The sequence below is a fragment of the Oncorhynchus mykiss genome, chromosome 21 (assembly GCF_013265735.2).
Source record: "Oncorhynchus mykiss isolate Arlee chromosome 21, USDA_OmykA_1.1, whole genome shotgun sequence".
NCBI classification, from domain to species: Eukaryota; Metazoa; Chordata; class Actinopteri; order Salmoniformes; family Salmonidae; genus Oncorhynchus; species Oncorhynchus mykiss.
Window position 1 is genome coordinate 38,661,820 of NC_048585.1, and position 62,648 is coordinate 38,724,467.

Here is a 62,648-nt window from a genome sequence, read left to right on the forward strand (position 1 = left end):
TGTCCATCTTAAAAATATATATTTTACCTTTTTTTAACTAGGCAAGTCAGTTAAGAACAAATTGTTATTTACAATGACGGCCTACCCCATACCAATAAACACATGAATACAAACTGAATCTACATGCCGTGTTAAAAAAATATTCATAAACCGTTATAGCTGGAAATATATTTACAAAGTACAAACCAGTAATAGCCTACATATCCCAAAAGTCTTTGCAGGGTCCAATTTGACAATCGTCCAATCCGCGTCATGACAGCTCCGCACGTGACTCTGGGTGAAGTTCTTCCTGAGAGAGCGGTGCAAAACAGACTGACAAATCCAGGAACGGAGAATTGCAGTTTGTGTGTAAGTAATACAAATTACGATAAAAAATACCGCGGCGAATAAATTGGGTGGGCTTTTCGGCAGCTGTTGGTTGATGTTACGTTGTTCTGAGACGAGAGAAACGTTCGCGGTTGTGTTCTAAAGTAGCTGTCGGTTTGTGTTGGGCCTTCGCTATTTCCTGGTCGATGCTCGCGAGCTCATTCTATGGATGTGATGCACTGGCTCGAGTTTTGGCTTTGCGCTCTTGCTGGAATGGGGGGCAAAGTTGTAAAAGTTGTCTTAGTGTCTCTTTGAAGCCTTTATTTTGGAAACATTGCTTTCAGTTGGTGGTTATTTTTTGTGTTTACAATGTTATTTGAGCCGTAATGTCTAGTATTGAAGCAGAATGTTTTTTTATTTTCTTTCAGCGTAACATTGAAGCTAGTTTTGCATTCCATTTCTCCTTCACCTCACTTGATTTTGGGGGATCGGGCTAGTCGGCAAGCAGGAATTACAAGTAAAGTCAGTTAGAATACAAAACGTTCCCGAGATGAGTAACGTTAGCGTGATATGGTTTAAAGTCAAAACACTATTCGTTTCCCATATTTCTGCATTGCAAGTCTGAGTTCACTTGTGACAGTCCCGTGCTAGTGCTACTTTGTTGCTACAGTATTTGCCACTCGCACTGACACAAATGGAAAGTGGGGAGGTTGTCATGCTGTTGCGTTATTGTTGCAGTGATACATGTAACACATTGTATCATATTAGCATCGACCATGAAAGTCAACGTGATAATAATCTCAGAGCTTGAAATGAACATTATTGATTCATTAACGTTACAGACCTCGTGTGGATATTTTTTAGCACATAAATGTATCCAAATGGTTTTTAATATTGCATTCATCCAAAAGAGGTAACCAGAATATAGGACAGAATGCTTGACCCAAATGGCACCCTATTCCCTATATGGTGCGCTAAGTTTGACCAGGGTCCATAAAACTCTGGTCAAAAGTAGGGTATATGGTGCTATTTTGGATGTAAACAAGTGTTTGACCCACTTGCAGCATCAGCCTACAGTATGATAATATCAACAACAATGCAGGTATTGATTTAGCCCTTTTGGGGGGAGGTCTGTTTCTGTGTCTGTCTCTGTTGTGTTTGTGTGATGGATTGAATAGATACGAGTAGTTTGTAGTGATGTACTTACTGTATGATGAGGCTTGCTAAGCTAGGGCAGCCCCCTTGTCTCCCACTGCCTCCCACCCAGGCAGTGGTCACTTGTCAAATATTCTGAACAAAAATATAAATGCAACCATTTCAAATATGTTGCTCAGATACAGTTCGTATAAGGAAATCACTAATTTAAAATAAATTCATTAGGCCCTAATCTATGGATTTCACATGACTGGGCAGGGGCATAGGCCCACCCACTTGGGAGCCAACCCTAGCCAACCCTAGCCAATCAGAATGAGTTTTTCCCCTCAAAAGGGCTTTATTACAGACAGAAATACTCCTCAGCACCACCCCTCCCCTCCTCTGACGATCCCGCAGGTGAAGAAGCTAGATGTGGAAATTCTGGCCTGGCATGGTTACACGTGGTCTGCGGTTGTGAGGCCGGTTGGACATACTGACATATTCTTTAAAACAACGTTGGATGCGGCTTATGGTTGAGAAATTAACATAAAATTCTCTGGAAACAACTCTGGAGGAAATGAGAGAACTGCACATTTTAGTGACCTTTTATTGTCCCCAGCACAAGGTGCACCTGTGTAATGATTATGCTGTTTAATCAGCTTCTTAATATGCCACTAGCAGGGATAATAACACATTTGGGCACAACATTTGATAGCTTTCCCTGCGTGTGAAACATTTCTGAGATCTTATTTCAGCTCATGAAACATGGGACCAGCACTTTACATGTTGCGTTTATATTTTTGTTCAGTGTATATATTTGTCTGTGTCTAGCGGGTGTGTGTCAAACGTTTTAAATAGCGATGCTCTTTATCTCGACGCAGCGTAGCACTACCTCATTGGTACAGTATGTTGATGTGACCCGATGTTGCTATATCAGATATAGAGACTGGCCCTTTCAATTAAATGATTAATGTCTTGACTTATACCTTTAGCATTTAAAGGGACAATCCAAACTTTGACTTTTAAATCAGTGATGTATAGGCCTATCCATTGAAGAATGTAACCTATAAATGCCTCATGAGCTTAGCTCACCTGACTCCCAAAATATAAGCTGTATCACAACCGGATGTGATTGGGAGTCCCATAGGGTGGAACACAATTGGCACAGCGTCGTTCAGGTTTGGCCGGTGTAGGCCGTTGTTGTAAATAAGAATTTGTTCTTAACTGACTTACCTAGATAAATAAAGGTTCAATTAAAAAAAAATGTTTTACTCCATTGCTGCTAAACAATATAATAAACAAACACGGTTTAGTTTCAAAACATGGTTAAAATGAACAGTTTGTTCCCATGGATGGTCTGTCCTTGCATCCATATGAATTTGATAGTGGTTAGACCGACATTTCCCCATCCCTCAGCTGTTTACCAAAAAGGTGTCGGGGTTGACTGCTGTGTTCATTTTTCAAATCCCGGATTGCCCTGTTAAACTGACATCAACCAACCGTTGGTTGATATTCCGGAGCTGGAATAAACCAGGCTGAACTAGGCTATATGATGCTAAATATAACTCAAGTGGTCACTACTTCAAACTGTAATAGCTGCTCCTTGAGATGAGCGGTTTGATTTGTGTGGTGTAGTGTGTGTGTGTGTGTGTGTTAGGGTAGGGGTTTGAAATAATTTCACTATATGAATAGTATCATACATTTTTGTTGGATATCAGATATCCAAGGCAACTCTGCTACAGCCAAGGCTAGCTAATTTGTTGCATCCACAATGTTATTTATCATCCAATATAACAATGACTGTCTTGACTGGAGTAGCCTAGAGAAGCTAGTTAAGGATCCGCCAGTTGTTTTTTTTTTGTTGTCTAAAATGGTATACCCAAATCTAACTGCCTGTATCTCAGGACCTGAAGCAAGGATATGCATATTCTTGATACCATTTGAAAGGAAACACTTTGAAGTTTGTGGAAATGTGAAATTAATGTATGATAATATAACACAGTACAAAAAAATTGCATGTTTTTTCTTAGAGAAATGCCATAATGTATTATTCCAGCCCAGGTGCAATTCAGATTCTGGCCACTAGGTGGCAAATGTGCCTAATTTTTTTTATTAATAACTTTTCAAGTTCATTATTGTGCACTCTCCTCAAACAATAGCATGGTATTATTTCACTAATAGCTACTGTAAATTGGACAGTGGAGTTAGATTAACACAAATGTAAGCTTTCTACCAATATAAGATATGTCTATGTCCTGGGAAATGTTGTTGTTACTTACAACCTCATGCTAATCGCATTAGCCTACGTTAGCTCAACCGTCCCGCGGGGCACCCACCGATCCTGTAGAGGCTAGCTAAGCTCACTAGCTAGGCTAATTGAGGCCACATGCTGCACTTTCTCCCCAACCCCATTCAGATAAAACAGCCTACCTGTTGGTTGCTCGTTTTAGCCTACTTCTCTTTTTTTTTTAAGTATTAAGCAATTTTATTCCATCTTGCATTGCATTAGTGAACGTTCACTTCACTTGGCCAACATAAACAACAAGCTACCTCTCACTTTCTCCATATATTGCTAACTCTCTTTGTTCAGTATGTTTTATTGTGGTTTGCACCATGCATGTCATAAAAACTACATTAAAACGTTTTTTATTCAAATGAATAATTTAACATTTTTCTTTCAGCCTTAGCAGAATATGTAGAATTGCAGGAAACTTTTTTTGTCACTGCAGTCAACAGGAGGGCCTCTAAATTTTTCGGACAGCGACCGCATCATTGACCATGCTCATGGCTACACCTACCACCTAAGCTCCACGTTGCTCCTGAAAAAAAAACTTGGGAATATTCTTGTATGTAACAATACCACATGGATATTTTAATTTAATGTAGGAAAAAGTCTTTCACTGTTAAAATCAGATTAAAAAAGGCCTATTTCTCGGGCAAAAATGTAAAACCCACACAAGTTTCTGAAAACTAACGTTTGTTCGGATATTTGAATAACTGCACATCCGTGTGTGTTTTTTAAATATACCTCAGTTTGATTCACAGCTGTGTGTGTTGATATACACTGAGTGTGCAAACATCAGAAACACCTGCACTGAACACTTTCCATGACAGACTGACCAGATGTAAGTGCATTCAGGTGGCAGGCGCAACTGTTTGAGTGTGTCGAGCTGCAACGCTGATGGGTTTTTCACGCTCAACAGATTCCCATGTCTATCAAGAATGGTCCACCACCCAAAGGTCATCCAGCCATCTTGCCATAACTGTGGGAAGCATTGGAGTCAGCAGGGGCCAGCATCCATGTGGAATGCTTTCGACATTTTGTAGAATCCATGCCCCAATGAATTGAGGCTGTTCTGAAACACCTTCCCAATTAATTGTTATCTGCAAAGTAAGCATTAAACATTGTTGTGGACACATCTCATTCCAAAATCATTGGCATTAATATGGGGTTTGTCCCCCCATTGCAGCTATAACAGCCTCCACTCTTCTGGGAAGGCATTCCACTAGATGTTGGAACATTGCTGCGGGGACTTGCTTCCATTCAGCAACAAGAACATAAGTGAGGTCGGGGACTGATGTTGGGCGATTAGACCTGTCTCACAGTCGGCGTTCCAATTCATTCCGAATGTGTTAGATGGGGTTGAGGTCAAGGCTCTGTACAGGCCAGTCAAGTTCTTCCACACCAATCTTGACAAACCATTTCTGTATGGACCTCACTTTGTGCACGGGGGAATTGTCATGCTGAAACAGGAAAGGGCCTGCCTTTTGCCACGAAGTTGGAAGCACAGAATTGTCCCTTCACAGAACAGCGCAAACTGGCCCTAACCAGAATAGAAAGAGGTGCACCCAGGCCTCCCACTCAACTGAGCAAGAGGACAAATACATTAGTTTCTAGTTTGAGAAACAGACGCCTCACAAGTCCTCAACTGGCAGCTTCATTAAATAGTACCCGCAAAACACCTGTCTCAACATCAACAGTGAAGAGGTGACTGGGATGCTGGCCTTCCAGGCAAAGTTCCTCTGTCCAGTGTCTGTGTTCTTTTGCCCATCTTAATCTTTTGTTTTTATTGGCCAGTCTGAGATATGGCTTTTTCTTTGCAACTCTGCCTAGAAGGCCAGCATCCCGGAGGCGTCTCTTCACTGTTGACATTGAGACTGGTAGTGAGACTGGTATTGGTATTGACTGGTATTGAGACTGTGAGACTCTATAGTCTATACTGTAGCCTATTGCCTCTTTGATGACTTATGATTGGCCAACAACAAGTTACATGCTCATCTCTCGTAAAAGGAAAAGCAGCAGCATAAATCATAAATGTTCTCTCTCTGCACACTTGCGTTCGGATCTGTACAGGCCCCTCCTGACAAGTCAGTTAGAATTACACGTACCTGAGACCCGTAAGAATCATATCCAACCCTGAAATGTGACATTTAGAATTCTGGATCCGGACCCGCTCGGGTCCTGGATCGGGTCTCGGGTATTTGGGTACAGGTGGATCTGTGAAGACCTCTAATGTGGTTCTACTTTTTGGGAATAACCATGAGTGGAAACGGTCCCAATGACTTCATTAATCAATATTGATATCTTATGTTTTGTTCTCTGACCTCTCTCCTCTCCTTCTATCTTCTCTCCTTCTGTAGAGTCAGTGGAAGAAGCACTCCCCTGTAGAGTCATGGCCTCTGCATCAATACCAGTCTACAACCGCTCAAATAACCCCCTGGAGAACAGCTCTAGTCAGAATGTAAGGATCTTGCTCTCTTCCTCGCTTCTCTTTCCTTTCTCTTTGTCTTTCTCTATTTGAATTCAAAGGGCTCTGTATACTCGCATGTTATTTCTCAAACTCTCTCTGTTCTATGTTTTTTTTTGGTGGTTTGCAGCATATATTATTAGCTCTACTGATACCGTACTACCGACCACATCTAATAAGCTGTTTCATCGGTTAGGCTGAGCAGGGAAGATGATGGTGCCAGTCTACACTAATACATGCAAACTCTCATCTCTCTCACTTACATACTCGTATGCATTCACGCATCCCTCTACACCAGGAATCCCCAGTAGGTGGCCCACTGGGGATTTTATTTGGCCCCACAAGTTTTCTTTGCAAACATTTCAAAAAACCTATTTTCGCTTTGTCATTATGGGGCATTGTGTGTAGATAGATGAGGGGGATTATTTTTTTAAATTTTTTTATCCATCTGCAAACTCAAGTCAGTGACCAAACTTTTTAACCATGCATTTCCTAGGTTGCTGCTGTTACTAGCTACTTACCCTCTTCTGTCATTAATAAGTTATGGTGGCTCTACCTAACATCCATAGGCAGTAGTGCTGTCTTACTCACGGCTGTGTTGAAAGCTCTTATGTAGGAACTCTGTCTGTACAGTTCCGGCAACCAGCATGAAAGCAATTTATAGCACATAGTTTTTTTAGATCATGTGTCAGTTGGGTCAAATTCTTTTTAAACGTTCCTTCGGCCTTCCAGGATAGTGTACACGGTATAGAGTTGTTGTCAATACAGACACCCTCTGTCATAGATTACTCATTCCTATTGGCTCTCGAATCAGGAAGTCCTCGAGTGGCGGGCCAATAAAAACAGTGCTCTTATAGCATTGACTTGAGGGTTTTCCATGCATAACAAATGACGGCTAGGTACAGTACTATGGACACAAGTGTGGCTTTGTCGAGACCTAGGGAGGCTAGACGCCAAAGGAAACGGTGCCCCTTGCTAGACACACAAACACTCTCTCTCTCACACACACACACACACACACACACTCTCTTGCGCATGCGGATGTACACATGCTAAACAGTAGCCTCATTCTCTTTCTCTCCCTCTCTCTCGCATACAGTACATCCCTGAAGATTTAGTGTTTTGTTAGCTGTTACTCTTCCTGCGGTCCAAACAGGAACAAAACCACACATCATAATATAACAGTAGACTACATCATAAATAATACAATTCATCATAATAAAACAGTAGGCTACATCATAATACAATACATCATAAAACAATAGCCTACATCATAATAATACAATACATCATAATAAAACAATAGGCTACATCATAATAATACAATACATCATCATAAAACAATAGCCTACATCATAATAAAACAATACATCATAATAAAACAATAGGCTACATCATAATAATACATCATCATAAAACAATAGGCTACATCATAATAATACAATACATCATAATAAAACAATAGGCTACATCATAATAATACAATACATCATCATAAAACAATAGGCTACATCATAATAATACAATACATCATCATAAAACAATAGGCTACATCATAATAATACATCATCATAAAACAATAGGCTACATCATAATAATACATCATAATAAAACAATAGGCTACATCATAATAATACATCATCATAAAACAATAGGCTACATCATAATAATACAATACATCATAATAAAACAATAGGCTACATCATAATAATACAATACATCATCATAAAACAATAGGCTACATCATAATAAAACAATACATCATAATAAAACAATAGGCTACATCATAATAATACAATACATCATAATAAAACAATAGGCTACATCATAATAATACAATACATCATCATAAAACAATAGGCTACATCATAATAATACAATACATCATAATAAAACAATAGGCTACATCATAATAATACAATACATCATCATAAAACAATAGGCTACATCATAATAATACAATACATCATCATAAAACAATAGGCTACATCATAATAATACAATACATCATAAAACAATAGGCTACATCATAATAATACAATACATCATCATAAAACAATAGCCGACATCATAATAAAACAATACATCATCATAAAACAATAGGCTACATCATAAATAATACAATACATCATACAAGACATTGTGCAAATTTGCACAGCTCTTTTATTAAAAATGTACAATATTAAACAATACAATATTACAAAATAGTGTAGTGTGTGTGTCTTCACAGTCCGTGTTCTACTGTACTGTGAAATTATTTTTTTATCTGATTGTACTGCTAGCTTGAGTTAATTGATGTGTAAGAGTTCCATGTAGTCATGGCTCTGTAGTGCTGTGCGTTTCCCAGCCTCTCTTCTGGACTTGGGGACTGAGAAGAGACCCCTGGTGGCATGTCTTGTGGGGGTATGTACTATATGGGTGTCTGAGCTGTGTGTTAGCTGTTTGAACAGACAGTTCGGTGCTTTCAACACGTCAATACCTCTCACAAAGACAAGTAGTGATGCAGTCAATCTCTCCTCCACTTTGAGCCAGGAGAGATTGACATGCATGTTCTTAATATTAGCCCTCTGTGTACATCGAAGGTCCACCTGTGCTGCTTTGTTCTGCGACAAGTGTAATTTGCCTATGTCCATCTTTTCAGCACTTGACCATATAACTGGGCTGTAGTCCAGGTGTAATAAAACCAGGGGCAGTGGGACTTGCTTTGTGGAATGTGATGTCAAAAAAGCAGAGCATCTCTTTATTACGGACATACTTCTCCCCATCTTTACATCCATTGAATCTATATGTTTTGACCATGACAGTTTACAATCTAAGGTAACACTAAGTCATTTAGACTCCTCAACTTGTTCAACAGCCACACCATTTATTACCAGATTCAGCTGGGGACTAGCACTTAGTGAATGATTTGTACCAAATACAATGCCCTTAGTTTCAGAGATGTTCAGGACTAAGGCTGTTGCGGTGACCATATTACCGCCACACCCGGCAGTCATGAGTCATGACCACAGTAAAATTCCACGTCACCGTTAGGTCAAGGTAATCTCCTTTTTATGCACTTTGGACATACTTTGGTAGTACCCAATTTGCTAACAACCATCAGGTCACTAATGGCCTGGTACTCGGGGCTCTATTGTCCCTCTAACCACTCGGGCATCAATGCAAGTACAATCACAAAACACATCAAAACAGTATGTTGCTTTTAAAGCTCACCTCACTGTGATGATCAACTTGAAGAAAGAAGTTCAACGGCAGGTTGAAGCTGAGTGTGAAACATGGTCAATGTGGATTTTGCTTCAAAGCCTAACATAACGATATGGACAGCGCTTCCTAAGGTGATGATTAATTCAAAAACACCCATAGACATATTAGAGCCTATGCATACACATAAGCATACTGAAAGTCTGTTGTTAATTTGTTCACAGAGAAATATCTAAGCACATTTTTACTCCTGAGCTTGTTTAGACTTGCCTTAACAAAGGGGTTGAATACTTATTGATTCAAGGCCTTTCACAACTTTTCATTTTTAATTGATTTGTAATCATTTCTAAAAACAATTCACTTTGACATTGTGTCATTGGCCAACATACAATACTCCATCTCAATTGAATCCATTTTAAATTCAGGCTGTAATAAAACAATGTGGAAAAAGTGAAGGGGAATGAATACTTTCTGAAGGCACTGTATTTGAGTGGTAGAAATCGAAGTGAACTATACCTGACACGTATAAGTGTTAATTTTCCATCCTTTGTCGGGGCTGCTTGTCAAGCAGCAGAAGTTAACTGATCATGTTTACTTAGCAAGCTACCGCTTGAAACTGGCTTTTTTTGTGTGCTAATGTATAAAAAATAAACGGATCACATTTACATAAGTATTCAGACCCTTTACTCAGTACTTTGTTGAAGCACATTTGGCAGAGATTACAACCTAGAGTCTTCTTGAGTATGACGCTACAAGTATGGCACACCTGTATTTGGGGAGTTTCTCCCATTCTTCTCTGCAGATCCTCTCAAGCTCTATCAGGTTGGATGGGGAGTGTTGCTGCACACCTATTTTCAGGTCTCTCCGGAGATGTTCGATCGGGTTCAAGTCCGGGCTCTAGCTGGGCCCTCAAGGACAGAGACTTGTCCCGAAGCCACTCCTGCGTTGTCTTGGCTGTGTGCTTAGAGTCGTTGTTCTGTTGAAGGTGAACCTTCGCCCCAGTCTGAGGTCCTGAGTGCTCTGGTGCGAGTTTTCATCAAGGATCTCTCTGTACTTTGTTCAGTTCATTATTTCTTCGATCCTGACTAGTCCTTTAGTCCCTGCTGCTGAAAAACATGCCCACAGCATGATGCTGCCACCACAATGCTTCACCATAGGGATGGTGCCAGGTTTCCTCCAGACATGACATAGGCCAAATAGTTCAATCTTGGTTTCATCAGACCAGATAATCTTGTTTAGGTGCCTTTTGGCAAACTCCAAGTGGGCTGTCGTGCCTTTTACTGAGGAGTGGATTCCGTCTGGCCACTCTACCATAAAGACCTGATTGGTGGAGTGCTGCAGAGATGGTTGTCCTTCTGGAAGGTTCTCCCATCTCCACAGAGAAACTCTGGAGCTCTGTCAGTGACCATCGGGTTCTTGGTCACCTCCTTGACCCTTCTCCTCCTATTACTCAGTTTGGCCTGGCGGCCAGCTCCAGGAAGAGAATTGGTGGTTCCAAACTTCCTCCATTTTAAGAATGATGGAGGCCACTGTGTTCTTGGGAACCTTCAATGCTGCAGAAATGTTTTGGTACCCTTCCCCAGTTCTGTGCCTCGACACAATCCTGCCTTGGACACAATTCCTTTGACCTCATGGCTTGGTTTTTGCTCTGACATGCACTGTGAACTGTGGGAACTTTTATAGACGGGTGTGCCTTTCCAAATCATGTCCAATCAATTGAATTTACCACAGGTGGACTCCAAGTTGTAGAAACATCTCAAGGATGATCAATGGAAAAAGGGATGCAACTGAGCTGAATTTCGAGTCTCATAGCAAATGCTCATGTAAATAAGGTATTTCTGTTTGTATTTTTTATACATTTGCAAAAACGAATGCGTTTTTTCGCTATGTCATTCTGGAGTATTGTGTGTAGATTGCTGAGTTTAAAAATAAATAAAAAATTTAAAACTTTTTACATTAAGGCTGTATCTTAACAAAATGTGGAAAAAGTCAAGGGGTCTGAATACTTTCCGAAGGCACTGTATCTGGATGATTTATAAAGTCAGGCACATTTAACATGTAGGCTATTGATTATAGACCTAATTAAGTTGAGGTTTCCTCTCTCCTCACTTTTCTCAGACAATTTATGGCAAGGGCTGTTTTCTCGTCTCCTAACGCTGCTGCCAATATTCTGGTTAACTTTGCTGTTTTGCAAATAGCGACATGGTCTAGGAAAAGCCAATTCAGCAGCGCGCGGATGTGTTTCAGGACAGCGGCTGCTATCCAATGCGGTTGAAGTCTCTTTTTGTTATAAAATAATATAATTTGTATTCGTGTTGCGCCATTGTTCTTACGAGATATAACCACATACAATTTCAGTAGCAAGTGTCTTAAAGTGATGGACTGTGTCGCCCCCATGGCCTCCACAATTGATTAGTCCCCTCAGACAGACGCGAATCGGACAAGTGTCTTGTTTTTTGCTTCTGCTCTGCTAAATAATTTTCTGTCAACCAACAGCCTATCGACCAAACAATCTGAAAGGGGTCAGCCTTAATTGAAGGTCCATGTCAAATTGGCTAGCTAGCTAATAACAGATCACGTCAATATGGCTAGTTAACGTGCTAACTCTCCGGGGATAAACTAAATGGCTATATCCAAATATTGTTTGATTTGCTTGCCATCTATAGTGGTGACGACAGTAGTCCGACTGACAACTTTACCAGAACGAGAACTTGCAGATGTCAAGCTGTATAACTCTGATAGAGCTCTGCATCGTATTGTGACGGTTTATTGATAATGACTTGGTGGCACAATGAGTTGATATTGGAATCCTCTTGTCTTAACCTGTGTATTTTGAACCTAGGAGCAAAGAAGGAAGTAAATGCTGTGTGTATCTTTCTCTTTAAGGAGGTGTGTGTGTGTGTGTGTGTGTGTGTGTGTGTGAGCCCTATTAATGTTCCACTGTCTGTTTTGATGGCAGGCATCCAGAGAGAGTCTGAAGATGGAACCACTGGCAGTCACCCTACTGCCCGGAGAGGAGAGAGTCATAGGTGAGTTTTCTAAACTGTTTCTGGGTGAATCTCAATTGTATTTCCTTGATTGCGTGCATCCTCGCTCCTCAAAACGTATTGGAGGTGAAGATCTGAGTGGAGGAGCCTCAGATCTTCTGCTCCAATGTGCTTTGAGAGGGAAGAAATAAAGAATTGAGGAAATATTATTGAGATTTGCTCTCTGTCTCAAAGGAACCTCTCATAACAGCAACTCTCACTAGTGGTTAGCTTCAGATTCCATAGATGGTCACATCATATAGGATTTCTTGAATGTGATCTGTATTTAGCCTTGTAACCTTTCTCTAGCTGTCTTAGAGGAACTTCTCATAACAGGAAGAACTCGTGTTTTTTTTCTCTAGCCTTGAAATTTGGTGACATCGTTCAGCTGCAGTAGTTGGTGTCTTAGAATACTTACAGTGCATTCGGAAAGTATTCAGACCCTTTGACTTTTCCCACATTTTGTTACGTTACAGCCTTATTCTAAAATTGATACTTTTTTTCTTGCCATTGTATAATGTATGTGAACCCTTAAATTGGTCATCAAATTTGATCTGATCTTTATCTAAGTCACAACAGACAAACAGTGTGCTTAAACTAATAACACATACATTATTGTATTTCCTTGTCTATATTGAATACATCATTTAAACAAACATTCCCAGTGTAGGTTGGAAAGGGTATGTGAACCCCTAGGCTAATGACTTCTCCAAAAGCTAATTGGAGTCAGGAGTCCGCTAACGTGGAGTCCAATCAATGAAATGAGATTGGAGAGGTTGGTTAGAGCTGCTCTGCCCTATAAAAAACACTCAAGAAAATTGAGTTTGCTATTCACTAGAAGCATTGCCTGATGTGAACCATGCCTCAAACAAAAGAGATCACAGAAGACCTAAGATTAAGAATGGTTGACTTGCATAAAGCTGGAAACGGTTACAAAAATATCTCTAAAAGTCTTGATCATCAGTCCACAGTAAGACATTGTCTATAAATGGAGAAAGTTCAGCACTATTGCTACTCTCCCTAGGAGTAGCAGTCCTGCAAAGATGACTGCAAGAGCACAGTGCAGAATGCTCAGTGAGGTTAAGAAGAATCCTAGAATGTCATCTAAAGACTTACAGAAATATCTGTAACATGAAAACATCCCTGTTGATGAGTCTACAATACGTGAAACATTAAACAAGAATGGTGTTCATGGGAGGACACCACGGAAGAAGCCTCTGCTGTCCAAAAAAACCATTGCTGCAGTCTGAAGTTTGCAAAAGTGCACCTGGATGTTCCACAGCGCAACTGGCAAAATATTCTGTGAACAGATGAAACTACAGTTGAGTTGTTTTGGAAGGAACACACAATGAATCCCCAAGTTTAGCCTAACATTCTCCTGCAAAATGTCTTGATATCTGTCCGCCAATTGAAGCTCAAATGAAGTTGGGTGACGCAACAGGACAACGACCCAAAACGGAGAAGTAAATCAACAGAATGGCTTCAACAGAAGAAAATACCCCTTCCGGAGTGGCCCAGTCAGAGTCCTGACCTCAACCCGATTTGAAAAGTTGTGGCATGACCTCGAGAGCAGTTCACACCAGACATCCCAAGAATATTGCTGAACTGAAACAGTTTTGTTAAGATGTATGGTCCAAAGTTCCTCCTGACAGTTGGACAGGTCTGATCCGCAACTACAGAAAATGTTTGGTTGATGTTACTGCTGCCAAAGGAGGGTAAACCAGTTATTAAATCCAAGAGTTCACAAACTTTTTCCACCCTGCACTGTGAATGTTTACACGGTGTGTAAAGACATGAAAATGTATAATTGTTTGTGTTATTAGTTTAAGAAGACCGTTTGTCTGTTGTGACCTAGATGAAGATCAGATCAAATTTTATGACGAATTTATGCAGAAATCCAGGTATTTTGTGGTGGTTAAGTTTGTCTCTCCTCATTTGATAGTAAAGAAATTATCACACAAGTCAGAGTTATACTTCAACTAAATCTTTAATCACTTATTAGGGAGCAGGTCAATACAACCAGTGGCGGTTCTAGACCATTTCAACTGGGGGGGCCAAGCTGGGGCCAGTTGTACTGTTAGAGGGGCCAGTTACATTAGACGTTATTGTTGTCATATCGTTTTCTTCACTGCATTGCAGGCGGAAGACCATGTTCATAATCATCATCGTTGTCACTGTCTAATAACGGATGTAAAAAAAGAACGATAACACATTTTTGCTATGTAAAAATGATTTCATACTCCACATTTAGGGGGACCACAAGGGAGACCAAAATTGTCACAGGGCCACTGGCCCCCCCTGGCCCGCCCCCAGAACAGCTAACATATAACATATAAAAAGTGAATTGATTGAGTGCTCTACGATAATGATGGCTGATCGACGATTCACGCTCAGATGATCCGTTGAGAGCTCCGAGACAAAATAGCCAAGATACACCGCTTTCAACCTACATGACGAACAACGGATATATAGAATGGGTGACGAGGTTAAGATTTGTATGAAAGATACTGTCTGCTATGTATTATAGGTATCTGCTGTGTCAACCATTTTCATTGTGTAGAGACCAGTGTCTGGCCCTCCGACTCCAAACTGGAACCATCTCTCCCTGATACGGTATAGAACAGAAACATTAACTCATGCTCTTTAGGTTTTATCACCCAAAAGACATTGTAAATCTCCTCCCAGAGGCCCATCCTCAGTAGAACACACACATAGTAGTTAACAGAAAACACTATTCTGTTGCATAAAACAACCATTTTATGCAATAAAAGTATTTGAACAATCTTGCAATTTTCCACCATAATTTCCAAAGGGTTCATGTACTTTTTCTTGGCACTGTACATTATTTTATAAGAAAGAAATTCTTATCACACAATAACCCATAATGACAAAGCAAAAACTGGTTTTTAGAAATGTTTGCAAATGTATAAAAAATGTAAAACTTACCTTATTTACATAAGTGTTCAGACCCTTTGCTATGGGACTCAAAAGGTTCATCCTGTTTCCATTGATCATCCTTGAGATGTTTCTACAACTTGATTGAAGTCCAGGACAAGATTGTGTCGAGGCATAGAACTGGGGAAGGGTACCAAAAAATGTCTGCAGCATTGATGGTCCCCAAGAACACAGTGGCCTCCATTAGTCTTAAATGGAAGTTGTTTGGAACCACCAAGACTCTTCCTAGAGCTGACTGCCCGGCCAAACTGAGCAATCGGGGGAGAAGGGCCTTGGTCAGGAAGGTGACCAAGAACCCGATTATCACTGACAGAATTCCTCTGCGGAGATGGGATAACCTTCCAGAAGGACAACCATCTCTGCAGCACTCCACCAATCAGGCCTTTATGAAAAAGGCACATGACAGCCCGTACAAGTTTGCGAAATGGCACCTATACAAGATTCTCTGGTCTGTTGAAACCAAGATTGAACTCTTTGGCATGAATGTCAAGCGTCACATCTGGAGAAAACCCTGCACCATCCCTACAGTGAAGCATGGTGGTGGCAGTATCATGCTGTAGGGATGTTTTTCAGTGGCAGGGAGACTAGTCAGGATCGAGGGAAAGATGAACGGAGCAAAGTACAGAGATCCTTGATGAAAACCTACTCCAGAGCACTCAGAACCTCAGACTGGGGCGAAGGTTCACCTTCCAACAAGACAACAACCCTAAGCACACAGCCAAGACAACGCAGGAGTGGCTTCGGGACAAGTCTCTGAATGTCCTTGAGTGGCCCAGCCAGAGCCCGGACTTGAAACCGATCGAACAACTCTGGAGAGACCTGAAAATAGCTGTGATGTGACGATTCCCATCCAACCTGACAGAGCTTGAGAGCATCTGCAGAGAAGAATGGGAGAAACAACCCAAATACAGGTGTGCCAAGCTTGTAACGTCATACCCAGGAAGTCTCAAGGCTGTAATCGCTGCCAAATGTGCTTCAACAAAGTACTGCGTAAAGGGTCTGAATACTTTATGTAAATGTGATATTTCGGGAAATATTTTTTAATACATTTTCTAACATTTCTAAACTGTTTTTGTTTTTTCATTATGGGGTGTTGGGTGTGTGTGTGTGTGTGTGTGTGTGTGTAGATTGAGGGGGAAAATAACGACTTCATCAATTTTAGAATAAGGCTGTAACATAACAATGTGGAAAAAGTCTAGGGTTCTGAACCCTTTCCGAATGCACTGTATATACAGTATACCGCCCACACCAAAACGTGGTGTGTAAGTTTTTACTGTAAATATAACCCGAGAGGTGGTAGGGAGGAGATTCCTGTTGGGGTTGTCACAGGAGAGGCTCAATATGGAACCAACTCTCCCAGCCGTGTCAACTTGCATTGTTCCAGAGTAGGTATAATGTCGCTATTGCTCTCTCAATTTGTCTCTCCTCTTCAAGGCTTTATTGGCACGAGAAACATGTTTACATTGCCAAAGCAAGTGAAATAGACAAGAAACTAAAGGGAAATCAAAAAATGAACAATAAACATTACTCTATCTCCGCTCTCACTCGCTCTCTGGGATCACTTCTGCCGATGTTATTTATTGCTTGGATGATTTTAAGACTGGTTGAATACAGTTTTTGAAAAGGTTTTCTTTTCTTGCTGTAGTCTTTATGGTTCTGAGTTTGTGTGGGTACGTGTGCATTGTATATTCTTTGTCATTCTTATATTGCTCGTTTTCTCTCTCTCCCCCAAGACAAAGACATAATGTACATATGTCCATTCAGCAGACCTGTCAAAGGCAAAGTCTTCATTACTAACTACAGACTGTACTTCAAGAGTGCAGACGCAGTGAGTAGTACACACACGCGTACACACTCCCAGGGACTACCGCTGGGACAAAACACACACACATCTGTCTGGTGGTTGCGTCTTGTGTGGCAGACAGATGGAAGGCATCAGAACACCCAGTCAGTCTAACTCTCTAAATAACATGACTGCTATATACTTAACTACTCCTTGTCATTGAACTGTTTGACCAAGAAATTCATGAGCATATGAGAAATCCACAATCACCGGTTCCTGTGGCATGCATTGAAACGCGTGGCCTTATCGTGGCTTTCTTTCGCAGAATTACAAGAAATGAACAGACTTGTTTAGTAAAAGTGTTCACTAGTAAACACCATGTTAAGGTGTGGAACGGAACGTTCATTGTATTACAAGAAAAAGAAATAGCAGGTCTATTTCGCTTCAGCAGGTGGCATAATCTGTCTGCCCACAATTCACCTGTGGGAACATGGCGGCTCAACACCAGACAACAGAAAGAGCTGGCCACTACTATCTGAGAGATTGTTTGTGAGGAGATTACCTCTGCCCTCGACTTCACTCGCCGTGCTCACTTCTAAAGTAGATACCTTTCCAGCTAAAGTGGAAAGTCTGAAGAACGCGGCCAATGCGACAGAGGTGAGACTCCATGACCTGGAAACGCGAGCTAAGATTAGCGCGAGCTAAACTAGAATAGGCAATCAATTTCCTAAAAGAGAAAACGGAATCACTTAAATCATTCCCGTACATTCGATGTGCGGATCATAGGACTAGAAACTGGTGTGGAAGAGGGCAACCCAACTTCCTTCGTGAGAAATATTTTCTATGACCTGTTCTAGTAGGAGAAGCTGGGTCCCGTGCCGGTGATTAACATTGCGCACCAAACGGGTCTTCTCTAAAACGACTCTCGCTGTATGATTGAACGAATCCAAGTCAAACGGCGAATTGTTCGCCTTGCAGCGGAATTGGGGGCTCTGACCTGTTAGGAGACGAGGATTAACATCTACCCAGACCTGAGTGTCGAACTTCTAAAACGGAGGGCAACCTACAATTAGGTGAGATCCCAGCTACACCCGGAAAACTCACCTTGACATTCCAGAACACGACATACATGTTCTCCACTGCCAAGGAAGCTCAGGACTTATTTTAGAATCACATTAAGACCAACGCACAAGGGGACGAGTCGACAGATGGAACCCCATCATGACTGGCTCAATATTCTGGTATGTTATCCATTTATTTTATTGTACCTTTTATTTAACTAGGCAAGTCAGTGAAGAATAAATTCTTATTTTCAATGACGGCCTAGGAACAGTGGGTTAACTGCCTTGTTCAGGGGCAGAATGACCCATTTTTACCTTGTCAGCTTGGGGATTTGATCTTGCAACCTTTCGGTTACAAGTCCAACGCTCTCACCACTAGGCTACCTGCCGCCCCAGGTAGCCTATCCATGCACCATCACACAGCCTAGCCTATGATTCTGCCCTCCGCATAAGAAGATGATGAGAATAGCCCCTCAAGTGGATAATACTAGGAACATTATTACTGTTGTTGCTGATCATTGGAATTTGTTATTATTGTATTGCCTATGGTCCAGGACATTAACACAGTGTCAACACCACTCCAATTAACGAACAACGGACAATATATTGAGGTGAATCTCTACATGGGCTAAATATGTCAATTATAAGTTGGTAGCTATTCCCCTACTATCTTTCTTCCTTTTGATTGCTTTCCTCCCATTTAGGCTATTGAATTTATCTCCCAGGGAGGACATGGCCTACAGGCAGGGCTCTAAATTAACTTTTGTAATTGATAGCACTGGTGCTCCTAACTTCAAAAGATAAGGAGCACCAGACAATTTAGGAGCACCAGAAAAAAATGACTTCATTCTTAATTGTCATCAGTTGTTACCTTGATGATGTATTCAAAAGTGCAACAGCAAAGATATTTACAATAGGTAGTTATTCGTTTTGGACAAACAAATGTAATATACAAAAACAAAACATTTGATAGTATTCCAAAATGCAACAGCAAACCTATCCATGTTCTGTTTTTGTATATTACATTTGTTTGGCCAAAACTAATTACCTATGTTAAATAGGTTTGCTTGTGGCGCTTTTGAATACTATTTACATAGGTTATTTGTTTTGTACAAACAAATGTAACCTACAAACCCAAACATTATTGTATTTAAAAGTGCAACTGTAAACTTTTCCTCATTACTGCATTCAGCTAACAGAAAATAATAATAATACAAAACTATGTAATAATATACCTGTTGTAACAAGGCAACATGCTAACTATGAACTGATACTTGGATAATTAAATACATGTTTAGTCTCCTCACAATAACTAATGATTTTTGTTTTATCTAGAATCAACTTGCTGTTAGGGTAGGAACGTCCCAAGGAACACTGATTGCACTAACCCTCTTCCCGGATAGTCTTTGCTGTGGTGCCAAATTATAATAATGTTTGTGCAGGACAACTCATTTCCATATGTTGGGTTGATAATTTTTATTATTACTTTTATTACTTTTCTGGGAGAGTACATGCATCTGAATTTGGTAAAAAACATCTCTTTGGCAATGCAGTAAGTGGTGTTAAATTTAATAAATTCTAGCTCAGTTAGCTTGGCCTGTTGACCGGCTTGGGCTGCCACGTGTTGTTGCCTGTCGAATATGGACTTAGTGATGTTGCTCCAACCCCTGCCCCGATGTACTTGATGTGCTTTTGGCTTAAATTGTGTTTTAGCAACGACTCGTGTTTTTTAGGTTGCTGGACCCAGTAGCAAAATGTGTCTTCCTTGCTGCTATTTCGCCCACTTTCAATAGTACTAACAGACCTTTGTTGCTAGTTTTGTCCCTCCTTAGCCACTTGAATTCGCGAACCAACCCTCTCGAAACATGTCGGTATTTTTCTGAAGAGGTGGATCACGTGGCAACGTCTCTGTCATTGTCCTCATCTTCTGGTTGTGCTTGATCATTTAATTTGTTTTTTTTTTGTTCAAGAAAGCTGAAAATACACCATGATTCATTGTTGTTCTTGCTAGCTAGCTAGCTTATGCCAAATAGCTGAAAGAAAGGGGCGGCACAGATCTAAGGGAAAGTTTGCAGGAAAAGGTATTGGTTGTGCCTGGCGTGTGATTGGTTTAATTAGCTACATTTGTAGCATTATGATTGGTTATGATCAACGTATCAGCCTTTCTTGTATGAGCAGTGAAGAGAAGTGTTGCGGCAAAATATTCGTATCATTTTTTTTGTCGCGTGGTGCTCTCAAAATAAAAGTACTGGTCATGCAGCAATTGTTTTTGTTGCATCTGTGACCAAATTGGTCGCACTTTAGAGCCCTGCCTAGAGGTCATGGGGACTGATTGTGAAGTTCTTGATTATAGACTGCATTTCTTGCATTTCCTCTTCTTTTTTTGCACATAGTATGGAGCACTTGAAGCCATAATACAAATGGAGGGCAAATGTATGTTTGAGGTCATATAAACCATATTGCTAATAATATATTATGACAATGGATTAAGCTAAAAGCTCTTGTTCCTACAGCTATCCTATTTGACTGTTTAGGCTTGCATATCTTTTTGTTATTTTTTTTACTTTTTATTTATTACCTACCTAACTCCTCAAGTCTGCAAACTAAACTGTTTTATGTTCTGCTTCATTTAGTTTTCAATACCTTAAAGGGGTGGTGCATTTTGCATCACCATGTTGATGTGGTCGGTAACACTTTGCTTCTTGAAAGTCCAATATCCTAACTTGACTGCTGACATGCAAAACATTTTAGGACTGTATCAATAGTGATCTAATGATTTACAGGGGGGATTTTCTGGGTGTGGAACGACCAATCGGTGGGTTTCCCTGTGGGTCCTGCTTTTTGTTACACGTCCATCGGCTTATCAACACTAAAGATAGAATTGTTATCATTTAATATAACATTCCTTTTTGAAAAACAATGGCAACACTAGCTATTCCCTCTTCAAATTATAATGTCGTCCTATCAAACATTCCAGCTGTCTTGATATCCTATCAAGAAACCATATTGATAAAGCAATGCTCCAAGAAACACACCTGCTTCCAAAAGGACACATGCAGGTAACTGCCAAAATAAACAAAACACTTGATTAAATGAGGGATACAAGGTATATTGAAGGCAGGTGCTTCCACACAGGTGTGGTTCCTGAGTTAATTAAGCAATTTAAACATTCTATCGTCTATAAAAATGCCCAGTTGACCATTATTTTGCCTATCATGGCTAGAAGAAATCTGTGACTTTGAAAGAGGAGTTTCAAAGGAGCATAGGGGGTTTAAAGTGTGTGTGTGTGTGTGTGTTACCAGATCTCAACTCAACTGAACACTTTCTGGAGCGGCGCATCTCTCGTGTAAGAATTGTTGCATCCCTCCAGTAGAGTTTCAGACAGTAGAATCTATGCCAAGGCGTATTGAAGCTGTTCTGGCTGTTCTGGCGGTCTCGTGGTGGCCCAACGCCCTATTAAGACACTTTATGCATTATGTTTACTTCATTTTGGCAGTTCCCTGTAGAATACACAACTATTTGTACAAACTGTCTGCCTTTTCATCAGCCCCAAACAAAACTAACGGTGTAATCATAATGGTACATAAGAACCTCAATCACTATCTTGCGTGAAGGCGGAGGCCAAGAAGGTAGAATCACTTTCTTTAAATATATGCATAATGGAAAGAAAATTGGCTTTTATTAATGTGTATTCTCCAAAGTTTGGATTCTCTGAACTGCATATTTATTTTTTATTAACTGAATTCCAACTGGTTATTGGGACAGACATGAATGCCATTTTGGTCATGCAGGACAAAAAAACACCACCTACAATCCACATGCAACTAAGGCTCTCCGACATATACTCTCTGATTACAAACTTATTGATGCCTCGTGAGCACACAATCCTAAAGCAAAAGAGTACACTTTCTACTCAAACAGGCATAAAACATTCTTCCGACTCGATTTTATAGTATCTACGCCTATATTTTCTAAAATTAAAACAATAGCAATTTGACATGATCTTGTCTGATCACCACACTAACTACAGCCAACACATTTCAGAATCTCCTAAAAGACCCACAAGAGGGTGTTTCAATGTTTAATTACTACAAAATCCTACATTCTGTGATCAATTTAAAATTGAACTAAATTAATTCATAATGATCAACAAAAATTGTCAATGACCCCCGGATTCTATGGGTTTCCGCCAAAGATTGTATTAAAAATAATGAAACTGCATTTGCAGCTGGGTTGATTTAAATCACGATTAAAGCAGATATCAGAATTGGAAATGTTAATTGTGTTGTTAGTGTAAAAAAATAAAAAATAAAAAAAAATTATCGGGTAGCTATTACTCTTTCCCAAGTCAAGACAGAACTGAATTTATTGATAAGACAGAGAGCAGAATTTGCCATCCATCGAGTTAGGCTCAACCGTTACTTGCATGGTAGCCTCGTCGAGAACCAGGCTAAACGAGAAGCATGGGTAAGTCCATAGCACAAAATCAGTTAAAAGGGGGTGGGAACCAGGTGACGCCTCCCTACACGTCAAACCAATCAAATGCCTTACTTGGGCAGAGCATCAAAGGTGCTCATTAGATTAGTGTTGTAGGTGCATGAGGTTGGCAGATATTAAAACCCTACCAAAATACACTAGCTTTCAAATGTTCGGGGTCACCTAGAAATTTCCATTCAAATAAGATCAAATAGATCAGAAATACAGTGTAGACGTTGTTAATGTTGTAAATGACTATTGTAGCTGGAAACGGAAGATTTTTTAAAATGGCATATCTACATAGGCGTACAAAGGCCCATTTATCAGCAACCGTCACTCCTGTGTTCCAATGGCACGTTGTGTTAGCTAATCCAAGTTTAGCATTTTATGTTAATTGTTCATTAGAAAACCCTTTTGCAATTATGTTAGCACAGGTGAAAACTGATGTTCTGATTTAAAGAAGCAATACAACTGGCCTTATTTAGACTAGTTGAGTTTCTGTCCAGAAACAAATAACTTTCTTCTGAAACTCATCAGTCTATTCTTGTTCTGAGAAATGAAGTCTATTTCATGCGAGAAATTGCCAAGAAACTGAAGATCTCGTACAACGATGTGTACTACTCCCTTCACAGAACAGCGCAAACTGGTTCTAACCAGAATAGAAAGAGGAGTGGGAGGCCCCGGTGCACAACTGAACAAGAGGACAAGTACATTAGTGTCTAGTTTGAGAAACAGACGCCTCACAAGTCCTCAACTGGCAGTTTCATTAAATAGTACACCGCAGAACACCAATCTCAACGTAGAGTTGCAAAGAAAAAGCTATATCTTAGACTGGCCAATAAATAAAAGATTAAGATGGACAAAATAACACAGACACTGGACAGAGGAACTGCCTAGAAGGCCAGCATTCCGGAGTTGCCTCCTCACTGTTGACGTTGAGACTGGTGTGTTGCGGGTACTATTTAATGAAGCTGCCAGTTGAGGACTTGTGAGGCGTCTGTTTCTCAAATTAGACACAAATGTACTTGTCCTCTTGCTCAGTTGTGCACCGGGGCCTCCCATTCTTTCTATATATGGGGTATTGTGTGTAGATTGATGAGGAAAACATGTATTTAATCCATTTTAGAATAAGGCTGTAATGTAACAATAAGGGATGAGGTCTGAATACCTTTCGAATGCACTGTATAGACTGTAGCTATTGAAATGTGTTGATGGTTTATGTTAGTTCTAAATACAACCACTATAACAGACTACATACAGTATGATATACGGCTGTGTATGTTTGCTGTGTGTTTTATTTTTAAGATAAATTTTATAGGGATTTTTTACAATTACCAAGGCAGTAGGAAACGAGTGACAGCAAGACAGGGTGACGAACCCAGTTCCTTGGGTAGCACTAATCGCATATGCCTTGATGTCTGGCGCGTTACCGCCAAGTCACGACGTCAGCATTGCTGTGTTAATCTAATATAGAAACCTGTTAAGACCCTTGTCACTATCTATAATCCAATGCCTGAGAGTGAACAGGTCCAGCTGCCAGGGATTGAAGCTCTTCCTGATAGCCCACCCCCTGGATCCAAGGAAAGACCTTCTCGTCTCAGCAGTGCTGGAATAGTATGCACACAGTGTGGTGTTTATACATGGCAACTCACAGTAGCTGCGCTTAATAGCATGCATTACGTGGCTACAGTGTGTATGTTTGCTGCATTAATTGAATCACTGATAACTGTTTTGAACCTCCTTTGCAACTGTTTGCAATCATCAGGGCCAGCTTGACAGTGGCCAGGTTTTAATGTCAGGGATCGAAGCTCTTCCTGACATCCCATCGCCTGGATCCGAGGAGAGACCCTCTCAACTGAACGATGATTAAATGTTTTGAATGAAATAACATATAAAATCATGAACTATCTTTTTGGTTGTGATATACAGCTACATTCGGCTGATATTGGACATTCTAGGGAATAAGCATTATTTTTTATTAACTTGTTTCTGTGCTCCTTTTCTAGGCCTATGCACAGACAAATCCATATCCACTTACAATAGACACATTTGACAGCAGCGTAACACCTTGCATCATTTGACTAGAATATTTTTTAAAAGAAGTCTACAACTGGATCAAAATGTTCGCGTCTCAGAAACGTGTTGGTGTAGATCACCTCCCACAACAGGTCTCCATATAAGTCCTTCAATTTCCTAAATCCAAATTTGTTCCAAACACTGACGACAAACAATATCCCAAGAACGAATTCTAAGAGCTTGTGGGACGTGTCGTTGTGAGACAGTTACCATAATTTGAGCACTACAAATCTGTTAAATGGCACATACTTCACAATTACTCAGATGTAATGGCAAGGGAATCAGATTTAATTCCTTTAGGGCTACTGGATGAAAATGAAATTCATTCAAAAGACATGATGAGGACAATCAATCTACTTAATGAAAATTATGTCCCGTATTCTTCCATAGAAGTAGATGGCAAGAACACTCAAACCCGCATGGGAAGTTGACATTAACAGGTGATCGATCAGTGGACAAAACAAAATGCAAATGCAGCAATTGGACGTTTGAAAAATGCCCTTGAACCCATGGACAAAGTCGAAGGCTTACTGCCTGCCTTTCAACAGACTTCCACTGCGCAATTAACTTTACCGACCTCTACAAGACAACGTCCAATGGAGAAATTGGAACTTTGTACCAATTAAGGAACATGGTAAACAGAAGAAATGTGACTCGAAGTGCAGTTGGAGACAATTACAGGCCATGTTTTGAATTTTTTTAAAGATGGATCAGATGCCTCCATCACAGCTACGCTCCATTACTTTAGCATGGCTTCAGCGCAGGACACAATACACAGACATAGTCCACCAGAAGATTTCAAACATCTGCCACTGAAAAACAGAAGTGTTTTGATGCTCAGATGTTTACCATAGTAGACACCTATGTCATGAACGATGACACAGGTTTCCACCGCCAGCTTAGTGGAGAAAAGCCAAACGCAGGACAGACAACCACAGATGCTGACCTGTCACTATCGTGGATTTAGCCATCCGGCCTTCCGAAGTCCGAAGGAACTGAGTCACCATCAGCAAAAAGAACACAAGATATAAGTTGCCTATAATCTAGCTAAAATTGAAGCCAGATCTAAAATAAACACAGACAACACAGTTGATGCACTTTTCAGTTATCACAGTGGCCTGTGTGGATACATTCTATACATGAGGGTGATGGAGAGAACCTGCAGGCTGTAGAAATTCAAAACGCTGCATTTTAGGCAAGCCGAGAGAAGAAAACACAGCCTGGAGGGTCTGAAACGGCAGTTTGATCTAGCCTCATAAAGCCCCAGCGTGTCTCAAAGACTCCGGTGGAACGGCACAGTGAATACAGGTGGTAGATCAGAAAACAACATAGCATTAGACTTGAACTGCGAACACCATGTGTGCCACACAAAAGACCTCATGCAACATCATGGGGCCCGTGTCAAGTTTGACATTGCACAGAAAGTCAGCAGGACCATTGGAGAGCAGACCGACCTCATGCATCGATATGATAAAGACCTTGAGCTGTAGGCAGAGTGTGGAAAGCACTCAATCTCAAGTAGATCTGAGGACATCGACCATATAGTAAGTGTGCTTCTTTATTGGAAGTTGTTTCCTTTGACACCTGGCAGGTTTTATTTACCCAAGTTTCCGGAACTTCTAAATGAAGCTGTTGCACAAATTGGACTATGAGGAACTATAGTTGTGGATCAACAACCACAAACTGAGCTTACACTGTGAGAAGAACCAACTGTCTGCTCATTTGGCACGCAGGCAGAGGCACAAACATTTGACAGTTGATTTCAGCTGCAGTGTTTAGACCCTAGAATGGAAATAATCTTAAATGCCGCAATTAGAGAAGTAATGTAGGAAAGAGGAAAGAAGATGTAGTACTGAAACCAATGACAATGTAGACTCAACCTGTATTTTTATACCGTTACATTCTTCGGTGCATTTATTTGTATAATTATTTAAACAGAAAATATTATACAGAGCCTTCAAGGTATTCATACTCCTTGATTTATTCCTCATTTTGTTGTGTTACAACCTGAATTTAAAATGGATTCAAAATATATATTTTTTCTCACCCATCTACACACAATATCCCATTACCATGTATTTATAAACGTTTTCTAATTTATTTGATTTGAAAATGAAATACAGATATCAGATAATACTTTGTACAAGCACCTTTTGGCAGCGATTACAGCTGTGAGTCTTTCTGGGTAAGTCTCTAAGAGCTTTGCATACCTGGATTGTACAATATTTGACCATTACTTTTTAAAAAATCTTCAAGCTCTGCCAAACTGTTTGTTGTTCATTGCTAGACTGCCATGTTCAAGTCTTGCCATAGAGTTTCAAGCAGATTTAAGTCAAAACGGTAACTAGGCTACTCAGGAGCATTCAATGTTATCTTCAACTCCAGTGTATGTTTGGCTTTGTGTTTTAGGTGATTGTCCTGCTGAAAGGTGAATTAGTCTCCCAGTGTCTGTTGGAAAGCAGCCTGGAACAGGTTTACCTCTAGGATTTTGCCTGTGCTTATAGCTGTATTCTGTTTCTTTTATCCTAAAAAACTCCCTAGTCCTTGCCAATGACACCCATAACATGATGCAGCCACCACCATGCTTGAAAATATGGGGAGTGGTATTTTTTATTACATTTTTGTTATTTAACCTTTATTTAACTAGTACTCAGTGATGGGTTGTGTTGGATTTACCCCAAACATAACTCTTTGTATTCAGGACAACAACAAAAAAACACACACAAAAATAATTATATATATATATATATTCTGTACAGGTTTCCTTCTTTTCACTCTGTCATTTAGGTTAGTATTGTTGAGTAACAACATTGCTGATCCATCCTCAGTTCTCATACCACAACCATTAAACACCAGCTTCAAAGATATTTCACATCGGTTTAGATGGTACAATGATTGAATGACTGCTGGTTTTGTCATATATACTGAAATTAGGCGAGCAATTTTGAATTTTTGAAACCAGGAAATGGAAGAGCGGTTTCTGCATAATGCACCTTTTTAATCAATTTTAAAATCAGTCACAAAAACACAACAAAATGTGAAAAAAGTAAAAGGGTGTGAATACTTTCTGAAGGTACTGTATGTACATTTTCTTTACCATTTTATTTGTATAATGACTTTTACTAACAATATTATGTACTGTTAACATTTTTCCTGCTGTTGCTGTCTTAAACCTTAAATAGGAAGAAGTTTTATGGGCTGTGATGTGTACACTAATGCAAGAACAGTATCACAACTGCTATAGCCTAGCCTTTTATCAATTCTCTATGCCAACTCTGGAGGGGGAAAGTGCACACTTTTTATACTTGGAAAGTTGTGTCAAGTTTATAGTAGTATACTTTTTACGTATTTCAGCAAATAAAGGCAACAAAAAGTTAATTTACAATAAAGTCATACAATCTACTGAGCATTAATGTTTTCAAATATGGAAGATGTATTGAAGTCGAGTGAAGGAGAAAAGGGAGATCTAAAAATTCACTTTATGAACAAGTAACTATGGGTGACGGGTCACATTTTTGCCCACTAAATACACTGCTCAAAAAAATAACATATCCTAGATCTGAATGAATTAAATATTCTTATTAAATACTTTTTTCTTTACATAGTTGAATGTGCTGACAACAAAATCACACAAAAATGATCAATGGAAATCAAATGTATCAACCCATGGAGGTCTGGATTTGGAGTCACACTCAAAATTAAAGTGGAAAACCACACTACAGGCTGATCCAACTTTGATGTAATGTCCTTAAAACAAGTCAAAATGAGGCTCAGTAGTGTGTGTGTGGTCTCCACGTGCCTGTATGACCTCCCTACAACGCCTGGGCATGCTCCTGATGAGGTGGCGGATGGTCTCCTGAGGGATCTCCTCCCAGACCTGGACTAAAGCATCCGCCAACTCCTGGACAATCTGTGGTGCAACGTGGCGTTGGTGGATGGAGCGAGACATGATGTCCCAGATGTGCTCAGTTGGATTCAGGTCTGGGGAACGGGCGGGCCAGTCCATAGCATCAATGCCTTCCTCTTGCAGGAACTGCTGACACACTCCAGCCTCATGAGGTCTAGCATTGTCTTGCATTAGGAGGAACCCAGGGCCAACCACACCAGAATATGGTCTCACAAGGGGTCTGAGGATCTCATCTCGGTACCTAATGGCAGTCAGGCTACCTCTGGCGAGCACATGGAGAGCTGTGCGGCCCCCCAAAGAAATGCCACCCCACACCATGACTGACCCACCGCCAAACCGGTCATGCTGGAGGATGTTGCAGGCAGCAGAATGTTCTCCACGGCGTCTCCAGACTGTTACGTCTGTCACATGTGCTCAATGTGAACCTGCTTTCATCTGTGAAGAGCACAGGGCGCCAGTGGCGAATTTGCCAATCTTGGTGTTCTCTGGCAAATGCCAAACGTCCTGCACGGTGTTGGGCTGTAAGCACAACCCCCACCTGTGGACATCGGGCCCTCATATCACCCTCATGGAGTCTGTTTCTGACCGTTTGAGCAGACACATGCACATTTGTGGCCTGCTGGAGGTCATTTTGCAGGGCTCTGGCAGTGCTCCTCCTGCTCCTCCTTGCACAAAGGCGGAGGTAGCGGTCCTGCTGCTGGGTTGTTGCCCTCCTACGGCCTCCTCCACGTCTCCTGATGTACTGGCCTGTCTCCTGGTAGCGCCTCCATGCTCTGGACACTACGCTGACAGACACAGCAAACCTTCTTGCCACAGCTCGCATTGATGTGCCATCCTGGATGAGCTGCACTACCTGAACCACTTGTGTGGGTTGTGGACTCCGTCTCATGCTACCACTAGAGTAAAAGCACCGGCAGCATTCAAAAGTGACCAAAACATCAGCCAGGAAGCATAGTAACTGAGAAGTGGTCTGTGGTCCCCACCTGCAGAACCACTCCTTTATTGGTGGTGTCTTGCTAAATCCCTATAATTTCCACCTGTTGTCTATTCCATTTTTACAACAGCATGTGGAATTTATTGTTGCTTCCTAAGTGGACAGTTTGATTTCACAGAAGTGTGATTGACTTGGAGTTACAATGTGTTGTTTAAGTGTTCCCTTAATTTTTTTGAGCAGTGTACTTTAGATAACTCAAAATGGGTATTAGAGCAAATATTTAAGCCAAAGTATTTATTTACAGTGTGTGTATGGCATACGTTCTACTATTCCACACAGCTCAATGGTTTCCACAACAATAATATCCTAGACTACATACCCTAAGTCTTTTGAAGTGTTAAGTATATATGAGAATGCCTACAATATTAATCAACACAGCATGAAAAAAGTCCCCACATATACACAGTCATGTTTGCACAAGACTTAAGTTGTCCCAACACTGAATCATAATCATCATCACTTAAGTGTTCATCATCTCCAAAAACCTCTGATGATAAACTCTAGGGCTATTGCATGTCTTATGTCAGTAATGGGCAGAGCAGAAACATTTCCTCAACTGAGAAACATAAGGCAATTGTGCTCCGAATGTTGTCCATGATTTTGTCAGGGTTACCATCCATTGGCTGATGTGCCATAAACTGAGACTCCCATGAACACCTGTGTGCCATCTCAAGTGCAAGGTCATGTAATTTCTCTCTCGGGTATTACCTATGCTCTTCAATCACCAGCCTATGTCTTGGTTGTAATTGTTGTCCAGCATGCCTCTCCAAAGGGCTTGAATTGCCCTGACATACGTCATTGTAGTTGCATGAGGTAGCGCCATTTTTACAGCGGTCATGTTTGGGTGATACTGGCGGCTCTGGCTGCTCCATGCAGACTGTTAAGGTTTTCTTCCATCGAAGGAGAGGAGGACCAAAATGCAGCGTGGTTATTTCGATACATGTTTAATAAAATATAAACAATACAAAACAATAAACGTGAAAACCTAAACAGCCTTATCTGGTGCAAACAAACACAGAAACAATCACCCACGAAACACTCAAAGAATATGGCTGCCTAAATATGGTTCCCAATCAGAGACAACGATAAACACCTGCCTCTGATTGAGAACCACTCCAGACAGCCATAGACTATTCTAGACAACCCCACTATACCACAATCCCAAATCCTACAAAAACCCCAAGACAAAACACACCACATAATAAACCCATGTCACACCCTAGCCTAACCAAAATAATAAAGAAAACGCAAAATACTAAGACCAGGGCGTGACAGTGACATCATAAAAGAGCTGTAACAGTTTCACCCGCTTGCAGCTTGTACTATTTGAAACTCCCAACAGGCTGTTTTCCATGTTACAGGATACAGTGCCTTCATAAAGTATTCAGACCCCTTGACTTTTTCCACATTTTGTTACGTTACAGCCTTATTGTAACATTTATTAAATTGTTTTTTTCTTCCCTCATCAATCTACAAAATACAGTTATTTTTTTATTTTCACAATTGAAATAACACATTTACATAAGTATTCAGGCCCTTTACGCATACATTTTGTTGAAGCACCTTTAGCAGTGATTACAGCCTTGAGTCTTCTTGGGTATGACGCTACAAGCCACAATCACAACTGACCGTGATTGGGAGTCCCATAGGGTGGCGCACAATTGGCCCAGCGTCGTCCGGGTTTGGCCGGTGTAGGCCATCATCGTAAATAAGAATTTGTTCTTAACTGACTTGAATATAAATTAAAAGCTTGGCACACCTGTATTTGGGGAGTTTCTCCCATTCTTCTCTATAGATCCTCTCAAGCTCTGTCAGGTTGGTTGGGGAGTGTTGCTGCACAGCTATTCAATGGTCTCTCCAGAGATGTTCGATCAGGTTCAATTCCGGGCTCTGGCTGGGCCACTCAAGGACATTGAGACCTGTCCCGAAGCCACTCCTGCGTTGTCTTGGCTATGTGCATCAAGGATCTCTGTACTTTGCTCCGTTCATCTTTGCCTCGATCTTGACTAGTCTCCCAGTCCCTGGTGCTGAAAAACATCACCACAAAATGTAGTCAACACCATGCTTCACCGTAGGGATCGTGCCAGGTTTCCTCCAGACATGACGGGTTGCATTCAGGCCAAAGAGTTCAATTTTGGTTTCATCAGACCAGAGAATCTTGTTTCTCATTTACTGAGAGGCCTTTAGTTACCTTTTTTGCAAACTCCAAGCAGGCTGTCATGTGCCTTTTACTGAGGAGTGGCTTCCGTCTGGCCACTTTACCATAAAGGCCTGATTTGGTAGAGTGGTGCAGAGATGGTTGTCCTTCTGGAAGGTTCTCCCATCTCCACAGAGGAACTCTGGAGCTCTGTCAGAGTGACCATCGGGTTCTTGGTCACCTCCCTGACCAAGGCCCTTTTTTAAATCAATTTTAGAATTTAAAAAATGTGGAAAAAGAAAAGAACAGTCTTCAATTCTCTTACACTATAGGACAGTTCTTGGGATCTCAGGTCCATTTGACTCCAACATTGTGAGCAACCATAAAAATGTCTCTACGGGGTCAGAGGGCACCTTCTTCACGGCCAGTCTGATGTCCCTGTCAGGACTTTTCACAACCTCAACACATTGCTGCATGCACAGGTGCTTCATTGTGCTCTTCCTTGTAGCATTGGATGCTGTAGCTCTGATGGCCAATACAGGAACTGGTAGGGTGTCCGCAGCTCGCCAACCATTCCACACCACTTCCAAAAAGCAGCCTCCTTCTCCTGCGCCTTACCCCTTTATAGGAAATGGGATAAAAACAAGAAAATATGCAATAGTTGTAATAAAGGACTAAATGTGAATTGTTTCTGGAAGCTAGTTTGTCTCGGGTCACTACTTCACCGGGCAGCCATTTGAATGTGTACTTTTTATTTTCTATTAAAAGGCAATTGTTCAATTATGGGCTTAGTTGGTTTAGCCACATAAAAAGGCAGCAACCTTCCCGCTAGCCATGATTGGCTGAGTTAATGGGTGGGCTGGACATGCCGAGAGATGAGTCGGATTGGTCTGCCATATCGCATGCTTCTGTCTATTTGAGCTGGTCAGTATGTGTAGGTAATCCTGTTTAACGTCGCTTGTTGAAATCACTGGGATTAGAGTATGATATTTTAGGAGATGGAGAAAACACCTGTCTCTGAATTAACTCTTCAAACTAAGGGCAGCCATAGCATCTGTGACAGGGAGAAGCAACCATTCATAATGTATACAGGTAAGATAGTCTAACTAGCTACATTTTCAGATATTACACGTTTCTAATTTTGACAGTCGTTTTCATTTCAAGTTAGTGTACTGTTAGCTAGCTAGCTAGCTAACGTTAGCTGGCTGGCTCGCTAGCTAATGTTATGTGTATAATTGTATTATTATCTCAGAGCCATTTGCTTTGCTAGTTATAGCCTAATGTTAGCTAGATTGCTGGATGGTTAGTTACCTGCAGATTCAAGCAGGGTAGTAATGTCATGAGTTGGGATTATGGTTCATTGTTTACCTAGCTAGCTAGCAACATGTCTTAACAATGTTTGCCAGTTAGCTTGGGTGTTTGACTGTTGTTGTTAGGACAGAACGCTCAGATCAACCCTTAAAGAGATGGGTGGAGCTAAAGCTAAAGAGGGTGTGAACGATGCTGAATGGGTGTAGACAAAGAGCTCTCCAGTAGGTACCAAAACATTAAATGGCTATTTTCTGTGAGGTTACAAGTTGATTAACTTTCAAAGCAGAATTACTTTCCCGTTGTTCCTCAAATGTAGCTTTGTGTGTCTGCTTTTATCCAATGTAAAAAACACAATTTCAAATTTTGCTACTTAAGACCGAATCAAGGCGGCCGGTCACAAATAATACTGGTTCAATGACAACATTGTCATGTTGAAGGTAGGAGCATGGCCTTAGTGTTCATTTAAAGTAATGTCATTTTAACAGAAGGTCCAACATTATTTTAAGTGACATACAGTACCATTCAAAAGTTTGGACACACCTACTTATTCAAGGGTTTTTCTTTATTTTAACTATTTTCTACATTGTAGAATAAAAGAGAAGACATCAAAACTATTAAATAACACATGGAATCGTGTAGTCACCAAAAAAGTGTTAAACAAATCATATTTTATATTTGAGATTCTTCAAAGTGGCTTCCCTTTGCTTTGATGACAGTGTTGCATACTCTTGGCATTCTCTCAACCAGCTTCATGAGGTAGTAACCTGGAATACATTTCAATTAACAGGTGTGCCTTGTTAAAAGTTAATTTGTGGAATTTCTTTCTTTCCTTAATGCGTTTGAGCCAATCAGTTGTGTTGTGACAAGGTATACAGAAGGTGTCCCTATGTAGTAAAATACCAACATTATAGAACAGCTCAAATAAGCAAAGAGAAACGACAGTCCATTACTTTAAGACATGAAGGTCAGTCAATGAGGAACATTTCAAGTACTTTAAAAGTTTCTTCATGTGCAGCTGCAAAAAAATAAATATATTATAGGTACTTAGTTTTATTAGTTGTATTAGTAATTGCAGCAGTTTTAGATGTAGCCCTATTTAGTAGTTTTACAACTTTTTGTCTCTTATTATTAGACAGTAGTTGCCATTATTATTCTTGTTATTTAGTATTGTTTTTTAATTATTTATTTGGACATTTAAAAATTGGATGGTGCATCTCAAAAGATTTCATCCTGCAAAATGTAAAATACTAACTTACTAGCTAAGTTGCCTAACATTTAGTTAGCTGAACAATACCTAGCTAGATTGATTTTCAGCCAGGCTTAGAACAAACCATGTTTCATTTCATCAATATCATGCAAATAAGTAGGCCTACATGCAAAAAAGCTCATTGTGACTAAAACAGTTGTTAATTCACTGGGGAGTTGCTGCTTGCTTTCCTGCTTGCTTTTGCAATGGAATAAATGGAGTTCTGAGATTACTTTTAAAGCTACGACATCAATTTCAGATTAACCGGCTTTTACTGCAATTTCAGGTAAAAACTAAATAAATAATAAGGAAAATGATTATACATTTCAGCTGTTTCAAAAACATTTCTCTGCTATTATGATTTTTACTGTAGGCAATCTGTTGTAGTGAGAAGAGGCCCTTAGTCAAGCGGTACAATACTGTGCGTGTCTGCTATTGCTGTCTGTGTGTAGTTGTGTGTGACTTGGCTCTGTCTAGGTTATTTGGAAATAGGTATAACCACACTCTCTTAAATAAAGCAATATTGTGCCTCTAAGTGTAATCCAGTCTCTCTGGTATTTTCACTTTCATTCTTCCTGTTTTAGACCAGACGTTAATCTCCAACACAACAAAAAGTGGGGAATCCCATATCCCTCTCTTGCTTTTTCATCCCTCTCTCTCTCGCTCTTTCCTCCTCCCTCTCTCTCTCGCTCTTTCCTCCTCCCTCTCTCTTTCTCCTGGCACCACCAATGTTTGGCACAGTTTCGTGGGCACTTGCTGTATTGTTTTCAGTTTCTGTAAGTTGTAATGTTGCCGGGGCCAGTTGCCAGGGTCCATGGAGAGGTATGGGGGCATTGACAAGTTGACGGAGGGATGGAGGGAGGAGAACAAGAGAGAAGAGGGATGGTTAGAGAATGATAGATGGAACAGACGTGGAGGTCCCAAGGTTGGCTCTATCGGAGATCATCAGTCAGGGAGAGTGGTGTGTGTGTGCACGTGCTCGTGCATCTGTGTGTATGTGTGTGAGTCTGTGTGCATGTGCGTCTGTGTAATTGAGTGTGTGTCAGTGATGGAGTAGGTTATTACAGTCTACAGGGACACTACTGCAGCAGTAATGCTCTTTACTCCGGTCTACGTCCCAAATGGAACCCTATTCCCTATGTAGTGCACTATTTTTAACCCATATGTCCCATATGGCTCTGGTCAAAGTAGTGCACTAGATATGGAGTAGGGAGCCATTTGGAACGCATACTCCACTGTCTGTAATACAACATCTGACAACACTTTAACAATATGCTGACTTCATACTACTTCTATACACATGCACATACTCTGAACTGATGCACGTGATACGAATAAGTGCCTGCTACATGGGCCTATGCTTTACTAAGGGTTTACTTAATAAGTATGCCCTATCTTGCATATTAAATATTGTCTACATAAAGCATATTCAAGAGTTTAGTGCATTACACAATTATATGGTTTGTGCCCTCTCAATACCAATATCAAGTATGATTTCAGTTCACCCACTGCAGCACCAATCACATGTTTTTTATTTCTTGTGACATCACAGGACCCGTCGGTGACCCTGAACGTTCCGCTGGGTGCCATTGGCCGGGTGGAGAAGATGGGCGGAGCCTCTAGTCGGGGGGAGAACTCATACGGGCTGGACATCACCTGCAAGGTAAGATACTTCTTCATGGCCCTGACACCCCTATTTTATACACAATGGTTCAGTCCTAGTCTGTCAGATATAATCGGAATGAAACACAATTTCATTTATTTTTAACATTGTGCTCAGAGACGTTAATTCCAGTGTTGGATCAGGAAGTTACAACATCAAGACGATAACTATTTATTTTATACTGACATTTTGTGTGTTGTGTGTGTCTCCCAACAGGACATGAGGAACCTGAGGTTTGCGCTGAAGCAAGAGGGCCACAGCAGAAGAGACATCTTCGATATACTCTTTAGATACGCCTTTCCACTATCCCACGGCCTGGTACGTACACACCTTTTTTCCTTCTACCTTTTTTTATTTAGTCTCACCTGATATTATTACCACTTTTAATAACTGTTTAACAACTATAATTGTACAAGACATGTGCTTTATTAGAGTTTGTCAGTTTGAGGTGGCCTGTTATTTCCCTTTGCACATCATTAGAGTCAAACAATCACTCACAAAGAGCAGTTTACTTAGCGAAACGCTCCCATGTTGTTTGCATGACAAATAAAACCTCAGTATTGACAAGTCAATCACATTCTCTCTCTCTCCCTCAGCTTCTGTTTGCTTACCTGAGTCAGGAGAAATATGAAGAGAATGGCTGGAGTGTCTACAAACCCATGGAAGAGTTCAGGCGGCAGGTAAGCCTCATCATTGTCTTATTAAATGTGTCATTACATTGCTATGATAAGTCTTATAGGGTTTATGTGTCTATTGGGCCAGGTCCAATGTCACAGCTTTTAACTCTGTCACTTACATGTAACTGCCAAAATAATAAAAACACTTGAGTAAATGAGGGATACGAAGTATATTGAAAGCATGTGCTTCCACACAAGTGTGGGTCCTGACTTAAAATAGCAATTAACATCACATCATGCTTAGGGTCATGTATAAAAAATATATATATATTTTGTCTACCAAGGCTATGCCCTCATTGGATAACAATGCCCCCATCCACAGGGCACAAGTGGGGTAATAAATGGTTTGATGAGCATGAAAACGATGTAAACCATATGCCATGGCCCTCTCAGTCACCAGATCTCAACCCAATTGAACACTTATGGGAGATTCTGGAGCGGCCGGCGCCTGAGACAGCATTTTCCACCACCGTCAACAAAATACCAAATGATGGAATTTCTTATGGAAGAAGGGTGTTGCATCCCTCCCAGAGTTCCAGACACTTGTAGAATCCTATGCCAATGTGCATTGAAGCTGTTCTGGCTCGTGGTGGCTAGGCTTGGGGGTGGTATCCAGATTTCTATACCTTCAAACCATGTGCCATCCCGGGATATACAGTAAATGTAAAAAAATTAAAAAGGCCCAAATGCTAACAAGTACTAAGGATTCTCATAGCAGATGCAAGGTAAATGCTAATGAGTGTATGCAAACATTTACTACTAGGAAAGAAAACCCAGCTCATAAAGTTATGCAAATGCAGTTTTCAGCATGCACAAAACAAATATTAGGCAGCAGGGATCTCAATCCAGGGGGGATCCTCTCTGTTGCTGTTACCAAGAAGCTTGATCTTGCAAGCTAACGTTAGTCACTTTGCTAACAAGTTAGAAAAACCCAGCTGGTGAGAATTTATTTGGGACATCTTAGATAGTTAACTTAATAGCTATAAAATATATAGCTGGCAAACATTAGTAGTGAATTTCATATAAGTGTAACTTAATCACCTCACTTAAGTTGTGCAGCAGGAGTGACTCACCTCACGAATCTCCCATTTTGCTCATCTTTGTAAACAAACATACACGACTGTCTCAAACAGCTGTTTTCGGAAACTAGTAACTGTAAGCTTCATAAAGTGATCTAACGACGAAATGGTAAACACAATCTGCTTTATCTATTATCTAGTGCACAAGTTGACTGCAGGTATTTGTTTAAAAAGTACTAATATTCAAAGCCAAAACAACATCACTTACCAGAATGCTAACGAAATGCTAACAAGTACTAAGGAGTCCTCATAGAGAATGCTAACAAACATTTTGTACAGTTTCTGAACTAAACTGTACAAGTATACAAGTAACTCAAAAATGCTACTCACAGTTTGCTGAACCCCCAAACAAATATTAGCCAGCAAGACTCTTGATCCATGAGGGGACTATCTACTGTTACCAAGCGAATGCATGAATTTTTTTGGAAGAAGCTAACCACTTAGCTGGATAGCTAACTAATGACTAAATTAGCAAACCAAATGCACAACTGCAAAGAATTTGGCATATTTTAGACAGTTAACTTAATAGTTATAAGATATCTAGCTGGCAAACATTTAGTTGTGAGTTCCATACTTTAATTAAATCACCAGGCGCATGCTGCACGACAGTGAGTGACTCTGGTCTCTTGTTGTGTGCTTATAAACAAACACCGCGTGACTTGGAACGTAAGCTACATAATAATGTGATAGGTGAAATGAAGAATGCAATGTTCTTTATCTCCTAATGTATTGCACAAGTTGACTGCAGGTATTTACTTAAAAAGTAGCTACAAATATTCAAATGTATTAAAAAATGTCAAGTATTTTGAACTGTATTGACGGTAATTGAAAAAGCACCCCGTGGCTTTTTCGAAATACCCCTGTATACGGTATACTGCCCAAGCCTAGTAGTTGGCCAACATCCTATTAAGACACTTTGTGTTGGTGTTACCTGTACTTAGTCTGTTTTTAAATACTGTCCTTATCCTGTCATCGGTGATGTAGTACTGTACTTCACCAATAATGCCTTCGAGTCACAACCTGCAATCTCTTCTCTGATTGGGTGTTTGTCTACCCCGGTCCCCAGGGCTTACCCACTGACAAGTGGCGTATCACGTTCATCAATGACAACTACGAGCTGTGTGACACCTACCCCACTATACTGGTGGTTCCCTTCAAAGCTACAGAGGAAGACCTGAGGAAAGTGTCTACCTTCCGGTCGAGAGGACGCATACCGGTAACTCCCCATTTCCTCATCCTATCCTCACATTCTTCCAGCCCTCTCTATTCACCTTATCACGCTTTCTTTTCTTCCATCTCTTTATCCCTCTATCATATCCCTGTGTTCTATCTCTCTTACTTCCTTCCTTACACCCAACCCCCCTCCCTCTCCCACACCCATCCATCTTCCACCTCCCCACTTACCTAACCCTCTCTCTCGCTCACTCTAACACTGCGTCTTTCTTTCTCGCCTCTCTCTAGGTCCTATCCTGGATCCACCGTGAGAACCAGGCCGTTATCTGCCGCTGCTCCCAGCCCCTGGTGGGGATGTCTGGGAAGAGGAACAAGGACGACGAGCGCTACCTGGACGTGATCCGGGAGGCCAACGGCACTGCCAAGCTCACCATCTACGACGCACGGCCCAGCGTCAACGCCGTTGCCAACAAGGTCAGGGGACAAAGGTCACAATGGGGTCAATGGATCATATAGGGACACTTCCACCCTTTTTATTTACATGTACAGAAAAGCTAGCGAGGAATCTTTTGGTATTGAGGTTTTTTTATGTGAGCTCCTACATCACAGCAAAGCTTTGCTACATACAGACAAAGAGTGATACGGTGCAATGTTCTGGAAGGAGGTGTGTTGGTGATGGTGTCTTTTAGACATCCACATAGAATGGGCTGTTGTATTCTCTTGTTGTCTACTGTAGGGCCTTGCTAGTAGTCTCCTACATTGTTTACTGGTGTCAGAATCGAGGAGGTAGAGTTTAGAAGCTAAGAGGACACAACAACTACACTGTGTGTGAGTGTGTTTGGACTCTACTGATATGAAATCTGAGGATAATCCCAAAATGTCTGACACCCAAGTGAGAGGCTTTTAACAGCTAGCTGCCCTCTGCACATTGTGCCTGCAGTGTGTGTGTGTCATAGACTGATCAAAAGCCCAAAGCATTTACTAATGGCCCTGTTTGAATACCCTCAAGTGAGGAATTGGTAACACTTTATAATAACACCTTGGAATAAGGCATTTATAATGGGTTAGTAAATAGTTTATTCATCATTTAATAAACCTTACGCCCACATTTGTAAATGTTAGTAAACAAATGTATTCACATTTATAAACAACTTTTAAAGTATGTTATGATTCCTAAGATCATTTCTAAGATTTTGAATATACAGCTCTGGAAAAAATTGAGACCACTGCAAAATGATACGTTTCTCTAGTTTTACAGGTATGTGTTTTGGTAAAAATTAACATTTTTGTTTTATTATATAAACTACTGACAACATTTCTCCCAAATTCCAAATAAAAATATTGTCATTATTTGAGGTCTGACAACACTGCATTGTTTTTGTTATTTTGACCCATTTTCTGCAAATAAATGCTCTGAATAACAATATTTTTATTTGTAATTTGGGAGAAATGTTGTCCGTAGTGTTTTGAATAAAACAAAAATGTAAATTTTACGCAAACACATACCTATAAATAGTAAAACCGAAGAAACTGATCATTTTGCAGTGGCCTCTTAATTTTTTCCAGAACTCTAGGTCCTTAAGCCAGCAGCATACCACCCTGCATACCACTGCTGGCTTGCTTCTGAAGCTAAATAATCCCCAGTTTAACGATTGGCTCATTCATCCCCCCCCAGTCCCCTATAACTATTCCCCAGGTCGTTGCTGCAAATGAAAACATGTTCTCAGTCAACTTACCTGGTAAAATAACGGATAAATAAAAAAATCACTTTAGACAAGGCCTATTTATAGTTTATAAATACTTTATAAATGTTTAGAGTGACCAGTGTAATTTCTAACAAAAAGATGGACAAGCCATTGGTAGACATTCCAGCAGTACCTGATGTTCCTTAAGTTCTCAAAAAGGCCCTTATATTTTTTTCTCAATATTCAAACAGGGCCAGTGATTTTTTTTGTCCATGAATGATGACATCACTCTCTAACCTTAACCTCTGACCTCTATTCCATCCCTATAGGCCACGGGTGGGGGTTACGAAGGAGACGACACTTATCAGAACGCTGAGCTGGTGTTTCTGGACATACACAACATCCACGTCATGAGAGAGTCACTGAAGAAGCTAAAGGACATCGTCTATCCCAACGTAGAGGAGTCACACTGGCTGTCTAGTCTGGAGTCTACACACTGGCTAGAACACATCAAGGTAGGGATGTGCACGCACCAGGGTTGGGCTCAATTCGAATTGAAGTCAGTCAATTCAGGAAGTGATTTGAATAAAAAATAAATGACTTCTCCCTTTCAGTTTATCTGGAAGTCTTTGTCAATCATTGAATTAGAATTTACATTTTGCTACCTGAATTGACTGCCTTCAATTAGAATTGAGCCCAACCCTGGCACACACACACACCTCAACACCCCTCTCCTCTAGCTGGTGTAATTGGGAGCCATCCAGGTAGCAGATAAGATCAGTGGGGGTAACAGTGTGGTGGTCCACTGTAGTGACTTTAACTCTCTTGTTCTTTCTCGCTCTCTCTTACGCTCTTACTCTCCTCCTCTCTCCAGCTCGTCCTCTCCGGAGCCATCCAGGTAGCAGATAAGATATCGGGGGGTAACTCTGTGGTGGTCCACTGTAGTGATGGGTGGGACCGGACAGCCCAGCTCACCTCTCTGGCCATGCTGATGCTGGACAGCCACTACCGCACACTCCGGGGCTTCCAGGTGAGTAAGAAGGATGGGAGAGAAGGGGAGAGGGAGGGAGGGTAGGAGCAAGAGAAAGGGTGATGAAGAGGGGGCAGCCACTACAGCACCCTCAGGGGCTTTCAGGTGAGTAGGAGGGATGGAGGGAGGAAGGGTGGGTGGAAGAGAAGGGGAAGAGGTAAGGGAAGAACAGGGGACAGCCACTATCACACACTCAATGGATTCCAGGTATGTATGTATGAATTGTTGTAATCAAATTGACGAGGCAACTAGATGTATAAATATACATTTATTAATTCATTCAGGTACTGCTGGAGAAGGAGTGGATCAGCTTCGGACACAAGTTTGCCTCTGTAAGTCAGACAAAGCCTTTTTTTTTTCTCCTCGTGGACATTTAATCACATTTATGATCAGGAAAACCAGACTCTGTGCTGTCCATGTTCAGAGTTTTCTTTCTTTCTGTATAACTCATTATTTCTAGAAACGTATGTGTGCCCTCACTCTTGCATGCATCAGTCCCAGGGCTGCAATTGTCACCCCAAGTGATGTACCAGTTGTTATACAACTTCCCTGTTGACGGCACCTATACTCTCTGCAATGTTATGACTGTGTGATTGCATAGATATCACCTCTGTCTTACAGTATGTAAATGACCAAAAAGTACAAGCTACAGTGACAGGAAGCTGATAACACGCCATATCGTTTCTCTGTTTGTGTATGTGTAGAGGATAGGACACGGGGATAAGAACCATGCAGACCAGGATAGGTCTCCTATCTTTGTACAGTTCATAGACTGTGTCTGGCAGATGACCAAACAGGTAGGTACACACACACACTCACCTGTGTTTGGCTACGACTCTATCTCAATTTGTCTTTCTCCACCTTCTCAACCATATTGGTGAGAAGGCCTAAGGTCCCTCTCGTGCCCTTCTTCTCCAATGGGTTTTGAGAAGGAAGTAAGGAGAGAGGATGCAAGGAATCAAGGAAATATTAACTGAGACAGCCATCAAGTTGTTTTCAAACCAGTCAGGCAATCAAATTTATTTATGAAGCCCTTTTTACATCAGCCGATGTCACAAAGTGCTATACAGAAACCCAGCCTAAAACCCCAAACAGCTTGCAATGCAAATGTAGAAGCACGGTGGCTAGGAAAAACGCCCTAGAACAGCAGGAACCTAGGAAGAAACCTAGAGAGGAACCAGGCTCTGAGGGGTGGCCAGTCCTCTTCTGGCTGTGCCAGGTGGAGATTATAACAGAACATGGCCAAGATGTTCAAACGTTCATAGATGACCAGCAGGGTCAAATAATAATAATCACAGTGGTTGTAGAGGGTGCAACAGGTCAGCACCTCAGGAGTAAATGTCATGTGACTTTTCATAGCCGATCATTCAGAGTTAGAAGACAGCAGGTGCGGTTGAGAGAGAGTCGAAAACAGCAGGTCTGGGACAAGGTAGCACGTCCGGTGAACAGGTCAGAGTTCCATAGCTGCAGGCAGAACCATTGAAACTGGAGCAGCAGCACGACCAGGTGGACTGGGGACAGCAAGGAGTCATCAGGCAGGTAGTCCTGAGGCATGGTCCTAGGGCTCAGGTCCTCCTAGAGAAGAGAGAAAATTAGAGGGAGCATACTTAAATTCACACAGACAGAAGACAGAAGAAATACTCCAGGTATAACAGACTGACCCTAGCCCCACGATACATAAACTATTGCAGCATAATTACTGGAGGCTGAGACAGGAGGGGTCGGGGGACACTCTGGCTCCGTCCGACTATACCCCCGGACAGGGCCAACCAGGCAGGATATATCCCCACCCAGTTTGCCCAATCACAGCCCACTAGCGGGATATCTTCAATCACCAACTTACTACCCTGAGACAAGGCCGAGTATAGCCCACAAAGATCTCCCCCACGGCACAAACCCTGGGGGGGGGGGCGCCAACCCGGACAGGAAGATCATGTCAGAGACTCAACCCACTCAAGTGACGCATCCCTTCTAGGGACGGCATGGAAGAGCACCAGTAAGCTAGTGACTCAGCCCCCGTAATAGGGTTAGAGGCAGAGAATCCCAGTGGAGAGATGGGAACCGGCAAGGCAGAGACAGCAAGGGTGGTTCGTCGCTCCAGTGCCTTTCCATTCAGTTTAACCCCCCTGGGCCAGACTACACTCAATCATAGGACCTACTGGAGAGATGAGTCTTCAATAAAGACTTAAAGGTCGAGACCGAGTCTGCGTCTCTCACATGGATAGGCAGACCATTCCATAAAAATGTATCTCTATAGGTGAAAGCCCTGCCTCTAGCTGTTTGCTTAGAAATTATAGGGACAGTAAGGAGGCTTGCGTCTTGTGACCGTAGAGTACGTGTAGGTATGTACGGCAGGACCAAATCGGAAAGATAGGTAGGAGAAATTCCATGTAATGCTTTGTAGGTTAGCAGTAAAACCTTGAAATCAGCCCTAGCCTTAACAGGAAACCAGTCTAGAGAGGCTAGCACTGGAGTAATATGATAAAAAATGTTGATTCTAGTCAAGATTCTAGCAGCCTTGTTTAGCACTAACTGAAGTTTATTTAGTGCTTTATCCGGGTAGCCAGAAAGTAGAGCATTGCAGTAGTCTAATCTAGAAGTGACAAAAGCATGGATACATTTTTCTGCATAATTTTTGGACAAAGAGTTTCAGATTTTTGCAATGTTACGTAGATGGAAAAAATCTTTCCTGGAAACCGTCTTGATATGTTCGTCAAAAGAGAAATCAGGGTCCAGAGTAACGCTGAGGTCCTTTACAGTTTTATTTGAGACGACTGTACAACCATCAAGATGAATTGTTAGATCCCACAGAAGATCTCTTTGTTTCTTGGTACCTAAAACTAGCATCTCTGTTTTGTCCGAGTTTAAAAAATAAAAAAATTGTCACCATCCACTTCCTTATGTCTGAAATGCAGGCTTCCAGGAAGGGCAATTTTGGGGCTTCACCATGTTTCATCGAAATGTACAGCTGTGTATCGTCTGCATAGCAGTGAAAGTTAGCATTATGTTTCCGAATGACATCACCAAGAGGTAAAATATATAGTGAAAACAATAGTGGGCCTAAAACGGAACCTTGCGGAACACCGAAATGTACAGTTGATTTGTCAGAGGACAGACCATACACAGAGACAAACTGTTATCTTTCCGACAGATAAGATCTAAACCAGGCGAGAACTTGTCCGTGTAGACCAATTTGGGTTTCCAATCTCTCAAAAATAATGTGGTGATCGATGGTATCAAAAGCAGCACTAAGGTCTAGGAGCACGAGGACAGATGCAGAGCCTTGGTCTGACGCCATTAAAAGGTCATTTACCACCTTCACGAGTGCAGTCTCAGTGCTATGATGGGGTCTAAAACCAGACTGAAGCGTTTCGTATACATTGTTATTCTTCAGGAAGGCAGTGAGTTGCTGTGCAACAGCTTTTTCCAAAAGATTTGAGAGGAATGGGAGAATCGATATGGTCCGATTTGTTTTTTTTCCTTCTATCTTCTGGGTCAAGGTTTGGCTTTTTCAAGAGAGGCTTTATTGCTGTCACTTTTAGTGAGTACACATCCGGTGGATAGGGAGCTGTTTATTATACTCAACATAGGAGGGCCAAGCACAGGAAGCAGCTCTTTCAGTAGTTTAGTTGGAATAGGGTTCAGGATGCAAGCTTAAAGGTTTAGAAGCCATGACTATTTTCATCAATGTGTCAAGAGATATAGTATTAACAAACTTGAGTATCTCACTTGATCCTAAGTTCTGGCAGTGTTGTGCAGACTCAGGACAACTGTGCTTTGGAGAAATACGTAGATTTAAAGAGGAGTCCGTAATTTGCTTTCTGATGATCATGTTCTTTTCGTCAAATAAGTTCATGAATTTATCACTGCTGAAGTGAAAGCCATCCAGGCGTTACATTTCTCTCTTTCTCCTTCTCCTCTCTTCTTTCCTTATTTCCCCATCAGTTCCCGACAGCGTTTGAGTTCAACGAGCGGCTCCTAATGACCATCCTGGATCACCTGTTCAGCTGTCGCTTTGGAACCTTCCTCTACAACTGTGAGAGTGCCAGGGACACCAACGTAAGTCAGACTGTTACTATCTGTTTTAACTCTCACTCACTCACTCACTCACTCACTCACCTGGGACACCAACGTAAGTTATGCTGTCACTTTCCTCATTCTCTCCTCCATCTATTTTTCTCCCTCTGTTTATCACTCTCTCTGTTCCTCTACAACTGCAAGTATCTGAGATCACAACATAATGAGTCAGAGCCCCACTTCTCTATCTTTTGGTAATTTCCTCCTTTCCAATACACCCTCTCTTCTCTCTACAATATTTCTCTCTCCCAACCCTCTCTCTTCATCTCCAACCCTTCCCTGTCTATAATATTTCTCTCTCCCTCTCTTTGTCCAACCACGCTCCCTCCCTCTCTCCATCCTGATCATGTGAAGTAGAGCAGAAGAGAGAGGGAGAAAGACGGGACGCATCACTGGTTCTGAGTTTCAAACAGACAATAACAATGCACTATGGGGGATGCAACACACATTAGTACACACTGCACTCACTCTGACACAAACAGACTGTCTGCGTAACAGCACATCTAGAAAACACAGATACCCTCTTATCTACACACACCTCTCCCTTTTCATCCCAGTGTAAACATTTGTAGATTGCACAAGGGTCTAATTATTGGTCCAGAGACTCATTGCTGTATCCGCTCTTTCTTTAGTTTGCTCTCCATCTATCTGTGGTGCCAATGGCTCAGGTAATTCAGGGTTTGATTCAAGCGTGGGCCATAAGCTAAATATATCTATTAACTGTAGGTTGCGTTGGATAAAAACGTCTGATCTTTCTCCCACTATCCCTCTCTCTCCAGGAGGGGTGGTCTAAGACGTGCTTCTGTGGTCCCTGGTCAAAAGTAGCCTATGCGGAGTCGCCAGAAAACGTTATCAGGGATGCGGTATTTTCAACCTAACAGAAGTGTGAACTCGGCTCAGGCGTCTTTCTACCCCTGCTACGTTAGGTTAGGTCAACAGTCCTCCTAACCTCAACCCTTTCTACACCCCTCGCTCTCAATTTGTGTTCTTCCCTTCCATCTCCCTCTCATGGAGGTTCGGTGTAATACGATGTCTCTGTGGTCGTTGGTGAACAGTGATACTTCCCACCTCTCTCTCTCTCTTTAACTAAAGTGTTATTCTTTTCACCAGGTGGTGCTGTCTAAGATGGTTTCTCTGTGGTCATTGATGAACCTGAACCTTCTCCCTCTTCCTCCATCCTTCTCTCTCACGCTCTCTCTAAACCAATCATTTTTCTTCTTCTCTATTTCTCTCTCTCCAGGAGGTACGGTCTAAGACAGTGTCCCTGTGGTCGTTGGTGAACAGTGACTCTACTTCCTACCTGAACCCCTTCTACACTCCTGAGTCCAGTAGGGTCCTCTACCCCGTAGCCAGCATGAGACACCTAGAGCTTTGGGTGACTTATTACATCCGCTGGAACCCACGCATACGACAACAGGTAGAGCGGGATGGGAGGATGGATGGAGAATAAATGAAAGTACTGTTACACTTTACCCTCTGTAATAAGGCTACATAACGCTGTCATAATGGCCGCTTATGACAACTGACATTACACAGTCATAACACACATTTAGTCCAGCTAATATACTGTATCGTTATCTAGACCCTGGTTCATAAGGCCAAAACTAATACTGTTATAACGATCACAACTGATGTTACAAATTTATAACATAAATGTAATAGGGAGGAGGTCAGAGACCTGACCATGTGGTGGAAGGGCAACAACCTCTCTCTCAACGTGATCAAGACAAAGGAGATGATTGTGGACTACAGGAAAAGGAAGACCGAGCACGCCTCCATTCTCATCGACGGGGTTGTAGTGGAGCAGGTTGAGAGCTTCATGTTCCTTAGCATCCACATCACCAACAAACTAACATGGTCCAAGCACACCAAGACATTCATGAAGAGGGCACGACAAAACCCATTCCCCCTCGGGAAACTGAAAAGATTTGGCGTGGGTCCTCAGATCCTCAAAAGGTTTTACAGCTGCACCATCGAGAGCATCCTGATGATCCTGAGCAGTTGCCTGGTATGGCCCGTAGACACTACAGAGGGTAGTGCGTATGGCCCGGCCCAGTACATCACCGGGGCTAAGCTTCCTGCCGTCCAGGACCTCTATACCAGGCAGTGTCAGAAGAAGGCCCTAAAAATTGTCAGACTCCAGCCACCCTATTCATAGACTGTTCTCTCTGCTACCGCACGGTAAATGGTACCGGAGCGCCAAATCTAGGTCCAACAGGCTTCTAAACAGCTTCTACCCCCAAACCATAAGACTCCTGTACAGCTAATCAAATGACCACCCAGCCTATTTGCATTGACCTCCTCCCTCTCTTCTATGCTGCTTCTACTCTCTGTTGTTATCTATGCATAGTCACTTTAATAACTCTACCTACATGTACATATTACCTCAATTGCCTTGACACAGGTGCCCCCGCACATTGACTCTGTACCGGCACCTCCTATATATTACTGCTGCTCTTTAATTATTTGTTATTCTTACCTCTTACTTTTTTTTTGTTGGTATTTTCTTGTTGTTGGTTAAGAGGTTGTAAGTAAGCATTTCACTGTAAGGTGAATAAAGGTGAATAAAAATGTATTTTATTGATTTTGATAATCCAGGTAGCTAGTGGGCTAGCTGACGTTTTGTTAGGATTTAGCCAAAACTCAGAATATACCATACTGTCAGTCAAATACACTGGACAATTAGTTGGGGGTATCTTGTGGTCAGTCTGATTGTGAAGTATCAACTCTGGGGATTGGTTGGTTTGGCAGCAGTGATGCCGTGGCGTCCTATAGGGCTTGCGGTGTGGTGTGTGTGTGTGTGTGTAAATTAAATAATAATTGTGTATGTGTGTAGAGCACCCTCTGCCTGCCCCCTCCAGTTCTTACACACACACACACACCCCTGAACACCCTTCTTACCATCTAGCTCTTTTAACCCCCCCTACCATCCTCACACACATACCCACTCTAGCCGAAACATCCCTGGCCACCCTCGGCAAGGCCTGAGTCACTGGAGTTGAAAATCCTCTTTACACAATACACACACACACACACACACACACACACACAGTCAACCATGATTCACCAAATTATATTTTGATAGAGGAAGCAAAATACTTTAAGCATATGTTCTCTTTTCGGTCTCCTCCATTTCCACTAACTGAAGTTAACTGTAAGGATTTTTTTCCTAATACTGTAAAATGAACAGCTGTACCGAAAGACTGTGTGATGGAGGAGACTGTGTGATGTGATGGACAAATTGTAGAGGAGGAACTTCTTGATGCAATTAAAGCCTTTAAGCCAGGGAAAACTCCAGGGCTGGATGGCCTACCAGTTGAGGTATATCAATTTTTATTTGATGTACTCAAATTTTAACCACTCCTACAAAAATTGTAAACTATCAGGTAGTCAGCAAGAAGGTCTGATTTCACTATTACTGAAACAGGACCCAGTTGGTAAGTATAAAGATCCAATCCATCTAAAAAACTGGAGGCCCTTTAGACTTCAGTGTTGTGATGTTAAGGATCTCTACCGATTGGTGTCCCACCCGCGGGACGGTTGAGCTAATGTGCACTAATGCGATTAGCATGAGGTTGTAAGTAAGAACATTTCCCAGGACATAGACATATCTGATATTGGCAGAAAGCTTAAATTCTTGTTACTCTAACTGCACTGTCCAATTTACTATTACAGTGCTATAACATTGAAAGAATACCATGCTATTGTTTGAGGAGAGTGCAGAGTTATGAACATAAAGTTATTAATTAACCAATTAGGCACATTTGGGCAGTCTTTAAAATATATATATATATATATATATTTTTTTTTTTTTTTTTTTTTGTAGTATCCAATTGTTAGTAGTTACTGTCTTGTCTCATCGCTACAACTCTTATACGGTCTCGGGAGAGACGAAGGTTGAGAGTCATGCGTCCTCCGAAACACAACCCAACTGCTTCTTAACACAGCGTGCATCCAACCTGGAAGCCAGCCGCACCAATGTGTCTGAGGAAACACCGTGCACCTAGCGACCCGGCCCGCCACAGGAGTCGCTAGTGCGCGATGAGACAAGGATATCCCTACCGGCCAAACCCTCCCTAACCCGGACGACACTAGGCCAATTGTGTGTCGCCCCATGGACCTCCCGGTCGCGGCCGACTGCAACAGAGCCTGTGCTCAAACCCAGAGTCTCTGGTTGCACAGCTAGACCACTGCGCCATCCGGGAGGCCTTAATTTGGGCAGTCTTGATGCTACATTTTGAACAGAAATGCAATGATTCATTGGTTCAGTCTAAAACTTTGGAAAAAAACGCTGCAAAATCTAACTTGCGCCTGGGCTGGAATAATACATGAATGCCTTTTTCTTGCATTTCAAAGATGATGGTACAAAAAATACCCCCCAAAGTTTTTTTTTTATTTTTCTTTTCTTTTACCAGATCTAATGTGTTATATTATCCTACATTAATTTCACATTTCCACCAACTTCAAAGTGTTTCCTTTCAAATGGTAACAAGAATATCCTTGCTTCAGGACCTGAAGGACCAGGCATGTAATTTCAGGAGAAAATTTAATCCAGCTCTCCAGTCAGCACTCTGTTCTATGGTAGCAAGATGTTATTTCCTATTTTTCTCAACTTTCAATTGAAATTTGTTGTAGTGAATTAATTTTCTTTCTTTAGGGATATGAATACTGAGTATGTCCACTTCACCGTCAGATAATTTTTTGGGTAAACTACACGGTAATGTAGAAGTTGTATTTTTTTAGCAATCTAATACGTAATATTGTACACTTATCGTGCAATAGTTCAGTTGTAATCCAGAGAGGTTAGAAAAATTATCTAGATCCTCTGAGACTGCAGGGATCCAGATTGCAGATTTAAGAGGAAACTTGAGTTGTCAGCATGCAATGACACCTTTGTTTTTAGTCCTTGGTTTTCTAGCCCCTCTATATAATTGTTTGATCTGATGTTAATAGCTAACATTTTGATGGCCATATTAAATAGATACGCCGACAGTGGACAACCTTGTTTTACGCCGACAGTTTATTTATTTCTGAGAAGTAGACATTATTTGTTGTTTTACTAACTAACAAACAAATAACTTGAACCCATTATATAAGAGATTCTCCAAAATTAAAATAGTCTTGGCCGTTATATATAAATTCTAGTTGTACTTTATCAAAAGCCTTTTCAGAATCTGCCATGAATACCAGTCCTGGTTTCCCAGATGTTTTATAGTATTCTATTGTTTCCAGTACTTGTCTTATATTTTCTCCAATGTATTGTCCATGTAAAAAACCTGTCTGATCAGAATGAATACTATCCGACAATACCTTTTTTAAAGAGGAACCTCACATTAATATCAATGCAGAATTGACACGAAAAAGTCTTATTGAATCTCAAGTCAGGATTGAGTCCTTTGTGTAGTAGGGTCTATTTGTGGAAAAATCTCCCTGATTTTAATTCTTTAGTCATATCCCAGTTTACCTATTTACTTATGGCCCTGCCTATTCTGAAATTTTTTTTTTTTCATTATATAAGCAACAAATATTGAACATTATTTGGAACGATAAACCAGACAAAATTAAACATGCTTATTTGTGTAATGAATATGAGTTCAGGAAGCTAAAATGATTAAATATTAAATCATTAAACCTCAATCCAGATTAGAACCTCTCACTTTCAGTTCATTGAAAATGGAACCATTTTCTAATTATTTCCCTTTCTAAAACAAGCCATACAAAGCCCGTTGCAATTCCAGTTTCATCCCCTAGAAAAGACAGAACAAATATTATGGTTAAACTCCAATATACTAATTGATCTAAAATAAAATCTTTATGGAATAAAAATAAATACAGAACTATCTTTGCTAATGATTTTGTGAACAGTAAAGTTGGAGTAATGTAATGTGCGGTTAGAGAAAACATTTCAGTGTATTTTTGTTATCTAAAATTAGAACCAACTGATAGCAACATTACCCGCAAAACTGGAGGCAAGTGGAGAAGGTAGAGAAACGTTTTTGTCTGTCCTTTGTTAAAGACTAAAATTGGCACCAAAACATGTTAATAAATAGAAAAATATAACCATTTCATTTGAGGACCAACATGTTGACAGCGGTGCCATACAGGTTGAAAAAGTAGTTGGGAAGAGATTGTTAATGTGCCGATTCCATGGCACATGATTTATCAAGTGATACTTGATACTATTAAAATTATTATACAAAATTATTGCCAACAACAGAATGTTATGGGCGTACAACCATCTCAAATCATTAGATCACTTATTCTGATATTGCACCTACATTATGTAACTAGTTTCTGGTAAGATTCATTAATGGCTTGAAAACACAACATTTACCCCAAATGAACCCTACAAATAGCACTGTTTGGAGATTTGGAAAGCCATAGTCAATCAATCTTCAATATAATAATATTTATAGGAAAAATGTTCATCCTTATCTTACAATCTGTACATACTATGCGATTTAGAAAGGTTTTGAATGTACTGTATGTGAAACAGAACAGTTAGAAAATATAGGGTACTTATTTACATAAGTATTCAGACCCTTTGCTACGAGACTCAAAATTGAGATCAGGTGCATCCTGTTTCCATTGATCATCCTTTAGATGTTTCTACAACTTGATTGGAGTCCATCTGTGGTAAATTCAATTGATTTGGAAAGGCACACACCTGTCTATATAAGGTCCCACGGTTGACAGTGCATGTCAGATCAAAAACCAAGCCATGAGGTTGAAGGAATTATCTGTAGAGCTCCGAGACAGGATTATGTCGAGGCACAGATCTGGGGAAGGGTACCAAAACATTTCTGCAGCATTGAAGGTCCCCAAGAACACAGTGGGCAACATCATTCTTAAATTGAAGAAGTTTGGAACCACAAAACTCTGCCAAACTGAGCAGTTGGGGGAGGTGGGCCTTGGTCAGGGAGGTGACCAAGAACCCGATGGTCACTCTGACAGGGCTCCAAAGTTCCTCTGTGGAGATGGGAGAACCTTCCAGAAGGACAACCATCTCTGCAGCACTCCACCAATCAGGACTTTATGGTAGAGTGAAGCCACTCCTCAGTAAAAGACACAACAGCCCGCTTGGAGTCTGCCAAAAGGCACCTAAAGGACTCTCAGTAAATGAGAAACAAGATTCTCTGGTCTGATGAAATTAAGATTGAACTCTTTGGCCTGAATGCCAAGCATTACCTCTGGAGGAAACCTGGCACCATGCCGACGGTGAAGCATGGTGGTGGCAACATCATGCTGTAGGGATGTTTTTCAGCAGCAGTGACTGAGACTAGTCAGGATTGAGGGAAATATGAATGTAGCAAAGTACAGAGAGGTTTGATTTTATTAGGATCTCTGTTAGTCCTCATTTGGACTAATATTCCAAGAGTCCTTAAACATTAAAATACAATTTATAATACAATCACATATTCACATACAGTTGAATTCTGAAGTTTACATACACCTTAGCCAAATACATTTAAACTCAGTTTTTCCACAATTACTGACATTTAATCACAGTAAGAATTCTCTGTCTTAGGTCAGTTAGGATCACCACTTTATTTTAAAAATGTGAAATGTCAGAATAATAGTAGAGAATTTTTTATTTCAGCTTTTATTTATTTCCTCACATTCCCAGTGGGTCAGAAGTTTAAATACACTCGTATTTGGTAGCATTGCCTTTAAATTGTTTAACTTGGATCAAACAATTCAGCTGTACTTCCACACGCTTCCCACATTAAGTTGGGTGAATTTTGGCCCATTCTTCCTGATAGAGCTGGTGTAACTGAGTCAGGTTTGTAGGCCTTCTTGCTCGCACATGCTTTTTCAGTTCTGTCCACAAATATTCTATGGGATTGAGGTCAGGGCTTTGGGATGGCCACTCCAATACCTCAACTTTGTTGTCCTTGAGCCATTTTGCCACAACTTTGGAAGTATGCTTGGGGTCATTGTCCATTTTGAAGACCCATTTGCAACCAAGCCTTAACTTCCTGACTTCTTGAGATGTTGCTTCAATATATCTTCAATATATCCACTTAATTTCCCATCCTCATGATGCCATCTATTTTGTAAAGTGCACCAGTCCCTCCTGCAGCAAAGCACCCCCACAACATGATGCTGCCACCCCCGTGCTTCACGGTTGGGATGATGTTCTTCGGCTTACAAGCCTCCCCCTTTTTCCTCCTAACATAAAGATGGTCATTATGGCCAAACAGTTCTCTTGTCTGTTGAAACAAATTGGACATTTCTCCAAAAGTACGATCTTTGTCCCCATGTGCAGTTGCAAACCGTAGTCTGGCTTTTTTATGGTGGTTTTGGAGCAGTGACTTCTTCCTTGCTGAGCGGCCTTTCAGGTAATGTCGATATAGGACTTGTTTTACTGTGAATATAGATACTTTTGTACCGGTTTCCTCCAGCATCTTCACAAGGTCATTTGCTGCTGTTCTGGGATTGATTTGCACTTTTTTTTTTTTTTTTTCCCCGCACCAAGGCACGTTCATCTCTAGGAGACAGAACGCGTCTCCTTCCCGAGCGGTATGACGGCTGCGTGGTCCCTTGGTGTTTATACTTGCATACTATTGTTTGTACAGATGAACATAGGTGTTTGGAAATTGCTCCCAAGGATGAACCAGACTTGTGGAGGTTTACACATTTTTTTCTGAGGTCTTGGCTGATTTATTTAGATTTTCCCATGATGTCAAGCAAAGAGGCACTGAGTTTAAAGGTAGGCCTTGAAATACATCCACAGGTACACCTCCAATTGACTCAAATGATGTCAATTAGCCTACCAGAAGCTTCTAAAGCCATGACAGCATTTTCTAGAATTTTCCAAGCTGTTTAAAGGCACAGTCAACTTAGTGTATGTAAACTTCTGGAATTGTTATACAGTGTCTGTCTGAAATCTGTCTGAAAACAATTGTTGGAAAATGACTTGCCATGCACAAAGTACATGTCCTAACCCGACTTGCCAAAACTATAGTTTGTTAACAAGACATTTGTGGAGTGGTTGAAAAAGAGTTTTAATGTCTCCAACCTAACTGTATGTAAACTTCCGACTTCAACTGTATAACACACTGTTACAAACAGACATAATACATTGACCAGATAAATACTCTTGATGAAAACATGCTCAGGACCTCGGACTGGGGAGAAGGTTCACCTTCCAACAGGACAATGACACTAAGCACACAGCCAAGACAATGCAGGAGTGGCTTTGGGACAAGTCTCTGAATGTCCTTGAGTGGCCCAGCCAGAGCCCTAACCCGATCGAACATCTCTGGAGAGACCTGAAAATAGCTGTGCAGCAACACTCCCCATCCTACCTGACAGAGCTTGAGAGGATCTGCAGAGAATAATGAAACCCCAAAGCTTGTAGCGTCCTACCCAAGAAGACTCGAGGCTGTAATCGCTGCCAAAAGTGCTTCAACAAAGTACTGAGTAAAGGGTCTGAATACTTATGTAAATGTGATTTTTCTGTGTTTATTTTTATGAATGTTCAAAAATGTCTAAAAACCTGTTTTTGCTTTGTCATCATGGGGTATTGTGTGTGGATCTGAATACTTTCCGAATATACTGTAATAGTTGACTGAAAACACTATATATAATGTATACAGTATGTCACTTGTCAAACTCACTCCACGTAGGGCCATGTTTCTGTGGGTTTTCACTCTTCTCTTGTATTAGGTTGATGAAATAAGGTTGCTAATTAGTAAAGAACTCCCCTCACCTGGTTGTCTCGGGCTTAATTATAAGGAAAAAACAAAGATCAGCAGGAATGAGTTTGACACCCCTGCTGTATGTGTTTAAGTACTATCTATACAGATGTAATGTATATCAAATAACTATATTCTTGCTATATACTGTAAAAAATGCTTTGTATGTAAAATGTGCGTAGAATGTACATGTAAAAATAAAAAATCTGTCTGTATACCTCTGTTTGTTTATATGCTGATCTTTTTGCATTGTTTGCATATCATTCAAGTCTTTTTTTCTCTCTCCCCCACACCTCCTCTCTCTACCCCCTCTCTCACTCTCCCCTCCTCATTCTGCTCCCTACTCGTTCCCCATCATCCATCTCCCTCCTCTCATTTCTCTCTCTTTGCTTCCACCTGGTGGTGGTTGTAATCTATTTTATCCTATCGTACTCTATCTGTCTCTATTCTACAGCAGCAGAGTCCAGTGGAACAGCGTTACATGGAGCTCCTGGCACTGAGAGACGAATACCTGAAGAAACTAGAGGAACTGCAGCTCACTGACTCCTCCCCTAACTCCTCCCACCTATCAAATAGCTCTGCCTCCAATGCGGCCTCGCCCACGCAGCACATCAATCACCTGCACACCCCTTTCTGAGTGGGGTACTCAAACACACACGTGAGTGTGTGTTTGTTCATCAGGGTTGAGGTTACTTCGATATCAATTGAGTCAATGAATCAAAGGAAATAGAATTCCTAATTTAAGATTTGAAAAGTGAAATTTATTCCAAATAGGAACTTTTCAGATTCTTGAATTAGAATTTCAATTCACTTCCTGAATCGACATGTAATTTGACCCTGACACAGACACAATAAGTTGTTTTTTTGTACATAGCGTTAGTAAAGTAATAATGGAGATGATAAATAACATGGAAATCATGACGTATGACCATAACAAAAACTTAACTATGGTGATTATGCAATATGTCACAGTACAGCCTTTTGACAACTTTTGTATAACGTTTTTTTTTCTGCAAAAACAGAGAAGCCTTAATACGAAATAAAATAAATACTCAGTGTGTTGTAGATAAACTATAAAGGACGTGTGAAAGGTTAAAACTCAATGGCTGCATTACGATTCTCTACACTTTACATAGTGTGCACTCATTTACTCCCCAGCATTGCATCGGTAAAAGCAGGCTGGAGGGAGTTTCCATCGTATTACTCACACCAGTCCATTAATTTTAAATCCATGAGAGGAGGGGGGGGTGAATGAGTGCACACTTCCAGAAGAGTAAAGAATGGGAACATAGCCCCTGCTCCTCTTGAACTCTGTACACTGTGTCAACTCCAAGACCTGAAAAGGGCATTGTTAAACTGTTATGACAAACATACTAAAAAGAGAACGTTTGACTATTAGTGCATTTGGCTGACTTAAATCAGTGTGCACCTGTACAAATGTCCTCAATATGAGCAATACCAGTCCAGTCAACCAGTTAAGTGTGGATAACAAACTAGAGTAACTTCAGTAATAAGTTGGGTAAACTCCCATAAGTTGGGTAAGTACAAACCCTGCAGTTCCCCAGTCCCAACTCACTTAAATTCTCTGAATATCTGCGTCCTTCAGTTTATTGCATACATTCGTAACAGCCCTAAGTCCTTGCATTTATCAGGGGTTGTCTGTAGTCCACTCTATGAGATGTCCAGTGGGTCCAGTATCCCCATGTATTTTACTGTAGAAGGTCTATGGAGAGACAGGACACTGAGTTGTATTGGTTTTTATTAGAGGAGCTGTGAGTTTTTATCTCCAACAATGTCCACCCTAGCCTGGTCCCAGATCTGTTAGTGCTGTCTTGCGAACTCATGCATGTCAAGTATGACAATGACCATAGGAATTGGCAAGACAGCACAAACCGATCTGGCACCAGGCTAGGTCCACTCAGTCAGTCCAATAAAGTTCTGCATCAACAGGACTCTCATTTTGCCAACGTAAAACTTGAGAACCTTAGAACCTGTCACCTTAAAACCAGTCAAACTCCTCTTGGCATAAACTTAAACCTGAAATCCCTAATGGTGAAACTGCCACATCCATTTGCGATTATAACAACGAAGTTACTGCAAACAACTAATTCTGGTTATTTCCCTCCGACATCATTGCACATGAATAGAAGCATATGTAATGCCATTTTTTTTACCACGATCTGCAACGCTCCCCAGCTCTGCTTCGTCAACAAAACAAAAACGATAACAACGGCCGTGGGGCGGACAGAGGCGCTGTTTTGCCTACTGCTCATTCCGTGATTAAACATTTATCTCAAAACACTTTATCTAAATCCAGGGAGCAAAATTGGTTTAGATCAAGTTTGCTTGAGTTTAAAGGTTTTAGGACTTCCACAGAGTTTTCTCCAAAAGACTATGGGCAGGAAAAAGTTATTTTGACAAGAGCAACAACCAGAGGTGAGGTAAGATCGGTGGAAAAGTCCAGAATAGTTTGAAAACTTTCAAGGGACAACAATAAGGTGTCCCAAGTATTCTCAGACAAGATACAGTTCTTTGGACAATAACTACCATAGAGTTTGAGATAAGATTTGGGATAAGATTAGTAAAAAGAAGTCTAGAAATGTTTAGTAACTCTTTTTAAAGGGCAGGTCCAGTGTTCTCGGGACCGCTGGTCGGGTCCAGTTCTGTGCCTTTGACCACCTGAGGTTCAACCTCAGGTAGACGTTTTGTACCCAAACCAGAGATCTGTATATAATGAGATGCTCATGTCTCTGCCCCAGCAATGGGAGTTGTTGACCCAAAGGCAAGAAGGCAGGCGACAAGCTTAGGTCAAAAATTAGCCCATAGAAACACATTGGGCAATTTGTAAAATATATTTTGGCAGGAGTGAAACCTCTCGCTTCACCTCTTCCTCTCTGCTCAAACTATACATTTTGTCTTTGTTATCGTTCCTCTGTGGCGGGGAGAAAGGGAAAGAAAGCACCCAATTGGTTGTGGCAGGAAAAAGGAAGCACCTGATTTGTTGTGGCGTGGGAAAGTCAAATCCTGATTCGTCGTCAGGGGGGAGAAAGATGGGGAAAGGAAACTGTTGATGGGTTGCTGTGGGTTCGTTCTCGTGAAGACTCTTCGGGTGGGTTACGCTTGTTTTAAAACGGTCACCATACTGGATATGGCAACGCCATACAAAAGAATGAATAGATATGACTTAGAAGGCTTGTGCGGGGTCACCCATGTTGAAAGGTGGTGGTGGGGAAAGAATGAGGGCACTAGCGGCTCCCTAATGCCTCACCAGAATGCAGCACTTTGGAAGTCTTTGGCCTCAATAAGCAGGGGAAAGTAAAAAACGACACTGCAAGGGAAAAATAACCACATCGCAGAAGACTTTGTTTGATTGTGTTAGTTGGTTGATTATTTTTAGCGAAAAATGTAAAAGACAAAAATCTATTTTTATTTTTTACTTTGTACAAGTACAGTAACTGATGTACACTGAACAAAAATATAAATGCAACATGCAACAATTTCAAAGATTTTACTGAGTTACAGTTCATATAAGGAAATCAGTCAATTTAATTAAATTCATTAGGGCCTAATCTATGGATTTCACATGACTGGGAATACAGATCTGCATCTGTTGGTAACAGATACCTTAAAAACAAAGGTAGGGGCATGGATCAGAAAACCAGTCAGTATCTGGTGTGACCACCATTTGCCTCATGCAGCGCAACACATCTTCACATTGAGTTTATCAGGCTGTTGATTGTGGCCTATGGAATGTTGTCCCACTCCTCTTCAATGGCTGTGCTAAGTTATTGGCGGGAACTGGAACATGCTGTCGTACACGTCGATCCAGAGCATCCCAAACATGCTCAATGGGTGACATGGCTGTTGAGTATGCAGGTCATTCATCTTCCAGGTTTTGTGTGACAGATCCTTGCGACATGGGGCCGTGCAATATTATGCTGAAACGGGATAGCGCCGAATGACAACGACAATGGGCCTCTGGATCTTGTCATGGTATCTTTGTGCTTTCAAATTGCCATTGTTAAAATGCAATTGTGTTCGTTGTCTGTAGCTTATGCCTGCCCATACCATAACCCCACCGCCACCATGGGGCACTTTGTTCACAACGTTGACATCAGCAAACCGCTCACCCACATGACGCCGTATGCCATCTGCCCGGTGCAGTTGAAACTAGGATTCATCCGTGAAGAGCACACTTCTCCAGTGTACCAATGGCCATCGATGGTGATAATGTCCCCACTGAAGTCGGTTACGACGCCGAACTGCTGTCAGGTCGAGACCCTGGTGAGGACAACGAGCGCGCAGATGAGCTTTCCTGAGACTGCTTGTGCAGAAAATCTTCAATTGTGCAAACCCACAATTTCATAAACTGTCCAGGTGGCTGGGCTGAGACATTCCCGCAGGTGAAGAAGCCGGATGTGGAGGTCCTGGGCTGATGGGGTTACACATGGTCTGCGGTTATGAGGCAGATTGTGACGTACTGCCAAATTCTCTTGCAGGCGGCTTATGGTAGAGAAATTAACATGAAATTCTCTGGCAACAGCTCTGGTGGACATTCCTGCAGCCAGCATGCCTATTGCACACTCCCTCAACTTGAGACATCTGGGCATTGTGTTGTGTAACAAAACTCCACATTTTAGAGTGGCGTTTTACCTGTCAGGTGGATGGATTATCTTGGCAAATGAGAAATGCTCACTAACAGGGATGTAACACATTTGTGCACAAAATTTAGAGAAATATGCTTTTTTTTGCATATGAAAGATTTGTGGGATCTTTTATTTCAGCTCATGAAACATGGGACCAACACTTTACATGTTTCTTTTATATTTGTGTTCAGTATAATTACCTCAAACAAAACCTATTTTACTGTAGAAAAGTTATATTGTTGTAAAATATAATTGTATTTTGTGTAATTTGACACGTTTTATAAAAAGGAAAGTAATAAGACATGTCTTTTTTTGTTGCTTTGAATGGTTGGTTAATAATTTGTGGATTTGTTGTTCCATAAATTTAGTTTCTTTAGTTTGTTTTATTTTACCTTACGGGCATTTTTGCTTTCTAACATAGAAGAGAGGACAGTAAATCATGTTTGAATCATGATTCGTGGGATATTTGATTCAATCGGGAACCTATTCAGTTCCTTTTGGTTCTTTACCTGTGATTGTGAAACCTGGTGTGTGATTCAATCAAACTCGAATTTCGGTGTTTAAGGAGTAGCTCTTTTTCCCCCTTGGTCAAATGAAATGCCAGAATGGTTCATGGGAACTGTTAAAACCTACTACTACTACCAAGTAGACTCCTCTGACAAGTAGATTATTACATTTTCCACAATAAGAAGTCTATGCATGGACAGTAGTTTGTAAACAAAGGCACTGCCGTAAGTAAACATTCCCATAGCAAGTTGGATTGAATGCCAGACCTTGAGGAATTGAGGACTCTGATAAAGTAGTGCACTATATAGGGACTAAGGCACAATTTGGGACGCAGAAAAACTGTCACTCATGATTATTTATTTTTTTTCTTCATTTATTATATCTTAACGTAGGTAATATAGGGGGTTTAATAAAGGGGGGTTTCTTTGTCATAGTAATGCCTACTTACGACTCCCTAGCCTGGTTCCAAATCAGTTTGTGCTGTCTTGCAAAAGTCCTTGTGAGTCATGACTCGTGACCATAGGAGTTAGCTTGAGTGTCTTTCAGGGGGTGTTCTGTCCAGGGGGTGCACTTTTACAACCACCTGCCTCACCCTACTGAAATAGGAGATGGCCTCTTGCCCTATGGGACGTTCTGGCTCAGACGAGGTTTACTTTCTGTTCATGCCATGACAAGCAGAAACAGACTTGCACCCAGACTACATAGGAGTTTTGGCTAGACAACACGAATCGATGTGGGATCCGGGCTGTACTACTCCCTCTCATGTATGAGTGCTCCACTGTTGGTTGTTTTGACCGGCTCTTGTTGTGTAAATAATGCTGATTAAATTAATTTAAACATTTCTCACTTTTTTTCAAATGGATTGATTCTGTCATTCAAATTATTGTGGTAATTTATCCTTTATTTATTCAGGAGATCATAAGGAAATGTGCAAAACATCTTATGTAATGTCTGCTGATGTGAAAATTGTGGATCGGAGAAGATTGTGGATATTCAGACCTTGTCCCATCATAGCATATCTCAGCCCTAAATATAACAGAAGCACCAGTTCACGTCTCCTTAGGATATTGGAATTGGTCCAAAATGCTTGTTTTATACATTATAGCTGCATTTAAATGAGACACTTTCTAGCTCCCTAGAATTGAACCCTACTAAAAATGACATTCAGACTACTGAACGTTCTCTAGGTCTATTCCATTAGTGGGGTTGTTCCACGAAATGAGTCACTTTGGCATGTCCCTCTGTGCACCCTCTGACTTCTAGGAAGATTTTAACCCATGTTTCACTATTGTTGTTGAGCCCTAGTTATTTTGTTGTTTTGACAAAGTAATTTCTGGAGATTATGTATTTCAAATAAAATGTTATTTGTCACATGTGCTGTGAACTGCTTACTTACAAGCCCTTAACAAACAATGCAGTTTTAAGAAAAATAAGTGTTTTAAGTATTTACTAAATAAACTGAAGTTAAAAATAAAATGTGCTGGGCTGAAGGTGTGCTCTGTTGTGCCTTGCAGTCGGAGGCCGACCAGTTGCCATACTAGGCGGTGATGCAACTAGTCAGGATGCTCTCGATGGTGCAGCTTTAGAACCTTTTGAGAATCTGAAGACCCATGCCAAATATTTTTTGTTTCCTGAGGGGGAATAGGCTTTGTTGTGCCCTCTTCACGACTGTCTTGGTGTGTTTAGACCGTTCTAGTTTGTTGGTGATGTGGACACCAAGGAACTTGAAGCTCTCAACCTTCTCCACTACAGCCCCGTCGATGAAAATGGGGGCGTGCTTGGCCCTCCTTTTCCTGTAGTCCACAATCATCTCCTTTGTCTTGATATGTTGAGGGATAGGTTGTTATCCTGGCACCACACTGCCAGGTCTCTGACCTCCCTATAGACTGTCTCATCGTTGTCGGTGAGCAGGCCTACCACTGTTGTCGTCGGCAAACTTAATGATGGAGTTGGAGTTGTGCTTGGCCATGCAGTCATGGGTGAACAGAGAGTATAGGGGAGGACTGAGCACACACCCCTGAGGGGCCCCAGTGTTGAGGATCAGTGTGG

The 62,648-nt window shown here is 41.1% G+C and overlaps 1 protein-coding gene across 3 annotated transcripts; it reads left to right on the forward strand.

Moving 5' to 3' along the window:
* Positions 1 to 264: 264 nt before the first annotated feature.
* Positions 265 to 58,983, forward strand: LOC110500343 (myotubularin). 3 transcript variants are annotated; one of them, XM_021577659.2, is made up of 16 exons: positions 265 to 348; positions 6,082 to 6,182; positions 12,349 to 12,418; positions 17,104 to 17,198; positions 35,914 to 36,024; positions 36,241 to 36,342; positions 36,621 to 36,704; positions 38,847 to 38,996; positions 39,242 to 39,427; positions 40,968 to 41,153; positions 41,513 to 41,668; positions 41,953 to 42,000; positions 42,373 to 42,465; positions 45,614 to 45,727; positions 46,986 to 47,162; positions 55,904 to 58,983. In XM_021577659.2, the coding sequence occupies exons 2-16, from the start codon at positions 6,114 to 6,116 to the stop codon at positions 56,081 to 56,083; spliced, it is 1,821 nt and encodes a 606-aa protein (XP_021433334.2). In that variant the 5' UTR covers positions 265 to 348; positions 6,082 to 6,113; the 3' UTR covers positions 56,084 to 58,983. The 3 variants fall into 3 exon arrangements, with proteins under 3 accessions (XP_021433334.2, XP_021433333.2, XP_036813663.1); XM_021577658.2 differs by having other exon boundaries at positions 55,901 to 56,504; XM_036957768.1 differs by lacking the exon at positions 6,082 to 6,182 and having other exon boundaries at positions 274 to 348; positions 55,901 to 58,983.
* The last annotated feature ends 3,665 nt before the right edge of the window (positions 58,984 to 62,648 follow it).

Bases quoted from the DNA above. Each gene is read 5' to 3' on its own strand.
- LOC110500343 (XM_021577658.2), top strand. From the start codon at position 6,114: ATGGCCTCTGCATCAATACCAGTCTACAACCGCTCAAATAACCCCCTG. The intron at 17,199-35,913 runs GTGAGTAGTACA...GTGACATCACAG, and splicing joins ACTTCAAGAGTGCAGACGCA to GACCCGTCGGTGACCCTGAA. The intron at 41,154-41,512 runs GTAGGGATGTGC...TCCTCTCTCCAG, and splicing joins ACTGGCTAGAACACATCAAG to CTCGTCCTCTCCGGAGCCAT.